Raw genomic sequence first — 72,089 nt, forward strand, 5'->3', positions numbered from 1 at the left:
CCTGAGATATAGGGCTACATACCTCCAGCCGTTGAAAAGTGCCAGAAGTTGAAATTGAAGCGCTTGAAGTATTGGAAGCGCTAGAGTGCAGCAGAGAGTAGCAAACACCACAAGCCACAATCGGGGAAAGGCGGTTCAAACAGAGCAGAGCCCAGCCGTAGACCACCAGCAACGAGGAGGCGAGAAGCTCCAGCGGTCGGTGGCGGTCAGTGGCGGACTGTACGGCGGGGAGCCAGTGCGGGAGATGAGAATCGGTGCGAATGGCGTGGTACTGAGCGGCTCTGAGCACCGCGGGAGAAAGCAGTGATCCCGCTGGCTTTTGGGCACTGTGACGCCAGGATCACGGGAGACACTGTGAGAGAGGAAAGGAACACTGTGTACAGCTGCCGTGCAAGGAACCGTGAGTGTTGCAGCGAAGCGAGGGCTGTGAGATTGGGAGTCTTGATTGTCGCAGTGTGGTGCTGCACAAGTCTGAGTCGGCTAAGGCAGCTGAATCTCTGTATCCAGAGCCCGGAGGCAAGGCAGGGGTAAGGCAAGGTAAGGCGGGGGCTGACTTGGACACATGGACTCACAGCAGTGTGCAGTGGTTTGCGGTGATTACACACTTGCGTAATAGCGTCTATTAACTGTTTAATTACTAACTTGCGGAATTGCTTAATGGAGTGCTGAGTGGAGTGGGGAGGAGCAAGGCAATGGGGAGTCACTGAACTACTGAAGTACTATAGCCCGAGGCCCTAGGAGGTGCTAGGTTTTGCAGTTAGCCGGGAGCTGCCGGGGACAATTAGGAGCCCCGAGCCCATACCCCAGAGCATCTGAAATAGGAGAAGAGGGCCGTGTGATTTGTGGTTCACCAGGGGAAGCCTTTACAAACTCCTGAGCAGAAATATACCCCTCAACTCACTCACTAATTTGACTCCTGGATACTAGTATTACTCCCCTGCGGCTTGTCTGCGGCTGGTGTGCTGGTGCTGGGCTGTACTACCCATACAGCTAGGCTCGGTCACTGGTAAACCACGCTGCAATTGACTATTTGACCATATCTGACCATATTACACTCAAACATAAAGAAAATACAAACCGGGAAATATGCGATCAGGAAGGGAAAGGACTGCAGGCACATCAACAAAGCGTACAAAAAAAATGCAGCAATCAACAGTGTCAAAAAAGCTAAAAACCAACACACCAGATTTGACCCAATCTCTTATCTCCCCAATAGCACGGATGTTTGAGAAATCCGGTAAAATACCGGGTAAATTTCAATTTATGAAGGACCCATCCGGAGCTCTGTTCTCAATGAATTTGGAATCAGACAAGGTCAAACTTCAGACCCCCATGAAACCTACTAGTAGCAAAATACATAACACTACACAACATAGCAAGCAAACTGTACAAATTGACCAAAATTTAGAGGAATACCAAATTACAGATCTAGATATGACTGGAGAGCAACCGCAATAGACAATGCAGCATGAAACTCCAAAAGAATGGAAATATTGCAATATAACTCCTGAGATAGAGCTAAAGGCTAAGGATGTTCACTCCCCCCCAAATAAACCTCACACAAAACCTTCGGAAATTGACCAACAACATCATGGAGATTGGAGGGAACAAGCGCTATCAAGGTTCCCTATTGAAGTCAACGTTGAAATTAATCAAAGGTTGTGTTCAGCCCCTGATGAAACTGAAAAACAACTAAACCATCATAGGGATGAACACGGTAGTGTCAACACTAAAGATATGGTCAATGGAACAACAACAAATGAAATCAAGCCGTTTGTAGAAAACGAGGAAGGAAATCAAGAAAGTAATGATTTAGCTACACATATTATTGAAAAACATATGGTGGAGCACAAAAACATCCGGGATATTAAACAGGCTAAGTGTGAGGTGGCTCAAAACACAGATTTGGGAACAAAACAGCAGGAAGCAGGGATAGCCTGGGCTATTTATACCAAACATCGACCCTGACGCTAGAAGCTCTTCAATACCAATCAAATAAAATGGGCATCCAAATTTACCTCCTAAAAATGATGGCAAATACTGTAGTGGGAATTGACAACAAACTTGCCCAACTTAATGCCCTGATAATTAGAGCACAGACAGAAAATGAAAAAACAACCACGGAATGTATTTACGTACCTATTATTGATGAATTAGCATTACGACCGGCAGTTATAACGAGCATAATAGAAGATACTAAAAGAGACATCCAAAACAGTAAGGAGAAAGCTAATGCGGATAACACTATTAGTACGGAAAAGAATAAAAATGAAACTAGGAATGGGTTCGAAAGCTCTAAGGGCATGGATTCAAAACAGATAACGAAACAACTTGGTGAAATAGTAAATCTTCCAGCCCTGCAAGTATTGAATCAACCTGGAAATGAAATTATAGGTCAAGAATTCCTAGAGGATCAGATTCACAATGATAATGACTCAGATGGTTTTACTACGATGTCAAAACGCCAAAAGAAAAAACTCCGCAAAGCAAGAAAAAACGAAAAATCGAAACTAGGTGTCACAATAAAGACAGATGATGATCAGATACCAACAACTACAGATACTACGAGGAAGCGCAAAAACCACTACTTTCCAATTTTTGGACTAAAACCAACAACTGGACCAAGTCCAACAGAGTGCCCTAAAGTAAATGAAACACAACTTTCAATAAGGAACGATAATACAGTAGTAGAAGGGCAAGTGGCCAATAGGACCCCAGATAACCCGCCACAGGTACCCAAACAGTTTGCAAACCAAGTGGAAGAAGAAAGACTCCCAAGTAATTCTAACTCTACCATAACAAATGAAAGTAGCCCTACCAAATCAACTCAAATAACTATTCCTCACCAAAAACACAGTACTAATGAAATAATTAAAAAAGACTGGGAGCTGTCATCGAGGAAGGTGGGGAATGGGCCTACAAAAATGTCAGAATGGGACCACCTGCTGATTAAAAGTAGGTAAGGGGTAAAGACAATTAGTTACAAACCTATGCAAACCGAGAAAAGTGAGGTCCCCAATTATCAAATTCCGAAGTTTAGTGGAAAACTTATATTTACACCAGAATTTCAGTCTAGAGGTAGGCACAATATACTAAACCATGGGAACCTACTCAGATTATTCAAATCAATCCCAGCACTAACTAATATTGTAAGTAAGGACATAGTTTCTATTGAGTTTATGGAGGGGAAACACAGCAGTCAGATTCCAACGCTAATAACACTAATATCACCAATAGTAGCTGATCAGATCATGAACGAGCAAACGACGTTCAAAACCTGGGGTATAGTAATAACCAAACAAAACCCAGAGGTATACCCTACTCCTTTTATTGGGGATGAAACTAAATTAAAACATGAAAAAACAGATACACAGATTGTTTCAGTACTAAAAAATGCACTTGGTAGATCGCCTATGAAAAATGTATGTACCGCGCCGCAAAGCCCTGTAGAAAGAAACGTAGAAATAAATGAAAAGTGGATAAATATGGCACTACATAATAACTATAAACAATGAGATAGAAGTCCAAAGCAAGCAGCAGTTAAAAGCAATGAGACGGAAATAATAACAATGTGTTCATGGAACATTAATGGATTGAGAGGTAAGATCCATAACGCACACATAGATTCTATACTGAGACCATGCCAGATTATATTACTACAAGAAACATGGGAAATCAATCCATTTCGGTTACACGGATACGCAGGCTACTATGTAAGCGCAAAAAAAGAGCAAAGGTTCGGACGAGCAAGTGGGGGCCTGGCAATATTCATTTCAAACACCATTCAGGCACACCATGAGCAAGTGGAAGTAGATACTACGAACATCCTAATGGTTAAACTGAACTATAAAATAAATAACCATAAATCTAAAGCTTTGTATCGGGATTGATATAGCGCTCGGCTGCCCCAGCAAAGGGGCGTCCCAGCGCTGCGAGTGAGACTAAAAACAGAAGGGGAATACCAGAAAAGAAGAGGAGCAGTTACTGAAAGAGGTGAGTTTTGATGGCTTTTCTAAAAGCCAAAAGATCCTGCATGCCACGAATAGTTTCCGGAAGGCTGTTCCAGAGCTTGGCAGCGAGCGAGCTGAAGGAACGACCACCCATTCTGGCTAGATTGGTACGGGGAATGACCACCAGATGTTGTCCTGCTGACCACAGTGGCCTTCCAGGGATATACTTCGTCAGGAGGGGGCACAACATTGGTGGGGAGGCGGTTTTAAGGATTTTGAAGGCGAGACAAAGTGCCTTAAACTGAATCCTTTTTCCCACCGGGAGCCAGTGCAGTTTTTTCCGAACTCCCGCCACAGAGGAGTGGCGGGGAAGACCTACCAATGCTCTGGCAGCAGCATTCTGTACTCTCTGAAGTCTGACCACTTCCGCCTGATTAGCGCCCAGTAAAAGGGAGCTGGCATAATCCAGTCTAGAAAGAATAATAGCTTGGACAATAACCTGGCGGGTGTGACAGTTGAAGAACTTCAGCGTAGGTCTTAGATTTTGCAGAATGCCAAAGCAGATAGCTGCAACTTTTTTTGTGTGATGAGTAAATTTCAGTGCAGAGTCGACCCAGACTCCTGGATTTTTCACACAATCCTTAGGCTTAGGCGGTTGGCCTAAAGTATCAGGCCACCAGTTACCGCCCCAGGCTGCGGTGTTTTTCCCCAAGAGCAGAATTTCCGTTTTTCCAGCATTGAGCTGGAGGAAATTCGCCGTCATCCAGTTGGTGATGTCAGTCAGGGTCTGCTTGAAGTGATGGGCCTCCAGACCGTTGTTACCATTGAGAGCCACCACCAACTGGGTGTCGTCTGCATAAGATACTAACGTCAGACCACTCTGTTTGGCCACTTCGGCTAGTGGTCGCACGTAAACATTGAACAGTGTGGGGCTCAGAGAAGACCCCTGAGGCACCCCCTGTCCGATGTTGTGCTTATTTTTGATTAATGTATATATATTGCCTAACCATTCGAGTAGGGAGACAACCTGTGGAACATTGAACAACGTCCTACTTAATAAAATATTGGATGATGCATTAGCAGACTTTTTGATTACTGGGGATTTTAATCTTAATCTAATGTCCGCCCATACTAGAGACGATATAACGCAATCGCAAAACCACCAATGGTTAATTCCCCAGCAGGACTTAGGGAAAGAGACTAATTCCACTAAGAACAGAATGGGTATAAAATTGGTTAAGGACATGGAATCGATGGGATTTAGAATTCTTAACGGCAGAATAAAAACGGATGTGCCTCCAGCATATAGTTATTTTGGGTATAAATCACAGTCCAGGATTGATTACACCATGACCTCATTATATATGTTTCACTGCATTACCTCGTATCAATTAAAGAAAGTAACTGAAAGTGATCACGCCCAGCAGATAATTATAATGAACATCGGAAAGAATACAAACAAAGCTTACCAGACGGATGAGGGGTGCATTGGAACAACTAACTATAAACAACTGTTCTGGAATGTTGGAAATAAAGAAGAAACGAAGGAACAGGTGGAAAGTCTTGTGGAAGCATGCTTTAAAGACACAACACCAGAAACAGTGATAGAGCAATGGGAAAACCTCACTGGGATGTTGATCAAAACGTAAAATCCAACTCAAACAAAAAAGAACCCAAAGTGGAAAGAAGTAAACAGGGCCAAGGAAACCTATATAAACCTTCCATACACAATAATGAAAATGAAAAAAGACCGAAATAGGATTATTAGGTTAACGAAGAAACCTGGGGTAAAAGCAGAAAACCTGGGCAATTTGAAGTTACTAAATCAAAATTTGAAGACACTAATATGGAGCGAGAAAAATCAAGCAAAACAGGCAATTTGGGCAAAAGTATTTCACGCCAGCAAGCAAAAGAATCCAAAAGAATTCTGGAAAATCGTCAACGGACTTGCTAGACCAAATAAGCATGTGGTCTCATCACCATTAACCGAGCAGGAATGGGAGACTTTTCTGAGGAAACATCTAAATCAGGATAATATACAGTCATGGTTAGCGAAAAAGCAACACAGGTGCAAAAAACGACACTGACATGGAAACTTCGCTTCATGACAACTATACGGATACACCAATACAAATAGAAAAAAAAGAGATAATTAAATTAATAAAAATCAAAAGAACGGTGCACCCGGACCAAATGGGATACCATTTGCACTCCATAAAGAAAATCCAGAACTATGGTCGACCCTCTTGGAGAAACTATATGGAGAAGTTATTCTAAAAGGTGCCGTACCCAAGTCATGGCGAGGATCCTTAATAACCCCAATCTTCAAAAAAGGAAACTAGGCGCTTGCAGAAAACTACAGGCTGATTACTTTGCAAGACACGGACGCCAAGTTGTTCGCTAGAATTTTGTTGACTTATTTATCTGAATGGGTTAGGGAAAACAAGATACTACCTTTAAACTAAACAGGCTTTTTTCAAGGCTTGGCGACATCAATAAACATACTGGTTCTAGCTTTGGATAAGTCCAACAGATTGAAGCAACCCTTGTATCTATGTTTTATAGACTTTAAAAGTGCATTTGAATGCGTCAATAGAAATCTACTATGGAAAAAACTAGAGAAAATGAACATTCCAGTTGCCCTACTAAAGCTGATTTGTCTCTTATATACGAAGACATGGGTGAGTGTGAGGATGGGGGATGGACAAACGATATCTAAGGAGATTCCAGCAAATGAAGGCCTAAAACGAGGCTGTGTTTTAGCCCCCCTCCTCTTTAATTTTTTTCTTGCAGACCTAGCTGAAATACTGGATGATGAAAATGCTCACCCTCCGAAATTAGCTGATAAGCGTCTCACTAACTTGCTGTATGCGGACGATGTCATACTACTGAGCCACACGAAAGTGCCACTACAGCGCCTAATTAGTCGGACACACATGTACGCAAAGGACAATGGGATGGTGATAAACGAGACTAAAACTAAGATCATGGTAGTTACCAAAAATAACAAGATAAGATACAAAAGTAAATGGTTCATGGACAAGACTCAATTAGAACAAGTAGAGGTATATAAATATTTGGGTGTCTTATTTGATGAGAGGGGTAATTACCAGCTGCAAAAAAAGGACATCCAAAGGAAGACGAACGCACTAACTGCAGCTTTCAGAATTGTACAGAAGTCACTTTCCAGCCTAACCTATGGTCCTCTCTTGAGGATTATAGGAGCAAGACACCTACAAACTATTACATATGGTAGTGAAGCGGCAATGGGTAAGGATACTGAAACTCTGAATAAAGCCATAACCAGAGCCTATCGGGCCCTATTTCATCTCCCAGCGAATGCGTCTCCTGCACAAATAAGGTTGGAGTTTGGATTAACCAATCAACACTATGCAAGGCAAGGACACTTCATAAAAGCATGGAATCGAATAAAAAATGACCACGGAAACGAGATATCGCAGCTAATATGGAGAGAAATAAATAATAACACAAGCTCTACTGCATGGCTCTATCTTATGGAAGCAATAAGGGAGTTTGAAGCCACGTCTATTTGGGAAAATAGTATAACCAAGGCTTCGTTTAAGAAAATAATTAATAAAACTGCAAACCAACTATCCATTTTAAAAGATAAAACTATCCTCACAAAGAGAAAACATGCCTGGACAGTAATAAATTGCTATAAAAAAAAGGAAATTCAACAATATCTGGAAACACCTGGACGGAAAAAAACAAACAGGTGCTCCTTAAAGCAAGATTTGGAATAATGCCAGGCCTGTGTCATCTTCCATCTTGGGAGAGAGTGGAAACCCAAACGCTATGCAGACTGTGTAATAATGCTGAGGAGAACATTCTCCATCTATTGTGTATTTGCCCAGAACTCTTGCAGGAACGAAGAACACTACTTAAGCTTCCATTTAAGTTACGAGGCATAAGGACATGCAGGCAGGCCCTGATTAGGTGCCTGCACTCGAATGATATAATCTTGAATGCTACTTTTGTAAGGTTCTTATTGACAGTTAAAAGGAAATTAGGAGTATAATTATTTTAAATATGTAACTGATTACGAAACTGATGCATTGGTATTCTAAATGTTTTATACTTGATTATAGCTTTTTACTGCTATCTTTTTTTTCAGATGTGTAATATTGTAAGATTTTAAATAATCAACACAATAAACTACTTTGTACTTTGTATATTGTTCAGTTATAATTGCGGGGTGTTTACCAGCCACTGAGAGCAACATGCCTGCTACGTGCAAATGCAACACTTTGAACTGAAAATTACAATGAAGAGTTAACTTAATCATTAGGTTAACACTCCATTTTAATTTTCTCCCATGTAAAAGCATTCAGAAACATTTTGTTCCTTGCTTCAATACTGAGTCAATATCAACTTTTGTTTATGAATTAAGTACATCAGTCTTTCAGTTCTTCACTTTTGTGCCCCACCCCGGGTCATAAAGCTGAGAGGACTGATCATTATCAGGTCCTGCTGTCTGCAGCTGAAGAGGCCTAACTAAAATAAGCACAGGCTTCCATAACTTGAAAAGGATAATGTAACACAACCCTGCCTTATTTAAAAATGAACTCAAGGCTGATAGCTACTCTAAAGGTATCAGCGAGCTGCCGGTTGCTTGCGATCGATTTGTTGGAGACACCTGGTGTAGAGGGTCTCAATGTCAATCTTAACTAAGATTTCTTGTTCTAGATTTAAAGGCATGTTCTCTATTTTGGCTATCATGTCTCCGACGTCCCTCATATACAACTGATAGATGTTTATCGTGGGCACAAAATAGTATCTACTGGTTCTGTAAGCAAATTAATTAATGAGATAATGGATCCCAGGGGTCTATGTGTTTTTGGAACACCATAAATAGCTGGAGTCACAGACTTGTGTATATTTAGAAATTCACTTTCGTTTTTGCATATGTCTCCATTCCGTAGAGCTGTATGTGTGAGTCTCTCACTCTATGTTTTCAATGTGTCTAGTGCTCCCACATTAGCTATTTGATAATGTCAGGTACCTGGAACATGTGTCCATTATGACAATATCCCCTCCTTTCTCACAGTGTTTTAATGTGATGTTGGTATTGTATTGCAACTTTTTAAGAGCTTGCCTTTCATCTGTAGTGATGTTGGGGATAACTTTCAGGATGTATTTGGTGATCTTATTAAGCCCTTTAAGAACAGGAGTTATTTCAAAACAGAAAAAATTAGATACATATAGTAAAAGGAAAAACTATAATAATACAGATCGGGCCATAAAAAAAAAAAGGGGGGGGGCATTATAGAATTTAGCTCTCAGAATTCAGCCAATTTGTAAGGGGCTCCCAAATCAGTTCCCCCTCTCTCCGTGCCCTCGGGCCTCTCCTATTAAAAATCGACAGTTCCCACTTCCCAACATTTATAAATTTACTGAACCATTCGTGGAGGGTCGGGGGACTAGGGTCTAACCAGCCCGTAGCTATACACAGTCTAAATGTAGCCCTTGCAATAAACAGTAGCTTCCTTTCTGAGACATTCATGTAGATATCCCGAATCCCCAACATTATTACCTGCGGTGAAGGATTAACACTATATCCAAACACCCGTTCCAATCGTTGCTCCATTGCGTTCAGCAGAGGGGTTAAATTGGGACATAAGGCAAACATGTGTACACTATCTGCCGCAAATTCGCCACATCTAGGACAATTGACTCCATCCACCCCTCCCCATTGATGTATCCGATATGGGGTTACATATAGATTTAGCCATGTCTTAAAGCATTAAACCTGCAAATTTGCTGACATTGTTGCCGATTGAGAAAGTGCTAAAGATTCTTCACATGTGTCCGTTCCTGCCTGTACAGCATTTAACCATCGGGCAAAATGTTTATCCAAATCGTCGCTTCTTGTATCATTTACCAGTTTATATATCGAGGAAATAGTTGATTGGGCACCCTGAATCATCTCAACAAGTAAAACATGATCCCAGCAAACCCTTTTCCGGCTCAAGAAATCTCGTATCTGTAAGAATTTGAAGAAATGCTGGTTGCTGATACTAAATTTCTGTTTGATACATTCAAAAGATATAATCCCTGTTTCTACGACAATATCCCCTATTGCCAACATGCCTTGCCTATTCCATTCTCTAAAATAACCATCCCTAAATATTTCTGGTAAGAGAGTATTGTCTGTAACAGGAGTATATATGTGTAATCTCCCAATTTTAAATAGTTTTCTAACAGGTGTCCAAACCTTGAAGGTTGCCAGCAGAGTCTTAAACCTTACCCGTTTAAAATACGCGAAGTCTATATGTCTAAAAAGGAGCCCCTTAGCTTCCTCCCCAAAAATTAAACGAAAAATAGAGATATCAGCACCGACAGGTTCCTGCCCATCCAATAATAAACCTATATGCCGCAGTGAAATGGCCCAGTAATAGCATTGAAAATTCGGAAGCGACCATCCTCCCCTCTCCCTTGGTAGCGTCATATATTTCATGGCTCACCTGGGTCTCTTCCCGGCCCACACAAACCACGAAATATTTTGCTCTATCTTCTTAAACCAAATCTGGACCACCAACAAAGGAATTGCTCTGAACACGTACAGAATTTTGGGTAAAAACATCATTTTCACCACATTGCATCTCCCCATTAAAGTTAAATCAAATTGTTCATCCGACGGGCCTCAATATCAATTTTACTTAATAAGGGGGAAAGATTAATTTCTACAATCTGATCCAGCTTGGAACTTAACTCAATCCCTAAATATTTAGCCTTGTCATTCACCCGTGAGTCAATCAAGTTAATTTTCTCATTACAGATGATTTGTGTTTTGGAATCATTAAGAAGATACCCTGAGATTTTGCCAAATGTTGATGTCAAATTCAGAATTTCTGGCAATGAAACCTGCGGGGAGTCGGTCAATATGGCAAGGTCGTCGGCATACCCCAGAATTTTGGTGTCTCCTCCTTTAGCTCTAACCAGTTGAATCACAGTATTAGAAAAAAAAATTTTAATTAGGGGGTCAATATAAATAGCAAATAATAAGGGGGAACAGGTACAGCCCTGCCTAGTACCTCTAAGAATAGAGATTGAGCCGGACTGATTGCCCATAACCGATATTTGAGCTGAAGGCTGTTGGTACATACCCTGAATAGCACAGATATATCTATCGCCTAGCCCATAGTGTCGCAATACGGCCCATAAAAAAGGCCAGGAGACCCTATCAAAAGCCTTCTCGGCATCCAGCAAGATTACGGCCATAGGGTCTCCTGAAACCTTAGTAAAATCAAAAAGAGCAATAGTGCGACGTATATGGTCGATAGTTTCTCTGCCAGGAACGAAGCCGTGTTGTTGTGGGGATACTAACTTCTTAATCACCCCGGAGAGCCGATTAGCGAGTATCTTGGCATAGATTTTTATATCACTGTTTATAAGCTTTATAGGTCGATAAGACCCCGTATCTGTTGGATTTTTGCCTTTTTTTAGAAAGGTAACAATTCTGGCTCTTCGCCATGATTCCGGAGGTACCTCCCCTCTTTGAACTCCCCGAAATAGTTCTAGCATGATAGGAGTAAGCTGTGATCGAAATGTTTTGTACAGTTCGCCCGGAATGAAATCCGGGACTGCAGCTTTGCCCGCCGGCAGAGAGTCTATTGCTAGCCACAGCTCATCTATTCTTATCTCGGCATCCAAAATGCCAATTTCCTCAGATGACAAAGCCTCAACCTCAACTTCTTTTAAATACTCCTGAAACTCGGATTGCAGGACCTCATCGTCCATAATATCCTCATGATACAGCTTTTGATAGTATTTTTGAAAAGCTAGAGCGATAGCTTGCTCCTCTGTCACCAGGCCAGCCTCCGGATACTGAATAGCATTAATCCGGCTGGCTGTCTCTCTTTCTCGGATTCTTGCCGCTAACATCTGTCCTGCTCTTTCGCTGTTTTCAAACATTCTGGATCGCCATGCCATATATTTACCAGCTGCTTTAGCCTGTGTTACTTCTATTATTGGTGGCTTGGCTATGATAGTCTGACTCTGAGCAATATCCACATCTCCACCCTGTATTATTGCTTGAGTCAGTGAAATCTCAGCGTCTTCCAGAGCTTTATACAATCTCTGCATTTTCACCCTCTCTTCTCTCTGACTTTCCCACCCATATCGGGTTGTCTCCCCCTAATCCCTGCCTTAAGCGTATCCCATACATTCTGTATCCCGGTGCTGTTTAAATTATCATCTAAAAATGTCGTGATCCAGGGAGCCATGGCTGCAATATATTTACTCTCCGTAAACAATCCTCTATTGAAGGTCCAAGCGTCAAGTTTATTACGACACATTCGTACGCTAACCTCAAGGACGAGCGGATTATGGTCCGACATAACCCTTGGGAACTTAGTGATACTAGAGCCCAAAATAAGAGTGGCTGAGATAAAGAAATAGTCAAGCCTGGAGCTGGTCTTATGAGGTGCCGAAAAGAAAGTGAATCCCGGATCCTTCTGCTTCAATACAGCCCAAACATCAATCAGCCCATGTAGCTCCATAAGATATCGCAGAGCCTGATAAACTTTGGGTTTCCTCCCTATATAAGACATCCTAGATTGATTTAACCAATCACAACCTAAATTTATATTAAGATCCCTGCAAATAATAAATGGTGAAGGCCAGCCAATCAACTCCAAGCTCAACCACTTATATAATTCTGGGTCATCAAGTATAGGGCCATAGATAGAACATAAAGTAAATGTAAATGTAAATGTAAATGTAGTTGAGCTTATATAGCGCACAGCTACCCGCAGTGGGTGTCCCGGCGCTTGCTTAGGGAACCCGTCCTGGTATTCCCCTGTGAGATAGCAGGGTATCCACAAGGTGAAAGTCAGGCATCCCGCCGCGAGGGGCCGTTGTGGAGATTAAGCAAGCTATTGCCCAGAGTCGCAGAGTGTGAACCCGTGAGTCGAGGAGGCACCGGGGCGAGAATTATCGAGTCCGTGGAATTTTTAGCCCAAGACCCGCCGAGGCAGGGAATTGAACCCTGGTCCAGGACCGATCTCAGCTTCCGGGTCTGCTGCCTCTAACCCCTGAGCCACACTTCTCCACGTAACATTTTTATCCCTTACTCTCCCATGAACTATAACCCAACGACCGAGACTATCCACCGAAGATCGAGTGATGCTCACCATTCCCTTCCGTGCCAAAATTGCCACTCCTTTAGTTTTAGCCTCAAGTCCGGTCCAAGACAACAATTGATACCCAGCAAAATCCATAAGTTTGTGGCATCTAGCCTCGATGTGCGTTTCCTGGAGGCAGAGAATATCTGCCCGCAGGAAGCGCAAGTCTTCTCTAACCCGACGCCTTTTGACATGATCATTAAGCCCGCAAATATTGATAGTGGCTATACGGATATTAGCCATATTTCCTCACAATTGTGCCTTAAAAAAAAATTACCAAAAAGCAAAAAAAGGGGAGAGCAAAGAACTCATCCAGTCCTTTACAACAGTCCTGCTTCGACTTACTTGTTTCCCAAAAAAATAGCCTCAATTCCTGTACAAGCCCCCTCCCGCAGCTCCTCCCCCACCCAAGAACACCCTCCCCCCACCCTACCCCAAACCCATCCCACACCCCAAAAAAGGCAAAATAGGTCTCCAGACCCATGTGATGCCTCCCACTTCCCGAGTGCCCATGGTCACTCCATGTCTAAATGTCCATCCTAAAAAAATGAGCAAAAAAGGGGAGCCCTGGAGAAAAAAAATGTATTAGACATCAATTTAAACATCAGCAGATATGACATATAAGCTATAGCATAACAGCATAATAAGTACTCAAAAACTCAAATCCCTGGCCTAACTTGCCGCTGCTAGCCAGACCTAAAGTCCACAAACCATCAACCATCAGGAAGTTCTTTAAGGTACTCCTCGGCTTGTATTTCTGGGGTGAAAAAACAAATCTTGCCCTTAAAGTTAACCTTTAGCCGCGCAGGGTACATAAGAAACACCTCGCAGCCCTTCTTTTGGAATGGCGTTATCAAAAGGCGTAATCGCCACCTGCGTTCCACGGTTGCGTGGCAGAAGTCTGGGCGCACGAAAAATATATGTCACTCTGCAGATCTCTTAGCCTCAGGGCGAGCTTTCTCGAAGATGGCTTGACGTAACAAAAAATTGCCAAAAAAATCAAAATGGCTGTTGGTTTGGTTCCAGGATTGGGTTTTTTTTCATCATAAAAGGAAAGCGGTGTACTCTTTGGATCTCAATTTCCCAAGACCAGTGAGAAAGCTCGGGGAATGCGGCTTGGAACAGTTTAACAATCAAATCCTCTGATATCCTGACCCTCAACATTCTCCTCAATCCCTAGGAGGCGGAGGTTATTCCGGCATAACCTATTTTCGGAGTCTTCAAGCTTCCACATGATATCCGCTAATTTATCATCATTAACTGTTGTTTTACTGGCAGTACTCTGTAGCCCCGCCTCAAGCTCAACTATCCTTTCTTCCAGGGCCACAGTTCTGGCAATAACTTCTGAACAAGCCTTCGTGTTCTTCCTAATGGCCCCCTGAATCTTTATAGTCGCCAGTTGTGCTCTATTATGCTCTTGTCTTGCCTCACTTTGAATATATTTAAGCATCTCATATAACAAGGTATTAGATGGGGCTGAATGAGGTTCCCCCCTAGAGCTTTTCTGATCAACCCTTCGTGACTTTGAACCTCCTGAACCCGTAAGACTAAGCGCAGCCGGGGCATAGTCCCATTGGAGGTTATTGCTGGTCTCAGATCCATCGCTGTATGGGAGAGTGACCTTGTCCTTACTACGACTATGTCGGGGGTGTTCTTTTTTAGAGTATCAGCAGTTTTTGGAGGGCTATCGACCTCCCCATCTGAGGTAAGGCTGCCACTCTCGGAGTCTGGAGTAAGGTCGATATCTGACTCTTCCGCCAAGGAAAAAAAACTATCTCCATCTATGGGGTCTGCGGAGCTGGAGGCTCCTTTACCATTAATCAAGTCCACCGACATGCTGCAAAAAGGAGTAGTGTTCGATTGTAATAGCCCACTAATTGCGGCTACACGCTCATTGCTTGTCTCCTCTGCCCCTTCAGTACTCCTTGCTTCTTGCAGCTCTGTCATAAAAGATTCTTCCACAATCAATAGTGGAGGGGCGCTTCCAGGACCGACGCTCCGGCTTTTTTCCTCAACCTTAGAACTCTCATTGTCCTGGGCAGAAGTGGAATTTTTGCCTGGAGCATTCTTCCCCTCTGTCTTTCCAGCAAACATTGCAGGGACGATAACTACTTTCATCTGTCCAGCCTCCACCGGTGCCGCTGAACAGGACCCTGCCACCTGTCCCAATACCCCTGTGTTTTTTACATCAATAGAGTCAATCTCTTTCGAGGCTGAAATAGGCGGAGGTTTCCCTTTAATTAGCCCCTGTTTCTTTACACTCACCGCCACAGCTCGGAGACCAGGCTTCTCTGGTTTGTCCTGTTTCCCCATCCGCTACGTTTTTTTCACCAGTAAGTAATTTTTTTGCTCCGGTGGGTAGTGCTTCAGTCGTCGATTTCAGCGCAGGAACGGGAGCAGTCCTGCTCCCATTCTTCCGCAGCGGTGGCATCGAGCGAGGCAGAACGCCAACCACCTCACCGTTGCTCCTCTGTGCCTTCTCTGCAAGCCACGCCCACCAGGATCCCAGGTGTGCGCGGCTCCGAAGGGCGGTGATGGTAAGCCGTGTGGACCGCAGCCAGTCCCTCAGCATTAGCTCCTTCCTGAAGGAAATCAACCGCGTTAGTTAACCGTCTCCTCCTTCCACTCCGCAGATAACCAGCAATCGCTTTCACATCTGCTGATGCTGCTGCCCCTCTCCAATGCGCCCCCTTAGCTGCTCGAGTCCATCAGCGTTCACAGATAAGACAGAAAGTGACGCTCGCTCAATTTCAGCAGCCGCCATCTTGCCCCGTCATTAACGAGCATTCATGTTCTATAGTGGTATGTTGTGAACAGTACTTTTTCAGTCTGATCTTCCTGAAAAACACAAACTGGTACTGGTGGTACTTGGCACAAATGATGATCCTTTCGTTAACAGAGACACTTCATCTTGAGTCAATGTTTTCTTCTCCAATATAAGGTATTTCTATTATGGCCCCCAATAAAAATTGGTTTCTGGTTTATAATTACAGAAACTGAAGTTGAGGGTCTTGCTGAAATGATCTACCCCTTTTCTGCATCAGGTATCTGTTTTGGCCTGTGGTTAAAAAAGGGGATACCGATAATTTTCTCCCTGTGTGTTCCTCAATGGCATCTGGTTGTGATTCATACTGTCTGATGTTTGTGAATGTTCACCTTCTGATTCTGATGAGCATGTACCTGAGAAAGTGATCAGTTTTTTCCTCAATGTCTAATATTATGTTGATATCTTTTCTCAATATTCTATTCTTGATAGTAGTTTACCGGAAGATATGGGTAAATCTTTTCTTGGCTGTACCACATAATATCTTTTTCAACTTCTCCCTTTTGTTTTCTTTATGAGGTATTCCTCTAAGTCATATAATAATGAAAAGATAATTTCCAGTTTGGATTTTGCTTCCTCTAAGGCAGTCATGCCTTTCAGTTTCTCTCCTAGATCTAAGATTTCTTGTTTTAGAATGATGGCCACCTAGCACATCTGTTTGCTATTACAAACCATTTCTCTAGAAACCTACGTGTTTCTGTAAAAAGGGCAGGAACATTTCTTACCCTCAGCCCTGATGGACTAACCCCTGCTCTAAGGTACTCTAGCATGACTTGAGCGTGGCACTCAATTTGTTGCTTGTTTCCGGTCCAGGGAAGACATGGCTTGGCAGTTCGGGCTGGACTGTTCCCACAAGGCACAGGGTCAGACTGATTTGCATATAGCCATGTCTGAACTGGGGTGGCTGAGTGAACTAAAGAATGGTGATGGATTAAACCCAGATCAGTTGACTGGGGGTGAGTGTTTGATTTGTTCAAACGCTCCGTTCATCATCCCCTTTTGTATTGCTTTGTTCGCCCTAAGTGTGGCAGGGTATGCTCAGACGTGAGTCCCTTGTTCACTTGGCCACTGGATTCAAGATAGCCTGGCTGATGAGGATTATGAATCCGAAACCGGACCCAGGATGCTTGTTTCCGGTCCAGGGAAGATAATGGCTTGGCAGTTCGGGCTGGACTGTTCCCATAAGGCACAGGGTCAGACTGATTTGCATATAGCCATGTCTGAACTGGGGTGGCTGAGTGAACTAAAGAATGGTGATGGATTAAACCCTGATCAGTTGACTGGGGGTGAGTGTTTGATTTGTTCAAACGCTCCGTCCATCATCCCCTTTTGTATTGCTTTGTTCGCCCTAAGTGTGGCAGGGTATGCTCAGACGTGAGTCCCTTGTTCACTTGGCCACTGGATTCAAGATAGCCTGGCTGATGAGGATTATGAATCCGAAACCGGTCCCAGGATGCTTGTTTCCGGTCCAGGGAAGACATGGCTTGGCAGTTCGGGCTGGACTGTTAAGGCACAGGGTCAGACTGATTTTCCTATAGCCATGTCTGAACTGGGGTGGCTGAGTGAACTAAAGAATGGTGATGGATTAAACCCAGATCAGTTGACTGGGGGTGAGTGTTTGATTTGTTCAAACGCTCCGTCCATCATCCCCTTTTGTATTGCTTTGTTCGCCCTAAGTGTGGCAGGGTATGCTCAGACGTGAGTCCCTTGTTCACTTGGCCACTGGATTCAAGATAGCCTGGCTGATGAGGATTATGAATCCGAAACCGGTCCCAGGATGCTTGTTTCCGGTCCAGGGAAGACATGGCTTGGCAGTTCGGGCTGGACTGTTCCCAAAAGGCACAGGGTCAGACTGATTTGCATATAGCCATGTCTGAACTGGGGTGGCTGAGTGAACTAAAGAATGGTGATGGATTAAACCCAGATCAGTTGACTGGGGGTGAGTGTTTGATTTGTTCAAACGCTCCGTCCATCATCCCCTTTTGTATTGCTTTCTTCGCCCTAAGTGTGGCAGGGCATGCTCAGACGTGAGTCCCTTGTTCACTTGGCCACTGGATTCAAGATAGCCTGGCTGATGAGGATTATGAATCCGAAACCGGTCCCAGGATGCTTGTTTCCGGTCCAGGGAAGACATGGCTTGGCAGTTCGGGCTGGACTGTTCCCATAAGGCACAGGGTCAGACTGATTTGCATATAGCCATGTCTGAACTGGGGTGGCTGAGTGAACTAAAGAATGGTGATGGATTAAAACCAGATCAGTTGACTGGGGGTGAGTGTTTGATTTGTTCAAACGCTCCGTCCATTATCCCCTTTTGTATTACTCAATTTCTTTGCCCTTTTTCTTTAGGTTCAACAATTTTATTCTGTTGCTATTTTCTGCATTGGATAGGACTACTTTTTTCCCTGTTGTATAAGCTTGCGCTATTAAGTTCCTAAAGTCTTCAACTGAGAAACTGTGGGGCATATTATTAAGGACAGGCGATACATTATCGCCGCTTTTATCGGCAGGAAACTGCCGATAAAGCGGCGATAATGGCCTTGATAATATGCTCTATGAATTCCAATCGAAGCCCATGTTAGATGTGAACACATCTAACATGGGCTTCGATTGGAATTCATAGAGCATATTATCAAGGCCATTATCGCCGCTTTCTCAGCAGTTTCCTGCCAATAAAAGCGGAGATAATGTATCGCCTGTCCTTGATAATATGCCCCGAAATGTTTTAAAAGCTCCCATTAGGATAAATTATTGATCTCGCTCAGACAAAGGGAAACTAGGGAAGCTGATTCTCAAAGTGACGACACATACAAAAGGGCAGGAAGGGGGAAAAGAAATGAGCAAATGTACAGAAAAACAAACTATTGGTGAGTTGGAAAACCTGTACTGCCAAGAAAAACCCTGAGGTTAAACAGCCACTGGAAACTTATAAACAAAGAAAGGGGCCCTTTATCTAACACTTTTAAGGTTGGTCAGGGACAAAGGGGAAATGACCATCAACATATGTGATGAGCTGTCCCACCTGACATGTATTTCTTCACAATGGGGCCTAAACAGGCTCACAAATCTGTCCACAATGTAAATAGTCCACCCAATTCAAACATTTTCTTCCTTGTAGCATGTTGATTTTATTGTTAATTTTATGTTCATTTTCTTTATTCTTGCTAGTAATTTAGCATGCAAGAAGGTACAATTAATTGCTTATCATCTATGTGCAATTAGTAATATGTAGCACTGGTTATGCTATAATGAATAATACCTGTTAACTATGGCACCTCACAAATACATATGCAGCATATATACTGGATGAAATCATGTTTTGGTATGCTGAGTCTGCTCATGTGGAACCCTAAGTCGATTGGAGTCCAAACTTTGGGTAGACACTGTACAACAGGCACATGTATGGATCACAAAATTATTTGCTGTTTGAGGGGCATGAATGTCTGACATGCCTTCATTGATTTACACTGTAATACAGTTGGTAGGTCGAAGTACTGTAATCTACAGGCATGTGCATGGTCTGATGTGAACACACAATAGGAGGACACAAATTCTGGTCAATTGTCCACTGTGCACATGTCAACAACTGATATGCTGTTTACATTTGGAAGTATGGCTTGGATTATGTATTACATCCTCAACCACATCTTTGGCGTGTTCAAATTTGGACTTGGTCAAATATACTGTGCCAGGGAAATCACAGCCTATGCCATGCAACACTTATGTGACATATTTTGGCTAACATGTTGGCACTTTCTGTCCATAGTATGTGTGAGACGCGTTAGAAACCAATAACTATCAGTTGGTTTTGGGATAGCTGATGGTATATGTGCCAGAAGTATCCACAACAAAGCTGCAACAACACTTGCACAGCTTATTAGGAGGCATCCATCATGTGGGCCTGCACACATTGGAAATTATTCCACATAGCCATTTTGCCCAGTCAATTGCACATGCAACTTTGTCCTACTTCTGTTGTGAATCAATATGTAAGGTACAGCTTTTTTCTGCACAGTGATGAAAGCCCTTGCAAATATCACTGTAACCCATTTAGGCAAACACACACACACACCTACAGAGCAAAGAAATAATCAAGTGACATTTACTAGTAGCATTGGGATCTCAGAAGGTCGCCACCTCACCACGGAAGTATGGGTCTGGTCAAACTACAAGACAAAATCATGGTACTTTCCTCTGTGAATGCTGAACATGTACACTTTGTACATATGAAGCACAGCACATTGACATCACAAATGTCTGGTATTGTCTGTACGTTGGACTTGTAGCATGAGGCACAGATGGAATTACTTCATGACGGACATATGTTTGCCATGTTGCAGTGCATTCAGATGATAGTAAGCACATCACAGATGAGGTGCACAGAGTGCACACAATGTACAAGATTAGCGTAGCTTGCATCATGGTGAAGGGTAACAGCTACGATGGCCTTGTTAACAGTTTAATAGATGCATGTCTGACCATTCGGGGTGACCAAACACCCTGTCCGACCTGTGGCTTGATGAATAGCGAGTGATCTCCCCTGCAACATACATGGCGGGTAGCCCCCATAGTTCTAAATCAGTAATGACCTACAAGGTCAGGTGAAATACTCCCTGCAAAGTGCAGGATGGGTCCCAGATAATGTTTCGGCCTCCCATGCAATGCATGGTAGATTTTTCTTAATGTGATGCCCCTGTGAACAGACTCCTATGGCATGGTCAGTCTATGTAATGGAGTTAGCTCATATTATGCCATAGTAACCTTACTACATATTTGGCCCTTCTGCAATGAAAACCATTTACAAGAGACATCCGCTGCCGCAGCGTCACTTCTTAAGATGATCTGGGGCACAGGCCTATCAATAATATCTTTGAGTTGACACAAAGCCACCTTGCATGGCTTTGCATCGCCTCACAGATATGGAATAAGGTAAGGCAACACAAACACTGCCTTGCCTTACTCTACATTAAGGAGTTGTTTCATGAGTGTTGCGGTGTTCCCACTCAACACACATAGATATTGAAACCACCCCAAATTAACAACATCATGTACACCTGTGAAATGCCAAAAATGTACGCCTTCCCAGAGCAGGCGTAACAAGGAGAAATGTTTACAATTTTCCTAGTTTTTCCACTTTCCATGTATGCTGCATTAAGCAGCACATATGAAATGAGAAAAACGCATCCTGTGATTGTTTTAGTGCAACTTCCTGCGCAAAAATAATTTTGCAAACAACGCAGACACCATTGCTCCATGGTGCTAGGGTACATGTGTACGCATTCAGCTACAAATTGTGTGCCAACACTGACTAAAACAACAGGAATGCACTTTATCTTGAAAATACATTGCATTCCTACCCTTTCGAATTGGTGTAAGGAAACACAGCAAAATGACTTGTGGTACAGCCCTACGCCAATTTTTTTAAAACTAGGCCCCAAGTATTGTGTGAAAGCCATACAACTACAAGTTCAACCGTAGCCCTTCTAACTTCGATCCCCAGGTGGTCAGAAAAAGTGATGCAGCAGCAGTGCAAGCTCTTTGTAAATCCGCCCCTTGGACTCAGTGCCTAGGCCCTGCACCCAACCATCCACAAGTGTTAAACCTCTACTGGAGCCAATCCTTATCCATATGTATTTCCAGTGTGGCACAGGGCTTAGCCTGTGCTCAGGTTCTGCACCCAACCCTCTGCAAGTGGCCAACCCCCATTGGGCACAGACTTTGGGCATACACAGTGGAGGTTGTCTGCAAGACCTGGTGTCATACCAGAACCTGCATCCAATATGCAGTCTGAGTTTGCAGTGGGCTTGATCATTGGCCAGACTTAGTACCCAACTGTAGTGGGGTGCACACTGAGCCTCAATAAGACCAGGTTGAGGCCTAGTTGCTTACGCAGGGGCAGGTCGCGGACCAGAAGAGTGACTCAGGCACACACCGTGTCATGCTCGGAAGTGACGTGCTCGAGCGCCCGTCCTCCTTTTATTGAACCCCGCAGGCCACGCCTGGCCTGCGGATGTAGGGGTGCGGGTACGTGCGTCGACTAGACCGCTACAGCACTACATCCCTATCCAACTATATAAACGTTCCAAAATGGTTAGACATCGGCTTTACCAAAACTGTGAGTCCCAACACAACTGTCTCTGTACTTGCGTGTCCCTTGGTGGCAGCTTCAGGGCCTTAGCAAACAGGCATAGTCTTTTAATTTCTGACTCGGTGGTGGATTGGGCCGCAGATTGTATCTCTGGATACGGCCCCGGCCACCTTCCATACTTTGGGGGCTGTCGCTGATGGTATTCAATACTGTTGGAGATACACATTCTAGCTCGGATCTCTCCGCCTGACTCCCTGCTGGTGAGTTGCTTTCATCACCATGTGTTGAGGCTTCAGGTGGTTCACTGTTTTCTTTCGTGGTTTCCGTGTGTTGTCCCGGCACGGGGGACACCACTTTGAACCAGGAGGTGTTCCTCGACCCTTCTTCTTCGCCCTTTCTGGCGGTGATCATCGTACCTTTTGTGGATGTTATGGTCCAGGTACCCGGTTCATAGCGGGTTTGGAATTTCCCCCAGGACGTCTGTTTCGTATGATCACTCGGGCCCCTTGTGTTAGATGTCTTGGCGTGGCTCTCCGGTGTCGGCTAGCTCGCTGGTTGTTCTGCCGCCTCCTTTCTTGTGTCTCATTTGTGTCGGTCGTACCCTGCGCTCCTCCCGGGACAGTGGGAAGGAGGTCTCTGCGTTGCCCTTGGAACATGAGGGCCCATGGGCTCTTCTGGGTGGTGCAGTGAGGGGTTCCCCGGTATTCCCGTAGGAAGTCATGCAGTCTCTGTTCGGGGTCAGCTTGTTCTACCACCGCTATCCGGAACACCTTGTTGAGGGTCCGCATAAACCTCTCCACGTCCCCATTGGCCTGGGGCCATTGAGGTGTGATGCGTCGATGTAGAATGCCCCTGGTCTCGAGGAACGTGGCAAACTCAGCCCCCTGGAATGGCGGTCCATTATCGCTCCGTATTTCTGCTGGGTAGCCGAACATGGAGAATATCTTCTCTAATGCTGGCCCAACGTGCGTGAAGGCCGTGGAGACAATCCTCTCTACCAACGGGTACTTGGAGTAAGAATCTATGGCCACCAGCGTGTGTCCCTCCCCCGGGAAACTACCAAAGTCTATGTTGACCTTGGTCCACGGGGTTGTGCAGGCTTCTTCAGTAATTATTGGAGCAGGTCTCTCAGGATCGCTCGTCATCTGGCAGGACATGCAGTTCTTCACGTACTCCTCCACCATGGTTTCCAACTCGGGGAACCACACCTTCTCCCTCCTGCGCGCCTTCATCTTCGTCGCGCCTTGGTGGCCACCGTGGGCGAGTTGAGTGGCCCGGTGTCTCAGGCTCTGCGGTACCACCAGTCGTGACCCTCTCAACAAGACCCCTTCTCCCGTGGCACTTAGCTCATGTCGGATACGCCAGATCTTCGTGAGCGCCTCTTTATCGTCTGCAGTCCAGGAGTTGGTTGGGCGTAGGTAGTCGGCCCATGAGCCGTCTCGAACAGCCTGGAGCGACCTCATGTAGACACCGTCGGCAGCTGCTGCTTCCTTGATCTCCTCTATTGTCATGCATCGTGGACATGAGGCAAGGGCTACCCACTGGGCGTACTCCTCGCAGTCATCATCCACTGGTTCTGGCTCCTGTGGTGAGGGGTGACGCGACAAGTAATCAGCGGGATTTTTAGCCCCTGGACGATATACCACCTCCATCTCATACGGTTGTAGTTGAATCACCCATCGTTCAATGCGAGGTGGTGGGTGCGGGGCAGTTCCTTAGAAAAGAGGCACTAGGGGCTGGTGGTCAGTGACCATGACAAAGGAGTGTCCTTGTAGATACAAATGAAAATGGCCGCAGGCCCATTTGACAGCGAGTGCCTCCCTCTTGATTTGGGCATATCTGGTCTCAGTTGGGGTCAGGGCCTTGCTGGCGAACGCTAAGGCTGTCCATTGTCCGGGCTCATGTTCTTGAGTCAGGACAGCGCCAAGGCCTACCGGACTGGCATTGACGATTACCTCGGTGCGTTTCGCGGGATCAAAGTAGGAGAGTGTGGCCTTCTCCAGAAGGGCATCTTTGAATCCCTGGAATGCTTCATTTTCTTTCTGGCCCCACTGCCATGTTGCATCCGTTTTGGTCAATGCTCGTAACGGCTCACTTTGAGTGGCGAGGCCAGGTATGAATCGGCCACAATAGGTGGCCATCCCGAGAAAGCTCCTCACTTCCGTCGGGGGTTTAGGCGCTGGGGCGTTCTTTATGGATTTGGACTTCCTCGGGTCAATCTGAATTCCCTCCTGGTTGAAGACATAGCCGAAGAACTCAATGGAGGGTTGAAAAAACTGACATTTGTCTCTGTGGAGAGTCGCTCCGTATGTGCTCAGTCTCTTCAGGACATCCCGAAGGTGCTTGTGGTGTTCTGACGCGGTGGCGGAATGTATCAGGATGTCATCGCTGACATTTATGACCCCCGGCAATCCAGATAGTAGTTCTCTGATCGTGTTCTGGAACACCTCTGCAGCTGAAGAGATGCCGAAGTTTAGGCGTTTGTAGCGCCGGAGGCCAAGATGGGTGCTGAAGGTGGTGATGTACCGGCTTTCCTCTGCTAGTGGTAATTGATGGTATCCAGCATTAAGGTCAATTTTGAAAAACCACCTCGACGCATTCACATCGGCCACAATGTCATCCATGGTGGGGGTCAGATGTCTCTCCCTCCGGATAGCTGTATTTGGCAGCCGCATGTCGATGCACAGGCGAAATTCGCCCGGCTGCTTAGGCTTCTCCACAATGACCATGGGTGAAACCCACGGTGTGGGTCCCGTGACCTTTTCTATGACGCCTAGGCCCTCTAGTTTCTCAAGTTCCTTTTCCACAAGCGGGCGAAGGTGAAACAGTATCCGGCAGTGGCGTAGCGCCGTTGGGGTGACAGACTTGTCAATGTGGAGTTTGACAGGTTCGCATTTTATGCATCCCAGGCCTCTGAATAGTTCAGGGAATCGTTCCAACAGCTCATCCACTTGGTGCGCTCTGATGCGATTGGCAAATGCTATCAGTTTCAAGTCCTCCGCTGTGTGGCTGCTTAGCAAGGTGTCAGCTTCTCGGTCGATTATGTGGACCGTCGCTATTATTTCTAACTCATCAGCCTGGATGGGCATTATGATTTTACCTTTGAGGGGTAATGGTGTGTCCGATCCGTATGCGAAAATCCTTGTCTTGGATGGCAGTACTACGGGCCGAGGGCGTAGCTTGTTGAATTGTTGCAGTCCCATGACATTGACGTGGCGCCCGTATCAATAACTGCCTTCACCTCATTCTTTCCCATCTGAACAATGCAAGTTGGTTGTGGCCGTCATCGTTGCTTGAGTTCCCGTGCGAATGAAATGACATAAGCCTCTTCATCCTCCAAATCCGAGTCGTCGTATACCGTGGGTAGGTGTTTTTCTGCCTTCACCGGGGGTGGGTCGGTCAGTGACAGTTGACGAACGGCCTTGGTGGGCGTCCATGACTTCTTAGAATTCTTGGATTGGTTCTTCCTGCGGCAGACCGACGCAAAGTGGTTAGGGATTCCACAGTTCGCACACGTTTTCCCCTGGGCCGGGCAGTCTTTGGCCTCGTGAGGCTCGTGACCGCAGTATCCACAACGGGCTTGGGGCGGATCTCTACGGTACCCTCTCTGTGGCGGTCCACGTGATCGGGGCTGCACGTCATCTGCACGTTCCACCTTGACGGTTTCAGTTTTAGCTGGGGCTTTGTGTAGGGCCTGTTCCATAGCCGTGGCTCTGACGTTCGAGAGCTCGTGAGACCTGGCCAAGATAAGGATATCTTCCAGTTAGATCCCTGGTTTGCGTAGGATTAGTCCTCTCAGCGTCTTGTCTCGACACCCCTGAATAATCTGCCTCCTTATGGCTCTCGGTTGATCCTCATCAGTGGAGCTAGCTAGCTCTCTGACGCGAGTGTGAAATTGGTCCATCGACTCACCCTCTCGCTGACGTGCTTGCTCCAATTTGAACACTTCAAAGTCCACGTACAACTGGGGATCAAAATGGCCGTTGAGGGCGGCAACAGCCGCGTCATAGCTGTCTGCTGCACCCGTGTTAGGAAGATGTTTGAACAGTCTAAAAATCTCGTCCCCTGCGTAGTGAAGTAACAGTGATCTCTTCACCGCATTGTCCGTTTCCCTCGTGACCACGAAGTAATTCTCGAGTCTCTCAAGCCAGATCTTCCACCGCGGCGAGGCCGTGGACGGGTCGACCGCCTCACTAAATGGTGGCAGCACCCCCGCTGCGGCGTGCTGAAAAGGGATGTTGATGACGGGTGGTGGTGGATCACCGTCCCCCATGGTGAGGGTGTCTGTGTGGGTGGAGCACGGGTACCAAGAGTCTTCACGACCCCCTCACCCGTCGAGATGGTGTGTATCTTTGCCTGTGATTGTTCCCTTTTTCGCCCCTCCGCGACACCATGTGGCAGCTGCGCGGCTTACCTTGGTCCCGCCGCAAGTTCAGCAGGCTGCCAGTGATGTGAGGGTCGTGGTCCCCTCCGTGGTTTCTCTCCACCTGCTGGCCGTCCGACAGACCGTCCTGTCAGAGCGTAGCTGAGTTCCTTTGGCCTTCCTTCGTCTCTTTTCTTTTCCTTTGTATTTCCTTTTTTTATTTTTTTTTTTACTCAAGCGAAATGCGTGGGAAACAGCAGGGCGCGGCACCGGCCGCGTACCACGCAGGAAGCGTGACGATCGGCAGGCAGTCGCATCGGCGGGGCAGGCAATGCAGCAGCGGCGGCGTCTCGACCTTCTCCCGCAGAGCAGCAGCGGGGATAACACCTGGGCCCAGGTCAGGAGAGCAGGGGGGGGGGGGCGGGCCGGACCTGTGGAGGCAGGCACCGCAGCCAGGAGACACGCGGTAGGCACCGCGGAGACACGCGGTATGCACCGCGGGAGGGAGCGGACAGCTCCGGCAGACCTCCGGTGTGCGGGCGAGGGTTGGGCCCCCCACCCTCGTCGCCAGTGCAGTGGGGTGCACACTGAGCCTCAATAAGACCAGGTTGAGGCCTAGTTGCTTACGCAGGGGCAGGTCGCGGACCAGAAGAGTGACTCAGGCACACACCGTGTCATGCTCGGAAGTGACGTGCTCAAGCGCCGTCCTCCTTTTATTGAACCCCGCAGGCCACGCCTGGCCTGCGGATGTAGGGGTGCGTGTACGTGCGTCGACTAGACCGCTACAGCACTACACCAACCTCCCTCTGCGCATGGCTTTTGGCATTTGCAGTGGGGAGGGTTTTAGCTGCAGAGCCTGGTCACAGGCCCACTACCCATGACGATCTAACACCCTACTTGCTCAACCTTCCCCCCTTTGCAACAAAGGTTGAACAAAGGGTCTCTTCAATGGCCAGGTCTCCGTATCTAACATACCCCTACTGTATTCATTTTTTTTGCTGAATACAAGTAAAATACGAGGACACCTCCTAAAACTGTTTCAAATATGAAATATCTACGTTTTTGCATTTTTTTAAAACCTTATAGACAAGCTTATGAGTCCCAACTATCTATTTCATTTATTGTATTACTCCACATTTCCAAATAAATTACACTAGCAGAATCATTGATTGAGCTCATTAGTAATTTAAACAATCATTTAAATATATACAGTGATGTCATCAATGAAGTCATGTAACATTTCATAAGTGAAGTAATAACTGAGGTTGTCAGCAGTGCATGATGGGGAACAAGTTATAGTTTATTTATTTATTTATTTATTTATTTTGGACATTTTTAGAGCGCACTGTTACCCGGAGGTGTCCTGGCGCTAACTGAAGACTAGTGGAGGTGAGCAGGAGACCTAAAGAGAGAAAAGCCAAGTTTTGAGATCCCGCCTGAACTTGAGTAGGTCGGGGGTCTGTCTTAAACTGGCCGGTAGTGCATTCCATGCCTTGGCAGCGCCAAGTGATAGGCTTCTACCTCCCCAGCGAGATTTCCTAATTCTAGGGACGACCACCAGCCACTGCTCGGGTGATCTAAGTGCTCGGGCTGGTTTGTACCACTGAAAGAGGGGAGTCAAGCAGTGGGGGCCAATGCCGTGCAAGGCTTTAAAAATCACACAAAGTGATTTAAACAGGATTCTTTTCCGCACTGGCAACCAATGTAGCTTAACCAGGTCTTGGGATACTGACGCGAACTTGGAAGTGCCTGTGATCAGACGTGCCGCCGCATTCTGCAGGATCTGAAGTTTGTCTAGGAGGCCCTGCTGGGCATTAAGAAGGAGTGCGTTGCAGTAATCTAACCGAGACATAACCAGTCCCGTGACTACTGTCTTTTTATGCTCCAGCGGGAGGAATGGCAAGACCTTCCTGATAGTCTTGAGCACAAAGTGCGTTGCAGAGGATAGAGCATTAACTTGGGGCCTGAAGGATAGGGCATCATCCATCAGGACACCCAAGTTTTTAACCTTTGTTACTGGGACCGGTGGCACTCCCATTTCTTCTGGCCACCAGCGGGGGGACCAAAAGCTATTTTTAGTCCCAAACAGTAGCACCTCTGTTTTTGCGGAGTTGAGCTTAAGGCAGTTTCCTGCCATCCAGTTGCTCACTTCGCGCATACAGCATCTAAACCGGTCTGCCGTGGCGTCTAGATCTCCCTGGCGCAGTGACACCACAATCTGGGTGTCATCAGCGTAGGATGTAAGATTAAATCCAAAGGATCTAATCACTGGCGCCAAGGTAGAGACGTAGACATTAAACAGAGTTGGACTCAGGGAGGACCCCTGGGGGACTCCGCAAGGGAGCACAAATGGCTCGGACTCGAAGTCCCCCAAGGCCACCGACAGAGTCCTCCCAGCCAGAAAGGCTTTCAAAATCTCGAGCGCCTTTCCCTGTATCCCACTGGCCTTCAACCGGCCCACCAATAGCTTATGGTGGACCGTGTCGAAGGCCGCAGATAGATCAAGTAGGATCAGGGCGGCTCTACCTCCAGCATCCAGCACCATTCGAATGTCTTTGGCAGATTTTATCAGCGCCGATTCTGTGCTGTGCCCAGCCCTAAAACCATGTTGGGATGAATCCAGCCTCTCTACAGCGCCTAGTTAGTTAAATAAACTATTCCTGACACTTTTTAAACATTAGTTTTTGTGTCACTTAATCGCCTAACTGCCCGGAAGGGAAGACCTCACCTGAAGGTGAGTGAATCCGTAGATTTGCTAGCAGTCTAGTCTTTCCTTCCAACCCTTCACTGTCCAGTTCTCCAAAGACTCCAACTTCTAACCCTACATAACAAAGGACATTAAAAAACAAAACGCCCCTGACTGCTTCCTCTCTTTCATGACCCCTTTCCACCAGTTAGTGCTTTATTCAGGAGAGCTATAACTATCCAGAGATTTAAAAAATAAATTAAAAAAGCATTTGCTCCTTGTGTTTTGGCTTGTGACTCTAGCACCCTAAATAAACATATTCTAGGCTTACCACAACAGTATATGGTAATATTTCACTTGTTGCATACCCAAACCTTGTTTGTGGGAAAGGATATATGTGTGTGTGTTTGTTTGTTGTATTCACTTTTGCGTAGGGTGTTTGTCATGGATCACTAGTCTCCTTTAAAAATGCATTCTTACCAAATGAATGAACCACCATTGCCCCTCATTATGGGAGGGGTGGTCATATTTTTGCACCTGGTTGCAACATTTGCCGTTGGAAATCTGGAATGAAATGTGGCTCAGTGTTTTGCAACAGGTTTTACTGCATGCTGTGCCTGTTTCGGTACTGATTTCCCTGTGCAAATTCCTCTAGGTATTAGATGCAGCAAACAGCATGATCAAAAATCCCGGACGCAAGCTCTGCTGAGCTTGGATTTCAAATGGTAAGCATCGGCTGTTTGCACTTAATTTTAAAGATGCCGCGATACTTATGAGGCCTATCGCCTTCCAAACAGCGTCTGTTGATTGTAAATACGTTCATAGCCTCACATACTTTATTGTAAAAAGCCTCCAATCATGGGAGTAGTTCTTAGCAGGAGCTACCACCCTCGCAAGGTTGTGTACAAGAATGGAGACAGTTGACATATGAGGTCGATAGAGGAAAATGCATAACTTGCCTCAAGGGGAATCATTTCATAGGGATTATTCACCGTGAACAGAACCAACAGTATGACAGCTTACCGGCCTCACACACAAATAAGCAGCGTATGCACGAGTCCAAGAGCAATTTTATCTTTACAGAAGTGGTAAAATTTGATTTGTTTCTGAACGTCCTTTCAAGCAGACCAATGCCATCACAAAAATAGGTAGTATTATAGCATGGAGCCCTTCAGTAACAATACATTGTGGTGGACCAAGAAAATACACGTAAGTGCGTTTGCGTTCTATTTATTTTGTTTGTTTTTACATGGTAGAGTTAACCAACCAGGTTTAACCATATATGTTTCACGTTTGCAAGGAGTAAATGTTGTCACTTTTGTCTGTATTTTATACTGAACCAAAGTCATTGTATGTCACATGTCCGCGAATGTACAACATGACAAGTGACATCTTTCAAAATAGATTAAAGTCTTTTCTCTCAAGCTTAAACTCATAAAATGGAATGCCTCCTCCTCCTCTCTCATGCGCCCCTGTCCACAACTAGCCCCTAAGCATTATGAACGTGAACTGCAATCCCACATTGGTCTGATCTGAAATGGCCCTAAGATATCGTCCAGTAGAGAAACATTTCACATTAAATAAAATGCTTGATTCTAGCTCCATCTTTTTCCAAAAATTTAACTGTCTATCTCAAAGGAAGACTTCAGACCCACTATTAGGCCTCTGTCTTCTCACCACTCAATAGTGGTAATGCAATACTTGCAGTCTTTCCAATTACATCACTAGCCCCACCTAAGAGCCATCCATCATGCTCCTGAAAGTCTTGTCACAGGCACCATGAATTCAGATCGTATCAGCCCATTGTAAGAGGACTACACTATCTCTCCCTAAAATCCAGAATCTATTTCAAGCTGACATGATTAGCCACAAGGCACCAGATAAACCTAATAAAATCAAACAAGCATTTACAATGCAACGGTCTCGCCTTTGCAAAAGTTAGAGCTATTGGCATTGTAATTGACAACATTTTGATTTATGTGTTGATTTTGAAAATAGATAAATAAATGGCATTGTCATTTACAATGCCAATAGCTTAATCTCTCGCAAATGCGAGACCTATTGCATTTGCACCCACACAGAGCAACACACAGAGCCACATGCACCCACTCAGACAGAACCACACACCCACACACGGACAGAACCACACACACACACAGACAGAACCACACACACACAAACAGAACCATACACACAGACAGAACCACACACACACAGAACCCCACACACACAGACAGAACCCCACACACACAGACAGAACCCCCCACACACACAGACAGAACCCCACACATACACACAGAACCCCACACACACAGACAGAACCCCACACACATTCAACGCAGGTTTCAAGTTGTCACTTTACTACGTCTCTAACCACGACGACATGACCTCACTTTCTCGAGACAAAAAGGATTTGGGGAACAACTAAATGGGAGGCCGATGGACAAATATAAGCGGTAGAACTGCATTCTTCAAAAAAATGAAAATTGGACTATAATAACAAGACTTGAACCTGCTTCTCCAGCTATTAAGTTGGCAGCTTTGAGAGAGGGAAGGAGGGCGGAGGAGAACAGACTGCTGGAGTGATAGCATGAGACGAGAGAGGAGGTACGAATGGCTGATGTCAGCAGCAAAGAGTTAAAGAGAGAAGCCGGCTTCAAGGGGGAATGGATGCAACAAGCTTTGAAGACTGAAGAGGAGAGAGGTAAGAAGGGCGGAGGAGTAGAGAGTGCTGTAGTGACAGCATGAGACGAGAGTGGAGGTATGAGAGGCTGATGACAGCAGCGAGAGGTTAAGGAGAGAAGCCAGCTTCAAGAGGAAATGGAAGCAACAAGCTCTGAAGACTGAAAGGGAGAGAGGGAAGAAGGGCAGAGGAGAAGAGACAGCATTAGCCGAGAGCGGAGGTACGAATGGCTGATGTCAGCAGCGAGGAGTTAAGGAGAGAAGCCGGCTTCAAGAGGGAATCGAAGCAACAAGCTCTGAAGACTGAAGGGGAGAGAGGGAATAAAGGCGGAGGAGAAAAGACTGCTCGACAGACAAACACTAGACAGAAACTAGACAAACACCAGCAAACAAGCTTTGGCAAAACCAATAGGTCTGGACTTGATGGCTGTTTTTTTTTTTTTAACAGATTTATGAAAGAAGATTTTCTGACCAAAGCCCCTCTAAGTGGATAGATTATGAGGGAAATGTTTAGAGAAAACAAATGTCTTAAAGGCCAGACCGAACAAAAAAAAAACAGTAGACTGGTGATACGGCTAAATCTGCCTGGAAGGCCAGATCTCAAAACAACCATCATAACTAGGCTCTGTTAGAGAAATCACTATTGGCGGGCACCTGGTGTGTAATTCTTTTACAAGTCAGCATCCAGCACTCGGAAGGGGCGAGCATGCTTATGAAGATTAGTCCCCTCGGAAGCCACAAGTTATTTTCAAGTTTATTTTAATGTAGGTAAAAATAGAGCCCTCAGTGAATACTGATATTAAAAGTGAGTTAAAAGTGTATGAATATGGTCGCTTAACATGCGTGGGAGTTAAGACGAATAGAATGATAGGTGGGTGATTGGACTGATTGATGGACAGGTGGATGAAATGAGGGGTGTAGGGAAAGAGGAAGGTAGGCAGGAAAGAACGACCAAAAGAGAGATGGATGTGCGGATGAATAAATGACTGCATGGACGGACGGATGAATGGATGGATGATGCGTGGGTGGATGGTTGCAGGGATAAATAGTGGCAGTTGGTAAGAGGTAAAAAGTGAGGAAAAGAAGTGAGTAGGCAAGGATAGACAGACAGATAGATACTCGTCAAAGCGGAGGCTAAAATACCATTGTATAAAACTTGTCCAGGAAAACAGAAGAACAAATTAACATTTAATAATAAAATGATTTCTTTCCCACTCCCTGTTTTTGGTTTTATTTAGTGTCATTGCAGCGGGCCCCAGAGGGTATAGTATATAACGGTTAGTAATGATAAAGTATACAGTGACACTGACTTTTTTGGCCAGGTTTTTGTTAACACCTGCGTGATGCCTTCTAACTCATTTCCATGTCTAGTTATAGGGAGCAGAAACAAGGCTTAACTACTAGTTCCCAATTTAAAACACAGGCAAACAACACTATGCACGTGGAAGTGATGTCATACCGACCATGGTATAGCCGCCTGGATCCTTAGCGATGCTGTGCATCTAGCAGACACACGCACCCTTATCTGGGATAGATGCGGGGATGAAGGGGCAGACCCATACTATAAGCGAAAGTAATACTCACCGCTGCTCCAGGCAACCCAGAGGTGGTGCTTGTCTGGCCAGGCTAGGAGATGGCCATGCACACTGGAGCACTTTCAGCAGCGCGGGCACAAGAAGGAGCGTGACTTGGGGCCTGTGGCAAAGAAACAGGGGCTGGCAGAGTTTGCCCTCCTCGCACAGAACACTCACATTACCGGTACCGTTAGGGAGGGGTGAGACTACAGGACCTGGCGGGGAGACGCCGAGGTCAGCAGCAGCAAGCAACAGAAGGCTGGGCGCAGGAAGTGACGTCGTCCCGACCATGGTATAGCCCGGGTGGCTCTGGGCAGTGTCTAGAGCCACACTGGCTGCCAGGCGGATCTGGATCGGAGGAAAGGGCATACTTGCCTTGGAAGTTATTGCACTCACCAGTAGTAGTTAAGTTAGCGAGGATATGTGGAATTTCTATCCGCAAACTGACAGGTGTCCCCCCAATTGTGTTTCTAAACTCGAATTCGAAAACGAGCACTTGCCTCTATGAAAGAAGCCCAAACTAGCACTAAACTTCTACCAAATCTAGCCCAACTTCAATAAATCATGGAATTATTAATTTTACTTATTTAATGCGATTTTATATAGCACGAACATTACCCGAAGGTGTCCGAGCGCTTTACAAAAGGACCAGTTGCGATACATAAGGACTTAGGATTACATAAAAGATACAAACAGAAACAAGCATTTACAAGTGGGGCCGGAGACACGGACAGCGGGAGGGGGGGCGGGAACGGGCACACGGACAGTGGGAGGGAGGGCAGGAATGGGCACACGGACAGCGGGGGGGGCGGGAACGGGCACATGGACAGTGGGAGGGGAGCACTCACCTGGACTTCTTACGGCGGCGGTCGGCCTGGAGGAATGACAAAAAAAACTCTGAAGAAAAAAAAAATAAACAACCGCCTACCGCCGCATGACGTTCTAAAAGGGGCGGGATGAGTAAAAATCTACGAACGCCGACGAATCTGCTGCCACAATTACGGACAGATCTCTCTTCCAATGGCTAGCCTCCATTTATGGAGCTAGCCAATGGAAGAGAGAGGCGGGACAAAGCCCCGCACTGGTAAACATAAGATTTCGCCTGCGCGAACACTGCTGCGCAGTGCTACGCCAGGCGAAACCTAAAAAGGAAGAAAAACAAAACAAAAAGCCTGCGCTTTGAGGCGTGCGGCGTTTTAAGATGGCTGCTCGGTGCGAATCTCTGTGACACCGAGCTCCGGTCGGTGCTGAAGGCTGCGGTCCCGTTTTTTTAAGCATGGCTTCTTGTGTAGGAAGTTCTGAGGCACACTGAGGCAGGATTGTGGACCTTTTCAACATGAAAAATAAGCTGCCCCAACAGATAAATAGTGGCTCTAATAGAGTCCCAATTTTAAATCGTCAGTCTTGAGCCCACTTGACTAGCAAGAGTCAATACATCCGAAGTAGATAAGTAGATAAGGAAAACTTTATGTTTATTTGGTTTTCACATAAATTTAGACATTAGGGGGCCTATTATGATTGCCGTTTTCCCGCATCCTCCGGGCCGGCGGAAGCCACCGCCGGCCCGGAGGATGCGGGAAAACCGCCAAAGAGCCTCGAAAGACCCACCGCCATATTAGGATGGCTGGTGGGTCTGGCATTCCGTCCGCAGCTTTTCCACCGCGGTCGCCTTCCGACTGCGGCGGAAAAGCTTTAACATGGCTGGCGGTGTCTATCAGACACCGCCAGCCATATTAGGATGGTGTAAAAGGCATGCTTTTCCGCCGTGGAAAAGCATACGGACCTTCACTTCGGGGGCCCGTTGCGGGCCCCCTCGGTGAAGGTGGGGTGGGCTTGCACATGGGGGGTACCTATGGTACCCCCCTGCATTTGCGTGCACAAAGCAGCAGGCACTGCGCGGTGCCTGCCGCTTTGTGAATGCAAATGCAATGCATGCATTTTTAACCTTGTGGCGGGTGCAGCTTGAAGCTGCACCCGCCGCAATGTTAAAGATAGAGGATGTGACCGCCACCCTGGCGGTCACATCCTAATCAGCTCGGAGGGAACACCGCAGCCCTTGCGGACATTCCCTCCTGATCAGGGGTCGCGGACGGACTCAAGTCCGTCCGCTATCATAATCGGCCCCTAGGTTAGAAAGCAGTTACATTAACATAATAAATAGTAAGTGGACCTTTTCATGGTCATTTTCACTGCTTTCTCCCCTGACATTGCTGTGCCTCAGCGGCTCCATTTTTATGGCCGCCATTTTAAGCGTTTGCTGTCGGTGGTTTTCCCCTCCACAGCAATGTTGAAACGCCCATGCATTTTGCCAGTAATTAAATAACCCAGTCTTACAGTTGACTACCTGAGTGGATCAGCGAACGTTATATTCTCATTGGATGGGCCAGTTTTCCCCCCGTTTTTTTCTTTTTCTTCATGGCTTGCTGTACTTTGATGCACATCACTTGGAGGCAAAATCGTCACAACGGTATGAGGGCTGCTGGATTATTCTCATGTATGCGACCCCCTTCTTTGATTCATGGCTCCTTGTGTTTTGGTCATGGGCTACACTGAGGCATGTGTATAGACCCGCTGTCGGTCCTTCACAGTGTCCCTCACTTTGAATTTGCTCCTTCTCAGTGGCCCTGTTTAGCGCGGCTGCCATTTTTCGCACTTTGCTGCTAAAGTTTAACTTCACAACATTGTGCAAACATGCATAGTGTCTGACCTGGCAGAGTAATGCCTAGGAAGTAACTGACCTTGCCTGGTACCTGCTCTTTACATCGGATACACGCTGGCTGGTTGATCAACCCTCATATATTTTTCGATCTACTGTGTTGTGTAGCTTATGGTTTGAGGTCAAGCTCCTCACAGCATCTGTTCAGGCTAGTGGCACTGTGGCTATTCGGCAATTTTCAGTCAAGCAATTTTTGGATAGGCTTTACACGAGGTTTGCGGACTTCCTCTCTCACTGTCTGTACTAATTGTGATCTTGAAATTTTCTCTATTTTTACGCTTCACACGGTATCTCACCATGGATTCTCCTCACTCAAACAAGCCCCATGGGATGTCTGGGGCCACTTCTGGAGGTCGTAAAGATTCAGTTGTTAGCACCAGCAAGCGTGCCAAGAAAGATCTGTCCTCCCCATCAAAGTCACCACTTCCTCAGATGTAGGAGGACATCATGGATGAACTGCGTCTCATTCGACCCTTCATGACGGATACCACTGCTACTCTCCAGAGAACTGAAAAGAAATGGTCCGGCCTAGATTCAAGACTTTCAGATGTTGAGCAAAAAATAAGTGGTGCACAGGACGTTGTTAGCAGAGTTGACAGCCTCACTAAAGAAGTAACTCAACTTAAGAAAACTACATAGGACTTAAAAAATAGGCGCAACAACCTCCACATTTACGGAATTCTAGAAGGTTCTGAAGGTTCGGACATGAATTCTTTCTTAAAAACTCAAGTTCTGCAGATTGTTGGTCTCCCAAAGTCTATGGATTTCAACATTCAAAGGACACATAGATTAGGATCTCAGATTGCATCGTCCTCAAGTAAACCAAGAGGCATTATTGCCTACTTTCTAATGTACTCTGACCTCATGGCAATCCTCAACGCTGCTAAGCAACACAAGCAGATGCTTTGGTCTGGCCGCAAAGTTTTCTTCAGTCAGGATGTCTCCAAGCACCAGCACTATTAAGTTGGGAATCCTTATTGAACATAACAGAGGGCTCCATTACAAGATTCAAATTTTATCAGTTGTCTTATTGGTGGGGGAGGCAGCGTTGGGTTAACGAAGAGGAGATCCCACTCTTGGAATTCATCAATAGGGTGGGGGATGGAAGGGGGAAGTTGCGCTCTGGTACAACACACTTGTGGGAGCAAATGACAATCTAGGAGCTGAAACCACCAAGCTTTGGGACAATCTTCCAGTCCAAAACCCAGGGGAGGTGTTGAAGGTTTGGACGGACTAATTTACTCTTTCTCAAAAAATCATAAAACCATCCAACCTTAGAAGGAACCACCTGTTCACACTATACAGAGTTTATTGGACTCCATCAAAGCTCTCCAAGCTCTTAGCAGAAGTACACTTTTGTCCAAGATGCAAGTTTCCAGCTGCAGACGACACACACATCTTTGTCGACTGCCCTGAAATCACGAGTTACTGGAGTGAGGTGTGCGAGTTCCTAGAAGAGGTTGTACTATCCCCAATTATTTGTAGTCCTAGATTGATTTTCTTTGGCCTTCCCCCTGATTATGATATTAGAAATTGTACTGTACAGTTTATTTTCTACGTCATTGTTTTTGCTAGGAGGGAGATCTGCAGGGAGTGGAAGTCTGTAAACCCCCCAGATTTGTAGACTGCTTAAGAAACATCATGGCGGTTAGTCGTTTAGACATGTTGTGTGGTGGGGAAAGCGCCATTAAGATCTGCTCCGCTTTAAATGCATGGTCTGAGAGATAACCTCCAATGAGTCCAATGATTATGCCAGAGGTTAGTGGTCCTGTCCTCCCTAAGCAAGATACATCGTGAATGGGAGTTGGATTAGGAAACGACCTACTTCTGGGCTATCTTCATTGGCTATCCACAGACTCCTGGGAGGGATCAGCTGGTCTGTGATAGTGGCCTGGAGAAAGCCCATCTAGAGTTGAGATTTTCTGGTGGCATTTATGAGGACAAAAAAAAAAAGGATGTCTCCAAGCCAACCACCGAAAGGAATTTCTCAACCTCAGACCAGCATTGAGATCGATGAATGCCTGTTATGGTCTTATCCACCCTTGTTTATTGAAGTGACTTACAAGGACATAACTTTTACTTTTGATGATCCAGCTGACCTTCGGAAATTCATTGATGTTCATAAAGGTGAACTTATGGAAATGAGCAAACCTTAATTGTTGTTTTGTTTGTTCTCTTCCCTTTTTCTTAGGTTTTAACTATGCAGTGTGCAAGCCTTAACGGTTTTCTTGTTTCTTCTCTCCCATGTCTCTTAGGTCTCCATTGTGCAGGTTTGCCGCTGACGTTCATACCCATGTTCTCCTTATGTCGTAATATATCACTGTTGGATTTGGCCCTTTTCTCCCAAAATATTTCACTTTTCGCCCCCCTAATTTAAGGATGTCTTCCACATGGTAAAGGTTACTGTAGAGGCCATGTGTGGTGTGAGACACCATGTTAATGTGATAATGTGATGCAATGGTGTGCACTTATTTTCCCCCCATTGTGTAAGATGTACCCTGATGGAATGCTGCATTTAAAATGGATGCCATGTCTGTGCGTTGTGCCACCTGACTGCAGTAGGTTAGGGGTCTAGATGTTTTGTACCCAGCCACCCTAGCTTTTGGGGGGAAAGCCTGGAACCCAGGGTGCTCTAATCCTCCCCCTGAGCCAGTTTAAAAGTTTAAACCAGTTCCCCAGAGAAGTCCAGAAGCTCCTGCCACTGTCTGGTAGGTGGGGTGAGGGGGATATAAATAAGGGGATGTGCCACCATGTGCCGAGACAGAGCAGGGACATGGAAGTGAGGGGACCTGCTGCCAGGGGATACCGCCACTTGGGCCTGTGTGCTGGACCCTGCACCTAACTAGAACCCCTCTGCTGTCCCCAGGGCTAGTGGAAGCCCCACTGCAGGAGTTCAGGCTGCTGTGTAGGAGGAGGGCCACGCTACAATGGAGGATGGTGAAAGCCTACCGCCCTGTCTCGATGAGTCCCCACTAACTGTTGACCGGGCCCGGTACTGCCTGCTGCTCTGCCCCCTGGCCCCCTGGAGAAGGAGGGCCCCCCTAGGTCTCTGAGGCTGGTGGGATCTGGCGCCACGCAAGCGCTGCACCTAAAAGTACCTGGAAGGGAAGGAGCGCCTTGAACTGGACCCCCCCAAGAGGTGAGGAGCAATACCCTGGGGCCCCTAAGGCTTGCTGTGGAGACTGCCTGCCCCCCTTGCGATGGGCTGCCGGGAGGCACTGTGGGGCCAAGGAGAACTGTTTATGGGGAAGCGCTGTACCTGCAAAGCGCTATCCTTGCCCAGGACATTTGTAGCCTGCTGTGTCCTGCATCATGGCCATCAAAGCGCTGCAGGGATAATCTGCGCTGTGCCTTCTAAGCGCTACAGCGCAAGAAGCTGCCCCTGGTGCTAATTTAAGTAAAAGCGGGTGCCTACCCCGCGCTAGCACAGAGAGAAGCACCGTCGCTGCCCGGGGCATGAAAAGGAGAGTGCTATGTCTGCCCCCCCGCGGGTGCCTACCCCGCGTTTTGGCACCTTTATGCAGATTTAACTTAAGGCGGGAGCCTACCCGTCGCTTTGCCCACAAGACGATCACCGCCGCTGCCCGGGTACCTGAGGAAGCACTGTAGCTTCAAAGCGCCATTTGGCCATCACCGCAGCGGTCCGGGACGAGTCCGCACTGCAGACGCGACACGGAAGTCAGGCAGCCCGGCTGGGACGACGCAGAGCATCACCGAGGTCCGGCCGGGATTGGAAGAGCAGCACTGTGATTGGTGCTGACTGCTGCCCTGCCCGGAAGTTCCGCCCTGCAGGAGCGGGGGCAGGAGGAAGCTGGAGTGAGAGGCGACATTGCGGGGCCCCCGTAGTGTCGAGGGAGCGCCGTGGAGAGAGACCGGTGCGGGAGGCCACCCCTCCGGTCAGTGCCCCGGCAGGATTCGCAGCACTGGAAGACTGGCCTGAGGGTTGAGGAGAGTGGCACTGGCATCGGTGGGGCTCTCGTGCGGGAGAGGAGAGCCCCGCATGTCCTGAGAGAGAAGTGCCCGTGTAGAACAAGGAGCTAGGCGGGAGCCTAACCCGCGCTGGCCAGGCAGCCCCACGAAGGCTGCCTCGAAGTCCCGGGTCCCCTTGAGAGAGGAGGGGCCCGGGTGAAGCAGGAGGAAGTTGTCGCAAGCCCTGCAGCGCATACCGAGCCCCGGGAGAGAAGAGTAGCCCGGAAGCCTGCACGCTCTCGCCGTGGGGCTCCCGTGTGGTGAGGAGAGCCCAGCGAGTCAAGCGCTGTGCGGAAGGGGCCTGGGTGAAGCCTCGCGGGCCCCGTGTGGTCCGCATAGCTCCAAGGATCTGCCCCGGGGCTCTCATGCTCTGAGGAGAGCCCCGCAGAATCAGCGGCTGTCGGGAGGACACGGAGGGGTGGCCTCGAGGCACATTGTCTGTGCCTGCCCCCCCCCACTGCAAAAGAGACCCCAGAGGAGCCAGAGCCCCCCGCAGGAATCCTGGTGAGTGTGGGGCTCAGTGGTGGTTGGGGGTGTGTGTCGGGGCACAGCCGGTGCCCGCCCCCTGGCTTTAGAGTCCCGGGAGGGACTCCACAGTGAGTCGGGTTGCCTGGCCTGACGGATTAATCCCAGCTGCCCCGCTGGACAGTGGGCAGCTGCACCAGACGAGACCCAGCCCTGAGACTTGAGGGGCCTCAAGAATTCTGCCGAGTGAAGGGCCAGATTTGACCTCATGCAGTTTAGATCCAGGTAGGCCCTGATTAACCAACAGAAGCCTGGAGTGAGAGGGCAACATTATTACAGGTCTCCTGAACTGGGCCTGAGTCTGCTCAGATAAGAACTGTTGTCACACCCCCAAGGGATCCAGGACCTTGATAATACCGAGGGTGTGTCACTAGAGTTGGATGCCCATGATTGCAGGGGGAGGTGCTTGTTGCTTGGGCGTTGTACTCAGGATTACTGCCTAACCGGATGTTTTCATGTTACCCTTTTATGCCTAATGTGTTAGGTTCCGGGGAATGGTGCACATGCAACAGTGTGCCTAATGTGAATGCCACTGGCCACTGGATCACGCTTCCTAAGGTTCAGGCCCTGTGTTCTGCATCTATATATATGGAGCTTAATATTAGTGACAATTTATGCTAATAGCAGTCGTACTATGCTCCTACCCCGAATGTTTGATTCTATGCTGATACCATGCATGATGTGCTTTCACACCTAATGTTTTATTTCATGCTGACCTGCCCCAGGATTTAGGTCTACGCTTGATTTTAGTGCTGGACGTCCTGTTAAGAGGTTTTATGGTAGATGTTTGCGCCTGTTGTTCCACGTCATTTGATAACGCTTTGTTTTTATTTCAGCCCCGGAAACTAATGGACTTACCTTTTTCTACTTTTTCCCATTACCCATGTAAATAATCCCCCCTGGTATACATTGCCCTGGCGCCAGTTTGTGCCCCACTGTGATTTCTGTTGCAGGTTGGAGACAATACATGAGTTATTCTTTTTCATGCAAACCGGTGTTGTGTCTCTTTTTGTGCAGTGCCTGGTGTGTCGTCTGTGGGTACTGCGTGGATGCTTCACACATGTCCTCAGGAGTTTGGCCTGCCCGCTCTGCTCCATGCTACCCCCCATAGAATTGGCTTCCCCATTTCTAACAATCACTCACTCAGCTGCATTGTTTCCCTAATGTTTGGTAAGTTCCCTTCCTTTTTGTTTTATTTGTTTACTATTTTGTCTTTGGATTTTTTCCTCATCCCTACCTTATCATAGTATGGTAAATCTGTTTCCCCTCGATGCCCCCCCTCCCTCATTAATGTTCTTCTTGTTGTTGAGCATCATGACTAAAGCCGTCTGGCTTTTCTTCATCTTTTCTTTGATAATTCTTTTTGGGCGACTATGCTCCCCTTTTCTTTTCTTCTTCCTTCCTTTTTTCCTCTTTTCTCTCTCCTTCTCTTTCCCTTGCGAACCCGATTTGTATTTATTGCACCTACATTTTTCCACTTTCCTTTTACAACACTTTATTGTTCTCTCCTTCGCTTATCTCTTGGGCTACATCAAGCTAGCTTTTCTATTTTCCTTCCTTTTGGTTACTTCCTTTTTTCCTTTGTTCTCTACTGGTATCTAAGGGTTTTCTTTACCTATGTCTGTTTCTCCCTCTCAATGGTTTATCTTTCTTTCTGGTGGTCCTTCTCATCTCTTTTACTATTCCCTTTTTAAGTGTTACATTTTCTTCCTGTTTTATTTTGCATAAGTTCCAATAATGAAAGGTCTTCTCCACATCATTTCATAGAATGTTAAAGGTTCTCACAATCCTGTCAAGAAAAAATGTGTTTTGTCTCACCATGCTAAATTAAACTGTCATGTAGCATTACAAAAATCACATCTTAAGTTACAAGATTTGCCTTCATTATGTAAACAATGGGCAGGAGATATTTTCTGCTCCCCAGTTGTGAATAATAAGAATGGTGTTGTTATTTTATTTCCTAAATAATTGAATGTTCTCTTACAAAATTAATGTAAAGATACCAATCGTAGATGGCTTTTTTGAAACACTAAAGTTAATAACACCCAATTCTCTTTTTGCAATGTTTATGGCCCTAATGGTATTGATTTATCTTTTTGGAATGATTACTCTACTCTTCTCTCCTCACATGCCGCTGAAGATTTGATTGTGGGTGGTGACTGTAACCAATTTATGGATCCCTCCGTTGATCAGAAATCTCAAACGAAATATATCCCCAACAAGATGCAAATCATTTTTCATAAGGTTGTCACTTCTAGAGGGCTGGTAGATACATGAAAAACCTCTCACCCTGACGTTTTAGAATTTTTCTTTTTCTCTCCTGTTCATAGATCTCACTCTCGTATAGACTGCATTTTTCTCCGACAACCAGCCTTGCAGTTCATGACTAATGCAGAGATTGGCTCCATCATTTTAGATATAGACTATCCTTCATCTGCCCCTACATCCCCGCGTTGGTGTTTCAACAATTCCCTTCTTTTGGATTCTCAATTTGTTGATTAATTCACGCTTTTTGCTCAGGAATTTTGTAATAATAATAATCTCGCCTCTTTCTCTAAATATCATGTTATCTGGGATGCCTTTAAAGCTACTGCCAGGGGTTTTGTTGACTTTGTGTCCCGGGAAAAAACACGGCTTTTTTGGACTCAACATCTCTCCTGAAGCAAATTAAAACTTTAGAGCATAAATATTTCCCTACTAACTGCCCTGATACATTGTCAAATCTTATCAAAGCAAAAATGCAATACAATAAACAGTCTTGGGATGCCGCGTGTAATAATCACCTCAAATTCAATGCAAAGATGTACGGTGGGTAGAACAAGGCAGGCAGATCTTTAGCCAACTATCTCAAAATCAAAATACAAAAATCCAAAATTGTAGATAATACAGATAATTCTGGAGTTCTGCATATTTTAGATGCTAAGATCCTCAATTGTTTCACTGACTATTACACTTCTCTTTACACCCCAGAGTCCCCCCCTTCTTCCGATCAAATTGATTCCTTTTTACAAAACATTCCTAAACCCCCTGAGAGTCAAACTGATCTCACATCTTTGAATGTTCCCATTTTGGAACAAGAGATCATTGATTTATTATTTATTTATAACGTTTTATATAGCGTGAACTTGACCCAAGAGGGTATCAGAGCGCTTTACATTTAGGATCATTGCATTACAAGTTACATCAGAAACAAAAGTATAGAAATAAACAGTACACATAATACAATGTTACAGTAATTCGGAGGAGGGAGGGGAGGAAGGACTAATAGCGGAGAGACGAGGAGGAACAATGCCCAATGTCCGGCTGGGTATGTGACAGTCAAGGGGGAAAACCAGGGCCAGACTCCTCATTAGCTGTCAAGCAGCTCCACTGAACATCAGCCATGTTGCTCAGGCCTCAGCATTCAGGAAAGCCAATTTTTACTTTATTTGCTATGCGAAGGTTATATGCCACTATCTAGACCCGGAGGTGTCAGAGCGCATAACCAGGAGAATGTTGAATTATAAGGTACATCAAAAAGGATTATAAAGCGCTGGCTAGACCCATAGGTATCAGAGCGCTATAGCAGAGGAAGATTGTGTTACAAATTATATCAGTTACAATAGTGTAGTAGGTACAGTAAACAAACAACGGGAGGAAGGAGTAATAGTGGGGTGGCGAGGAGGAACAATGCCCAATATTCGGCTGGGTAGGTGACAGTCAATGGGGAAAACCAGGGCCAGACTCCTCATTAGCTGTCAAGCAGCTCCACTGGTCATCAACCATGTTACTCAGGTCTCACCGTTTCAGGAAAAAACTATTTTTAGTTTAATAGATTTGCGAATGTTATAAAGCGCTATCTAGACCCGGAGGTATCAGAGCGCATAAGCAGGGGTAATGCTGCATTATAAGATACATCAAAAGGATTATAAAGCGCTTGCTAGACCCATAGGTATCAGCGCAGTATGGCAGAGGAAGATTGCATTACAAAGTACCTCAGTTACAATGGCTTTACTCTTCTTCACCTGAGTCTTGTACACCCCTTATTCTTGTTTGCACCTTATCAAAAGTTTTGAAGACTGCTACAGAGGAATGAGATTTGGGGTGGAAATGCTGAGTAGTTTCCTTAGGGTTCCTCTCGCTGGTTATGTTATCTTACAAGCATTTGTATAGCGCACTTTTACCATCAGTCCCGCAGTGCGTCGGAGGTGGGGGGGAGGGCAATATGGTTCTTGTATTGTCATCGGTAAGTCAATGAGGACAACACTTCCTTTGGTTACACTTGCATTTCTTTGTAATGTATTATGGTAGTGGAGGCTGACCAGGGTGGCAGTGACTAATGCACTGCTTTTATGGTGATTCATAGTGGACAGTGGTCAGCTAGATGCTGTCGTGTGTGCTCCATGAGTATTGTAGTGTGTGCCAAAGGGCTCTAAACTCTTTTAGAGATTGGCAGGCATCCCGTCCGCCCAATTAGGGTGCAGAGAAACCATTAGCGTCTAACTAGGGCTGAAAGGGCTTCTGCCACATATTGACGGATGTCCCACACCTGCTAAACTCTAAATAAGGCATTTTTTTCTTTCTCCTGGGGTGTTTGGTTGTCCCTTGTTCGGTTGAGGGAGGGCGATCAGTCAGGAGGCATCAATAATACATAATACGTTTTTATGTAGTTTTGTTGGCCAATCTGCTTTGGGGTGGGAATGGGTAGAAATCCTTCTCCAGGGCATCTGTGCGTCAATATTAAGTCATTTTGTTGTAGGAGCACACTTAGGGCCTGATTACGAGTTTGGCGAACAGTCCACCCCATCACAAACGTGACGGACCAATTGATGCTATCATCCTTTTGCCCAAAGACAACACACCGGGCCCTGATGGGTTTACTGTTCGATTTTTTCTTCATTTTAAACTACTTCTGGTCCCTCAGTTACTCTCATTGATCAATCATTTTCTCACCATCGGAGAATCGCAAGGTTCTTTCATCCAGGCAATGCTTTCCCTAACACCTAAAAAAGATAAGGACCCCTCTCTTTGTAAAACTTACAGGCCCCTTTCCTTGATTAACACTGACGGTAAAATCTTCGCTAAACTACTCACCCTCCGTATCAATAAAGTAATCCCTGACCTTGTCAATATATACCAATCAGGCTTCGCCAAGGGACGTTCTATCACAGAAAATTCGAGAACTTTTCTTAATATCATCCATCTGGCCTCTAAATTGACTCACCTATCGCCGCTCTCAAATTAGATGCTGCAAAAGCATTTGATCTGGTAAAGTGAGAATTTATTTTAGGTGCATTAAAGTGGCATGGTTTTAGCCCTCCTATTATTAAATATATCCAGCTATTATATTCTGCCCCACTACTTCCATTTGGGTCAATGGTTGCAAATCTAGATATTCCCTCTCCTTAGGGGAATTAGGCAGGGTTGTCCCCTTTCCCCCCTCCTATTTATTCTCACTGTGGAGCCCTTTTTAGAAAAACTTAGATGCTCACCACACTATACGGGTTTTACATTTAATAAAATTGACATCAGATTTACTGCATATGCAGATGATATTTTGTTGTATATTTGAATTTAGACAAATCCGAAGTCATGCCCTTAAATAAGTTCTGCCTTCCTTATATATTTCACGATACAGGTTTCAAATGGAATTTCAGAAGCATCAAGGGCCAGATGTAGGTAAATAGTATTTACCGACTCTAAAATAGAGAATTTTACCGATTCGGTATTTTAGAGTTCGTAAATGCTATGTAGCAAATAATTCGGTAAAAATTACCGAATCGTTAAGATTCAGTATTTACCGAATCGGTATTTACTGAATCGGTAAATACCGATTTGGTAAAATAGGGAAAGAGTCAAGGGTGGCAGGGTGTCACATTGACACCCTGTTGCACCCCTGAATAGTGCTTGTCTGCACATGTGGCACACATACATACCTTAAGGGCATGTATGTCTGCCACATGGCACTGGTGTAAATGCACAGATTTGCATTTACAGAGGTATTCGTTATTTACCACCAACTAATAGTTGGTGGTAAATAACGAATCCTTAAAGCACAGAAGCACTCTTCAAAGTGCTTCCTACATGTCATTTACCGATTCGGTAAATACCGAATCGGTAAATGATGATTCGGTAAATACAGAATCGGTAAATACCGATTCGGTATTTACCAAATCTCCCCTACATAGCAAATGACTCAATACCGGTCGGTAAACCTGCAATTTACTGAATTTTGGGTTTACCGACCAGTAGTGGGCCACCTACATATGCCCCAAATGTTTAGGCATTGTTTACGCTAATAATATTAGGGAAACTATTAAAATTAACCTTGCTGATATACTTAAAAAACTCTCCTCTCTCAGTGATAGCTGGTCTCCACTTTTTCTTTCTTGGTGGGGTAGATTAGCCACAAATAAAATGATGCTTCTGCCAATTATCAATTTTTATCTGCCTATGCTTCTGGTTTTTCTCCCAAATTTCTTTTTCAGTACCATTAATAGTTCCTTGTTCAAATTTCTTTGGAATAATCGCAAGCCCAGGATTTCACTTTCTCGTCTCCAACTATCCAAGGGACTGGGAGGAGTCAATTTTCCTAACCTTAGACGTTATCATTCAGCATTTACCCTAAAGCAGATTTGGAACTTTTTATCTGAGCTCACAGATTCACCTATAACAGCACGGAGTTCAGTGGAACGGGCTCAATACACTCCTTTCTCCTTCTTCTCAGCTACCCGTATTTCCTAACCCCTGAAGCGTTTTTCTTTACCTATATTTTTTCATTCCAAAGCTCTTGCAATTTCTCTGCTTAATACCCATCTCTTTTCTGCAGATCAAACGTCATGCACTCCAGTCTGGTATAATCATTTAAAGATTAGCAATAGAGCTCTATTTTGGAAGGAATCGATTGATGAAGGCATTATCACAATTGAACACCTGATGAAGGATGGGTCCTTTATGGACTTCTCGGAGATTTAAAACTCTTATGGTATTTCCACCTCACACACCTTTCATTACTCTTTGCTAAAGGATTCTCTTAATCGTCTCTTTTCCCTGGGAAGCTCTATTGTTACACCTTTTGATTTTTTCCACTCAATTTAAAGCTGCTGCTATTTACAAGATATTATCTTGTCCTGTTAAGGCTAGATTCAAATCCAATCTGGAGCTTCTATGGGAAAAGGACTTGGCCCTAGATCTCTCATTTCAAACATGGGACTCCATCTGGTCAAAAATTCACACTTCCTCATGCTCCACTAGTACAACGCAGACTTTATATTAATTTTATAATAGACTCTTTTTTAACCCTCCAGACCTACATAGATTCAAACTGTTGGATTCCCAAAAGTGTTGGTCGTGTTCCCATGAGAATAGTGACTTTTTCATATGTTCTTCGACTGACTTTTGTTTTTTGTTTTTTTTGCAGAGTTTTATATAGCGCGAACTAGAACAGAATCGAATCAGTTATCAGAGCGCTTTACATAGCACCAGTTACGTTACATGAGGACACACTTTCATTTTAGGCACGGGGAGATTAAGTGATTTGCCAAGAATCACAGGGGTTTTTTGGCGTCGTTACCGAGACTCGAACCCAGATCCCCAGGTCCGAGGTCAAGCGCCTTAGCCGTTAGGCCAACCCCTCTCTTTTTGGTCTCGTGTATGGTTGAAACTGAATGAAATTTAATCGACTAATGTTCCTTTTGATATCATAGGTTTTTTGGGTAGCTCTTAGCCTGTTTGGGTCGCTCATAGTAACGAGGGTACATTTATTGATTTCCTTTTGAATTATCCCCACTAATTGGAAGGACACTACAAAAATGTTGTTTCAAGCTTGGTGCAACTTGCTTTGTCATCATCACAGACTAGATCGTGATTATGCCACTTCTGCAACTCTGCTGATCAAAAAAGACTTGTTGTGGTTACCACTAACATCCTTTCTCTCCAAGTTGGATAATTGATTTTGCTTGTTTACATGATACAAATTGTTATCTCTATATAATTCATATTGGTAATCATTATTGTTTTTTCCACTTATTGGATGTAACCCGTGTTATATTCCCTTTCCCCCCCGCTTTTTCTCCCCTTTCTTCTCTCTTTTCTTTCTCTTTTCCCTTATACTTTCATTTACTCTTTGTACAGGTTTTACCTTTTGAGGATGTTTTTTTTAATTATATAATCACATATACATTTTATGTTTATCCTCTTGCTACGTGACTATGTACTGATGTTCTACTTTGTTTATTATCTCAATAAAGCATTCTAAACAAAAAAAAAGCCTTCGCTTGTCTTACTCACAGACTCTACCCTAATATGCCTGAGGATATTCGACTAGTGAAAGCCTACTACATGTTGGCCCACTAATTAAAGTCTATCTCTAGGACTGCATTTTCCAGTGGTCCCTCTCAAACGTGTAGATCCCCTTACTGATGATTTCATTAATGTTATTACTACTATGTCCATTATATTGCTTGTGACTTGTGTAGCATCTCACTGCCCATGTAACTAAGCCCCATTATATGTTTAATCAATAAAAAAACTAATGAATACATAACTAAATTAACACCTTCTGCATAATCTTTGACAGAGGGGACACAGCAGCCCTCATTTTATTGGACCGCTCTGCAGCAGTTGACATGCTCTCACACCAGTTCCTCATCAGGCACCTGCATAAGATTGGCATCCAAGGACCTGGTGTCCACTTGATTGGCTCCTTCTTAATAGATAAAGCACAAGCTGTCAGCCTGGCACCTCGTTAGTATAACTCTTCATACTTTTTTCGGGCATTTCATGTAATTTCAAGGAAGAATTATGTTATTTCAAATACCCCTAGGCTCAGTCTGTTATATCTAAGAGGCCTTTAAAATTCAGTAGTAGTAGACCAGAATGGTGGTCCAAACAACCTGTCTAGAATTATAGAAAACATTAGGCACACAGTATTAAAGAGAAACATTTATTTCAAGGGGAGTAATGGAGAGACCAAAAAGCAACAGGGAGAAGTGATCTTATTTGCCCAGCAAAATTTCTAAAAAGCAATCATTCCTTAGTCCTCTAGGAAAGTGTGCTGCCACCACAACTCTGAAATCACTGTACTTCTAACCAATACCATCTCTTGATATCTCCAGTAAACCACACAAGGGTAAATTTATGATTACCGCTTTTGGATATTCTGTTTATAGCATGCTGGTCCATCATGCACCGAAGGATGCCATGCTTTATCATACTGTGCTCATGTGGAAATGTTTCATCATGAGTGGGATCAACTGTATGATATGGATCTCTTGTGTCTCAGTTCTCTAATAGTGGTGATATGGTCATATTATCTCAACACATGCTGATCTCTTGAGGTGAATGAGGAACAAAAAGTAGGGTTTTAATTAAAATTACCTCCTATCTGACTTTGACCACTTTATTTAAGTCACTATTTGGCAAAGTTCAAATTTACTAGGGGTATGTTAACATGCTTCAGCAGTCCCTTAAATATGCACAGATGACAAGCAGCTGTTTTCTTCCACACTAGAGATCAGATATGTACACTTTTTCTGGGCAGAAGTAGTGGACAAGGGGATAACTACGTAGGCAGCTTGTAAAGAAAGTAAAATATAGAGAAAAATATGAGAAAGAAAATGATACAAGAAGGATTCAGAAATTGCCATTGTATCATTGGAGAGTACAGCACACCAGAGTTTAAGACAATAGTACTTTCTATAGTTCTATTAAAAAAGTATCTTGGATTGAAACCAACAATGGGCTAACGTGACTGAATCATTGCATATTAAAGGGAAAGCAAGAACGAGTTAAAAGAAAATCCAAACTAGGCAAGCTCACCAACACATGTGAAACTCATTGCCATGCTGATTAAACTCATTGCCATACTGGGTAAACCTAATGAATCGCGATTGCCCCATCACATAAGGCCTTGGTCAGTTTTAAGGGAGGGGGTGGGAATGCAAACCTTAATTTAGCTTATAGCAAATAGGAAGTAAAAAGGAAAGTATTACTGTAAACCCCTTGCTTTTGTCAACATAGGCCTAAACAGTGGTATTTATTGTTCACTTAAATAAGGCGGAAACACTGCCTACAGACATAGTACCCAGCCCAAGGGCATTTGTACATTTGGTATTCCACGATAATAACATGGAAAAATATTGTGAGACACAAATATTGTGTCAAACATATTGTTAGATCAAAAATATTGTGGGACAATATCTAGATAGCAAGACTATTTTCTTTTTGTTTTCTTAGATATGTAATAGCTGTTTAAAAAATATTGTTGTATGTAATCAATATTTTAGTATAGTTGTAATTTAGTTATAATTTAGTAGTATAGTTGTGAAGCGCTGCGAGGCCTCAGGGCAGTTATGCGCTATACAAATGCAATTTTTCATTTCATTTCATTTCATTTATACAATATTGATTTCTATTTAGCTTGATAAATATTAGTTATTGAATCCTTTTAAGGTATTAGTATTATTGTAAAATGTTGTTTTAGTAAATTTAGCTATTTTGTATATTTTGGTGTCAAATCATTTATTTAAATGTACAGTATTTTTCTAAACTGTTTAGAGATTTTGCTTGTGCTGTGTTTTGACTTAATTACTGTGTGTGCTGCATGAATTATTCCGGTGCAGGGAGGTCCTGGCTTGGCAGAAAGGGCTAGACTGTTCCCATGAGGAGTGGGGTCAAGGCTGATTTGCATATGGCTGGATCCAAACTAGGGTGACGCGATGAGCATCCGAACAATGGATTAAATGCAGATCTTTGTGACTGGGGTTGAATGTCTGCATTGTTCAGCATTCTGTCCATCATTTGTTCCTTTTGTTGTCCTTTTGCTTTTGTTGTCTAAGTGGAAAAAGTATGCTCAGAAGGGGGTCCCATGCTCACTGCACTACTGGATTCAAGCTAGCCTGGCTGATGAGGGCTGATGTCCTGAAACTGGTCCCAGGATGCTTGTTTCTGGTCCAGGAAGGACCAGTCTTGGCCGTTCGGGCCGACCTATTCCGATGAGGAGCAGGGTCAAGATTGATTTGCATGTGGCTGGGTCCGAGCTGGTGTGGTGTCGTGAGCAAAAGAATATTGGATTAAACCCAGATTTTTGTGACTGGGGGTGAATCTTTGCATTGGTCAGCGTTCCGTCCATCATTTGTTCCTTTTGCTTTTGTTTCCCTAAGTAGAAAGGGTATGCCGAGATGTGGGTCTCGTGCTCACTGCTCTACTGGATTCGAACTAGTCTGGCTGAAGAGGGGTGATGCCCCAAAACTGGTCCCAGGAATCTTGTTTCTGGTCCAGGGAGGACCTGGCTTGGCCGATTGATCTAGACTGTTCAGATGAGGAGCAGGGTCATGACTGATTTGCATATTGCTGGGTCCAAACTGGGGTGGCGTGGTTAGCAAAAGAACGATGGAATAAACCCAGATCCTTTTGACTGGGGTTGAATATTTGCATTGGTCAGCATTCCGTCCATCATTTGTTCTTTCGGTGTTTGTTCCCCTGAGTGGGAGTGGTGTGTCCAGACGTGGGTCTTGTGCTCACTGTGCCACCAGATTCAAGCTAGCCTGGCTGAAGAGGGGTGATGCCCTGAAACCTTTCCCAGAATTCTTGTTTTTGGTCCAAGGAGGACTTGGCTTGGAAATATGGGCTGGTCAGCATTCCGTCCATCATTTGTTCCTTTTGCTTGTGTTGCCCTAACTAGGAACGGTATGCCGAGATTTGGGTCCCATGCTCGCTGCACCACTGGATTCAAGCTGCCTGGCTGATGAGGGGTGATACCCCGAAACCGGTCCCAGGATGCTTGTTTCTGGTGCAGCGAGGACCTGGCTTGGCAGCTCAGGCGGGACTGTTCCCATGAGGAGGCGGTCAAGACTATTTTGCATATACCTTGGGGTGGTGTGGTAAGCATTTGTTCCTTTTGCCCATACCAGGAGTCTGACACCCCTCCCACAAGGGGATATGTCTTTAGTATTTTTAAGGACAGTGGACTTCAACTTTTTTTTGGTATTACAAATTTAGAATTGCTCATATGGAATTATTTTGTATTATGCATTATGAGTTGTTCTGTTGACATTTCATGATATGTTTTTTATTATTTGCTCACCCCCCCTCCAAGCTTGTGTTTTACCTCTGAAACAAGACTCCATGTTATTTAACTCTGAACATTTCCTAAGGGCGGTTTATATTTTCTTTAATCATTTACAAATAATGCACAATTTATCACTTAAAAAAATGTCATACATTATTGGCTTAATTAAAAAAAATGCAGATTATTGCATTGTATACAATGGATAAAATGTTTATTTCTTTTGAAGATGGTTTCAAAATCATAATGTATTTGAATGCAAAACAGTTTGAACGTGAACAAAGAACAGAACATAAATAACACTTTCAATTTTAGTAACATCAACATCAAATAGTCAACTCAGATAAAAGATAAAACAGGTTTATTTTAAAAAAGGTATACAATATTTTTTTTTCAAAGAGTTTGTGTTAGGGATAGAGTAGTGAATTCAATAAAACAACATTTACATTGGGGGGTTTATACTACCAGTCTGCCTATATAATCCTGAAGGTGAGACCATCTGATAGAGTGTTTGTCTTGGTAGTGGTGGAGTTGTTGAGGGTTTAGTTTTGATGGTTGAGGATGAGGTATGGAAGGTGGAGGTGTTGGAGGTGGTGCAGGTGGTTGTGGCAAATGAGTTATGGCATCAGATAGCATGTCCCTCCTGGGTTAAGGTGGCTCTGTAAAATCTTGTGCATGCGTTGGCTATGAACAACTACTTTGGCCTTATTTCCTTATTTCCTGTTTTATCTTCATGGTCAAGGCATGTTGCTTTGCACTCTCTTCCCTAAAACTTCAAAGATATTTATGGTGCCTCTTTGCAATGTCTTGATAATGTTTTGGAATGTTATTAAACGCACAGGTTGGCCTGTCAATCATCTGAAAGAGTTATTTAAGGGAGATAGCCATATCATTGACAGTGCCCTCACTGCATGAATTTCTGCTCAGCCATTAGGCAGTTGTTGTAAAAAATGAACCTCTGTTACAGCAGGATTAAGCTACCACCCTTGAGCCCCCACCCCCATACCTGTCCCTGTGACATGGCCATTAGGTTGACCTTAACTGAGAGGGGTGCCACCTGGGTGGTTCAAAAGTGAGAGAATAAAGAATTCTTTACTAAGGGTGTTCTCTTCCTCAGATGAACAAGAGAAGACCAGAGACACACCTTCATGGGAAGAGTGTGTATGTGATTGCACAGAGGTATCTGCTAGTTAAGGGCTATGTGGAGGTGAGTTTTGCATAAGAGGAACAAGCATCACTGACTGTATGCCTAAAAGCTGGGCACTGGCAATCTTCAGAACTGATTTTGGAAAAAGGCTGCTGCCCAGCTTTGAAGTGATGTTCTTGAAGATGTTCTGAGAGAGAGCACCAATTTCCTCCAACTCGTCAAGTTCTTCCTTTTCTTCAAACAGCTCTATATTCTCTTCTTCTTCTTTTTCTTGCGCAGTATTGGCCAGCCTTAGGGTGGTCTTCTCTAAACATGTTGACTGTTTCCCTTCATTTTTAGGTCGAGCCTATAGCAAGCAGTTATCTAGTATGGAGTTCGAGCTCTGTGGAAGCTCCGCCTACTTCTCGCCCATGTTTTTAATTGGCTCATGTCATTGTCTTTCCTAAATTATGTCTACTAATTGATCATGAGGCTTGTTTGTCCCGACCTAATATGCCATGTCGTCATTTGTATCCTGACACAACCTAGTTATCCCCAGGTCTATCAGGCTCAAACAGCACTGAAAGTTAAGAACACCAGAAACTGACTCTTAATCATGCCTAGTGGAAATCCTTTTAAAAGAACGGAATCTCATCACCCACTGAGGTGGCAAGCTTCATCATCTGGGATTTCTCATCTTGGCTGCAACACCTAGTGTAGCCAAGGGCTACAACACCCTCACTATGAGGGAGAAGCTCAGGGAAGAGTTTGATGCTTCTCTTACATAGGATCAACTAAAATCCATCAGATGTGAAATATTCTGGTATGGGAGTGATGGCCGCAGTGCGAAAAAATTTGTTAAATGTGTATCTAAAACTAACTAACAAGAAAGAAGCATAAAGTTTAATAGTTGACTCTTGGGGTCAGGATTAAAAAACAGTGCATGTGCAGTTTGAAAAACTAACTGCATCTGTCCAGAAGTGGATCTACATGTTTCGGCCAATTTGACTTCAATGGTGTTGTGGTCTTCCTCGGGAACTTGATTATCGATGCTACTGGTAGATTAATGATATACTGGTTCCAACTGTGAACAAAGCACAAAACAGAGATCAAGAATGCTGGTGTCTCAAGTACATCATAAAACAGCGAATCATACGTATTTATCGTGTATGTGTCATTATATGTACAATGAGAAATATAACTGTAAAGCAAACTTACCCATGATTCACAGGTAAGAAGCCTCACCTCACTTGGCAACAGCTCAGGATTGGAGGCACCACTCTATGGAATACAATGTGGGCAGTCAGAATAGAATGCATTAGCTTGTTTGACCTGCCACTAGAGTATATTTAATAGCAAAATGTACACACTATGATCCTGAGCGGGAACTTTAGGATTAGTGTGCAACCAAAATAACATAGGTAATGGCATGCAAATGAACATTTCCAAAACACCTAAATAGGCGCTTCACTGTATCTTATGTTTGTTAGGAAAGAGTGCAATAATCATCCCATAGTTGGGCTCTTTGGTTGGTTGAAAAAAGAGATCTTATCATACATCTGAAAATATCAAACAAGCTAAGTGTTTATATTATACACGGGTCCTTATGTTGCAGCACCCCTGATTGTGCAAGTCCGAATGCAGAATTCACCCGCACATGTCTTATTTAAAGTGTAAATACGCCGGGTGAACAATCCCTGGAGTATACCTCACCCAGCGGCAAGACACGAGTATATTCAGGAGACCGCATGGGTGCAGTAGCACTTCGGGCTCACAATGACAACCACCACAGTTGGGTATCGCTTTTATTGGAAAAGGTGTGGGAAATTTGGGTGGTATGAATTGTGTGGACGTGCACAGATTTCCAAAAGTGTGATTTTAGCCAAAGATTGAAGCCTTCAGGGCATTCCACTTGCTGCCCATCTAGAAGACATGCCAGTTCATGATCTTCATGCATGCCTACAAAGCCCCTCCACGACCTAGGACCTGCCTACATCAGCTGTCGACCAAAACTTCCAAAAACCCTCCAGACATTAGCACTCCTCTCTCTTGCCCTTGCACCACCCCCACATCCATCGCAGCCGCAGCACTGGCCGCAGCACTGGCCGCTCCTTCTCCTACATTACTGCCTAGACCTGGAACAATCTGCACCTCCAGCTCTGTACAGCCCTTCGCTGGCAGACTTCAGACAGAGACTGAAGACCTTGGTCTTTGACAGAGATGCAACACCCAGATAATCCTACTGGTGACAGTGTTGCACTTTACGAATGCTGTTCATTTTTTTTTTATTTTTTTATTTTTTTTATTGAAAATACATGAGTGAGTAGGATCAAATCAACATCATACACACAATATACACTGCGGGCTTTCCGATTAACAAAGAGGCAAAGCAAAAACAGAAAACAACAATGACAGCATCTGTATTAACCAATAAATAGAAGAAAGAATACCGATGTTGCAGTCCTTAATTAATTAGGATGCCCGCTCACGATGCCAGGGTTCGTGCAGAATGGGAGGAAGATTTGGTACACAAATTGTCTGATCAAACATGGAAGAGTTGCTTCGCACAAACTATGCTGGTTTCAATGAATCACAGACACAAGCTACTTCACTTTAAATTCATACACCGGGCGATTGTCACATCAGCAAAACGTAACAGGCTGGACCTCGCACGCTCGGGCAATTGTCCTAAATGCCAAGAACCCATGGAAGACTACTTGCAATGGCCTGGACGTGTCGTAAGGTGGCTGCTTATTGGCAGGAAATTTCCCAAACAATATTGTGCATGTTTCACATGCAAATAACCCCCCACCCGCTGATAGCGCTGCTAGGATATATACAGGAGAACCTTAAAACTATCCGAAGATACCTTGCCATAGTGCTACTCATGGTGAAGAGGGAATTAGCATTACAGTGGGGTAGTAGATGGATACCCAACAAAAACACATGGATCAAAAGCCTAGTACATTGTGATACAAACAGTGAACTTTTCACTATACTTCAGCCACCCACAGCTAGGCCCTGTGATATATGGGGTCTCCTGAGGGAATATTTACTTGCAATAGATGAGGAGCGGGAGGAACCTGCCGCAGACCCAGCACAGACTAACGTAGACGGGGATGCACCTGCAAAATAGCGCTAAGAGCGGCACACAATAAGGCCACTTTCTGGAGGAGATTGATGTAAGAGGTGTAATGTGTAAAGCAGAAATACTAAGTGAACTGTGTACCATGTTCAAGTTTGGTATTATTATATGGTCTACAAAAATAAAAGTAAAGTCTTTAAAAAAAAAGAAACAATACCTATTTTAAAATGTTTATTTTTACATAGTTCATAAAATGTGAATCGTTACCTCGTACCATATGTAAAATAAAAGAGCAAAACGTGATTTGTGGCGCGCAAGCAGTTTATGACACTGTTCGCCATGGGGCACATATTTCTGTGGGCTTCTGACGCTGCTGTTTTCCATGCTGTATTAAACAGGAGCATGGTCACCGCCTCTGCAGAGAGTGGTCAGCCTGATGTGTAGACTACTCAGTGGCGGACCACACAAACAAAAAGAGGTCGGGCAGGTGGAGATGGTGCAGGGGGAGAGTGGGTAGGGGAGATATTAATAATAAAAATATAAGTCTTACCTTGAGCTACCTGCCGCCTTGTGCCTTGGTATCCCTCTACTTCCTGTTCCAAGCAGGCACTAGGACAGCATCACAGACTCCCTGTGCAATCCCTGTGCTGCTTTCATGCTATGGAAGCTGCTGAAGCATTGGCCTGTGCGGCTGGTTAAACACTTGCTCGGGCACAGGGAGTCTGTGTTCCGTCTCAAAACTGGATGTGACGTATAGCCTAAGACATCTAGCCAAACAGGCATGCTAACTTAGAAGTGTATTCCACTCCTCCATCCCATGGCACGGCACCGCTCTATACATGCTGGCTCAGCCAGCAGCTGAAAAATGAAATGAATATAAAATATTGTTTTATTTTTTAGCTGCTAGCTCTGAGACCGTGACGTGACGCTCCTGGAGGAGCTGCTGCTGTGTCTACTACCATCTTTGCACTGCTTACTTGCCTCTCCTTTCTAAACAAGATATGACATGTGCGTGTGGAGGAGTGTGGCTCAATGGTTAGAGCGGCAGACCCTGATGCAGAGTTCTGGCCAGGGACCAGGGTTCGATTCCTGCCTCAGCGGGGTCTCGGGCTCAATTTCCTCGGACCTGTTAATTCTCGCCTCGGTGCCTATTCTAATCACGGCCCCACGCTGCAACTCTGGGCAATAGCTTGCTTAGCCTCCACACCGGCCCCAACAGTGCTAAGGATGCCTGGCTTCACCCTGGGGGTGCCCAGGAGTGGACACTTCACAGGGAAAGCCAGGAGGGGTTCCACAGTGGTATGAGTATCAGCGCCAGGAAGCCGAATAGGTGACACCGCAAGGTGACCGTCTGGTGACAGTGCGCTCTATAAGTACCATGACATTTACATTTGACATTCCGTTTGTAGTGTCAAAGACCACCTAACTCTTATGCAGGAAATAAAAACACTTGCATCTCCTATTTAGTAAACCCTGTCATGAAAAATGATGGCCAGTGTGATGCCATCCATAGTGGCGCCTTCTTCTTTAAAAAAATGATGGTGCATTTTCCTCTGCGAATAATGCCCCTTCTGACTCTTTCTCAGGTAATACCGGTCATTTTTCCTTTTCCCAATGGACCAGAACTAGATTATTAATCTTCAGGTTCGCCTCAGAGGGAATAAACAACATAAAATCACGGTTCCTGAACATCAAAACTTCTTGAACTACCTCAGGGAACAATGAGTATCTTAAGTGCACCAATCATCCTCATTTAACATTATTGGTAACCAAAACACAGTTCTAAAAAATAAAGCAACCTTTATGAACATAAATAAGCCTCTCAGCATATCATACACACTAAGGGGCATTTTTATGAGGCAATTGCACCACCGTAGCATTACATTTTGTGAAGCGTTTGCACTTAAAATATGTCCCTACGGCCTCGAAAAGCCACTTTGGATTAGGCCTCGAAAAGCCACTTTGGATTAGGGCAAGGCAGCACAAATCTCTGTGTTGCCTTGCTCTGCATTAGGGAGGTGTTCCTTGGGCACTGCGGTGGGTTTTTCAAAGCAACACTCATGGGACAAAAGTCTATTTTAATACTTTTCGGTATTCATAAAGGTAAGTTTCTACTAGCTCTTTTACTACAGGTAAACTTACTAGTAGTAAACTTACTAGTGATAACGTTACTAATAGTAAAATTGCTATGACTAAAGTTACTAGTAGCAACTTACCTTTGTGAATATCAAAAAGTACTGAAAGTAGTGACGTTAGACATTTGGTTTAAATTAGAATTTTGGTCTAGCGTTACCTTTGTGAAACGGGCGTAACTTATATTTCAGTGTAACCAGATGTGTTTCAATAAACGACATTTTGGGCAACAAATCAAAGTACCCCATGCAGCTTCTTTCCACCAACAAATGCCAATTCTTGAGATTCAATTCTGAATCCATGATACCGCCAATGCCGATTAAAATTAATTTACCACGGATACTAAAACGTTTTGCCTGCTGTATTCCCTAACCCTCACAACGACCTTGGTCAATGTGCTCTATGTAAATGAGTTCTTTTACAGATCCTTTATCAAGTGTAAACTTAGAAATAATATGCTTCCTTTAGTATCCTACAAGCCATCTCCAAAAGACTTTCTGTCTCAGATGGTATATGGCCACAATGTTTTGAATACCATTCTTTTGTCTAATGGGGTTACATCCAGATTGGCAAATCTCCCCATTCGAAGGTTCTAGCGGAAAAGTACTGTATTTTCATGTTTTATCGGCTTGTGTGAATTTTTGAAAGGTTCGCAGTATTTCACCATCAGCTTTCGTCATGTGCTGATTTACCGACACCTACTAACATTTTGAATGCTCATTGTCTTGGTGGTTTGTGGCTTTGTATCTCCAGCTGCTTCACTTCCATCCTCTAAACCCGTTTCACAAGGGACTGCAGGATAATTGCTCTTAATACAACCACATCATCCATTTAAGGAACAGGCTGGAAGGCGGCAGCAATAAAGGGGTTTCTGAAGGCACTCTGGTTTGCACTAATGGACACAACAGGAAGGATATTCGATTTGGAAGAAAATACTGCATGTTTTATTGTTAAATATAATGGCAAATTTAATTATTAACTGTCATTGATGGAGCACAGATCCTGCTCGATACTCTCTGAAATGGGTGTGCTGGCATCAAAGAAATGAAAAAAAGACATCTTACACTTTTCCTAGTTTTTTAGAATTATGATTACGCATAATTAGGGACATATTTGCAAGTCCCTATAGCCACCACAACATCAATTTTTCAGATGTTGTGGTGGTGATAGGGGCTTTGTCAGAGTTACAAGGCCGCAGTAAGCCACTTAATGTGGTTTAACGTTGCCTTGTAAATAAACCCCCCTTTCATGTAACAGAGTGAAAGAGTGAGGGTAATGAGTGTTGCGGTTGGCTTTCTACCACAACACCCATTGATTTTGCGGCTGCCCCCTATTTACAAGGGCAGCATAAATAGGACCAGGGAAAACCTAGTCTTAAACAGGTGAAACTAGGAGATATGCTTTATTTCTCCCCGTTTTTGCTGTTTCCATGTGTGCTGCATTGTGCAGCACACAGAAACTGCAAAACGCCATTGATTGTTTATGTGCATGAAGGTGGCCCTTCCTGCGCATAAACAATAATTGAAAAAATTTAAGTTTTGTCAGAGGTGGCTCTCAGAGGTAATGCTGTGGGGCGGTGAGGAGGGGCGAAGGCGGGGCGGGGTGGAGGCTAGTGGAGTCCGACACACAACGGCAAAGATTAAAGTAAAGAAAAAAAGAAAATCACTTACCTTGCACTCGCCGGATCGCTGAGTTGGGTATGCGGCGAGCGCAAGGTAAGTTGTTTTATTTTTTTTCTTGACTTTCACCTTTGCTGTCGTATGTCGAACACCACTACCCCCCACCCAGCCTACATCCACCTCACCTCACCACCCATAGCGTTACCTCTGTGAGCCGCCACTGTGTTTTGCAACTTCTATGTGTGCTGCAGTAACCAGCACCCTTAGAAGTTACAAAATGCCATTACTGATTGTTTATGTGCAGGAAGGGACACATTCCTAAACATATGTGCAGGAAGGGACACCATCCTGCATATAAGCAATCATTCCCCTGCAACGCAGACACCCTTGCACTGTGGTGCAAGGGTGCCTGCATTGGCGCTGGGCAGCTAAATTAGTGCCAGTGCAGGGGGAAATGCAGGCTGCTTCTTATTGTTGTAAATGTGATGCAGCCCTGCGTTTCAGAAGTGGCGGGGCACGGCGCTAAGCCAAGGAGGCTAACGCCTCACTATGCTACTTCTCTCATTAATAGGCCCCTTATTTTCTTCAGAGTGTGCCTTTTGTCACATCAAAAGTTCAATGTAGCCATGTTCACAGCAAACTAAATATTAGGGTGGTAAGAGGATTTATTGAAACTCCTGAACCATGCATTTGATTACCTTGCTAAAATATGAATTCCTATGTAGTGGCATAACGAAATTTGAGGGGGCACCCAGCAAGGTGCATGCAGGGGCTCCCGCTGCGTATTTTATCAGGAGCTCTCAGACCACAGTTCCGTGCTGAGGGGGCCCCATGCAGCTTGGGGGCCCCCTGCAGCTCTGGTTTCTCCTCCCACCGCTCGAGCTACGGGGGCCTGTGTTACGCCACTGTTCTTAAGAATGTTTATTTGAGGGAGTGCGCAAACGAGTGACGGAAAGAGTGTGAGTCCATGATCTGTGGTAGTCAAAATGTACAGTCCTGTGAAGCAGGCCACACTAAAACATCAGAGAACAGCTGAACCAGATAGGGGACATTTGAATAAACAAATCTGACTCTTCAATTTTTTGAAGACTCTCGAGACTCTAGTACGTTTGACATCCAGGTTGGGAGAAATATCTCACCGGATGAGGCCCATGAGCGCAATGAGGGCTCCTGGGGGTGGCATTCGCAGATTGTCCACCCCGAGCAGCTTCGGGCACTTAGTATAGGACAGGAGGCAAATTCCAATTGGCTGGCTACAATAGCGCTAGCACCAAGAGCGCAAAATCCCCGTTGCGCACTTGCTCATGACGGCGGTACAGTAGGGTTGTTAATTTTAGCTGCGTTGTTTTTTAAATATTGCGTTTTATTGGAATTTGCAAGCCTTGTTTATTGTGAAGGTGGCCGCTTCCGTTTGAGAAGTGCTGTGCGTCCTATGTGCGGCAGGGAGGGAAGGCTTCATTGTGCCCGGCGTCTTTTATTGGGATTGGGTTGGGATGGAGCGGGGGACAGGGAACGTTGCGGGAGGCGGCCGTGACCGTTTGTGAAGCATGTGGTAGCTCTCCAACACCTTCACTCGGTGTGGGAATTTAAGGGCAGGTGCCTTACCTGTTTCTTAGCCAGCAGCTCCCGCAGTCCCAGTCAGCCCAAATAGTTACCAGCATAGTGAGAAAAGAGAGGGGCAGGCCGCGCACATGCGCTGTGCCTGTTTCAGTTCCCACAGAAAGTGTAACCATAAAACAAGTTGTGTCTGTAAAGGAAGACACACGCTTGGCTATATTTAATGAGAATACTCCACCTAGTGGATATTCAAAGCAACTCTGTAGCACTACTTTAAGAAACAGCAAGGGTGTGGAGAGAGAAGGGCTATATTTATATTTTAAAAAAGAACAATTTTAAAAATAAGGAGTTGTCAGTCGCAATGTCCACTGATAGAGGTGCGTTTCCCAGATATCCAGTGAGGTGGGTGATGCCACTATACAGTCAAAAATCAGACCAATTATTTTAGATGTCCAAAGTACATTATATAAGCAGTTTAAGGACAACAAAGGGATTTGTTCAAAGCATGCAGTTGCAGATAGCTAAAAAGATCTTGCCCTTGACATTCACAGCAAGACAGAGGTTGTTCAGGAATCGCGCAATAGAATCAGCACAGGATGGACAATGGTTGTGGATACCAAAGGCTATTCCTAATGAAGCTAGATTATTAAAATCATAGGAGAACAGATCTCTTGCAGCTGCAAGGACAGTAGGGGCAGCTCGGTCAGGCCTCTAGCGTCCTGCAATGTAAGAAGCAGAGATAAAGGGAATTTTCAAGCGGAATTTCCCACGTCGTTGGACTCAGGGAAAGCGTCTCACTATGCACAGGTTATTCATTTGGAAAGTGTATGATGGGGGTATAGGAGATGGGGAACATCCAAGTGGCAGTAGGAGGGGTGGTAAAATAGGGAGAATTGGGGTGGTAGGTAGTTTTTTCGGTGGAGGACGATCATGAATCTTTGGAAGAGGGAGAAATTATTGAAGTAGACGAGCTATTACAAGGTCTTCAGGACTTTTTACAGAAAAGGGGAGGGGGCTTTGCTAAACATGTCTCCAGAACTTATTCTTCACAGGACAAAGAAAGCGAAAGCGTTCTGAGCAGAATCAGTACAAGACATCAAAATAGGAGGACGGAGAAGAGACCTTTGATGGAAGAACACACATCTACAAACCCAGCTAAGGCGCACACACAATTTTCTCACAAACGTTTACGTGTAGATAAGAGTGTGGGAATGGACAGTGAACACAATAAAGTCACATTGCAAAATACAGCTAGTCAAGTTGATAAAGATGGTGAGATGTCAGATGATAAGGTGACAGTTAAGGTAAGCTCAGATAAGAGTAATAAAGCGGAAGGTGAGGTATTAAATACATTGAATTTGAGGCGCTTACCTTACATGGGTTTGTCGATGCCATTGGGGGCCCATTTGAATAAGGCTACAAACAGAAAGGATCTTGAAAGGGGAGTTTATTGACGTGTTTAAACTTTGGCATAGAGAAATACAAGGAAAAGAAGGTTCAAGGTAGGAAGCGTGGGAGTTGGCAAAAAGACCAAGGGTGCCAACCAATATAGATACATAGACACCAGCTTTCCTTAAATTTTGTGAGCGTATACTGCGAAAAGTTCCGTTGCGTTGTAATGGTTGTAAACCCTCTAGATGGATCCAGTAGCGGTCGGCAGTAGGAGTTACTGCAGGGCGGTGATGTGGGCAGGGGTAGGGGCAGGGTGGGGGGTAGTAATGTATGGATTACAGAGTTTTACAGGTAAGTAAACATTTAAAACAATAAAACAAATTTCGTTGCGCGCACTGCATCACCAAATGTGATGCAGTGCGCGCAACGAAATTCGTTTTATTTATTTAATAGCTTACTTACCTGTAAAACTCCGTAATCCATACATTACTACCCCCCACCATGCCCCTCCCCTGCCCACGTCACCGCCCTGCAGTAACTCCTACTGCCGACCGCTACTGGATGGATCTCAGCTATAAGCTTCCCAATTGCTGCCAATCTAGAGGAGGTCATTAGAGAAACGGGGGAAAAAACTCTCAGTTAATTTTGATACAGACTCGTTCCGCATTGGTGCGGCCTCTGAAGCTGCCAGGTGGGGATTTTTTCTCATTAATGTCAAGAAGCTAGGGCGCTGGTCCTCCTGATTGTTGCTTACATTATATTACAGAATTACATTCTGAAGCTCATAAGCAAGGATATTAATTGTTTTTTCTTTTCAGGTTTGGTGGCAAGTTTATCAATGGTGCAACAACAAGTTTGGATAATTGGACATTCGTTCATTATATGGGCTGCAAAACAAGCAGAGAAAAGATATTTTGGAAAGAATTTGAGTTTTAATTCTGAAGAAGTGTTCGTGTCATGGTTCAGGACGATTGGCATGAAGTGGGGTCAGCTACTGCCTTTGATGAGCGAGCGGTCCTGTAAGAATAAACCCAAAGTTGTTTTGATTCACCTAGGGGAAAATGTCTTAGGGTAGCAATAGGTCTTGGGTTAGCTATAGAAATGAAAACAGATTTAGAACTTTTATGAAAGAACTGGTCCTAAACACAGCTCGTGCTAACAGCATTAATGCCACACAAAATTCGGAGAATGGCAGAGAGATTTACGGCAGTAGAAAGAGCAAGAAAAAGTGAACAGGGACCTCCATCGTCTTTGTTCCGGTAATTGAATATATTGGTTAATTAATGACGCAGTCACAAAAGAAGACTACCAATTCTTTTGCCATGATGGCGTCCATTTATATTTTATTGTCAATGAAATGTATTTATTAAACATAAAAAAGATGATCTCTAAAATTCTGCAAATACAAACATGGTGTTGATAATTCCCTGTTGAAGCGACAGCATCGCTGTTAGATTCAATAGAAAGTGAAATAAAACTATATTCCCTCCCTCCATAATGAAACTATACGCTTCCTGGGTTGTTTCAATGCTACCAGAGGCTTTTCAACTTTGTAAGTGCAGAACGTCTGAGTAAAATTTCCTTCCTGTTTGCCACACAGGAGTTCTTGCTTTAAGTAGCTTCTGTAGTTACTGAAATGGTGAACAGATGGGAATGTTGTCTGTGTCTAAGTAGAGTCCCTTATAGTCAATCCAGTCAGTTCCCAATATATATATAAATGTATGTGTGTGTGTACATGTATATATACACACACACACACACACACACACACACACATACATTTACTAAAAGGGAGACATTACTGGGTATAGTACATCTAAAAGAGCAACAGTTAAAATTGGATATGGAACGGTTTAAAAAATGAACAAAATAACACATGCAAATCCACTCCCGGACGGATTCTATTGCAGACATTACCAATGTCAGTTCAGCCCGGTGGAGCTCTGACCAATGCCTGATGTCAAGAAATAGTGATTTAGAGCATGGCAGATACCCAAAGAGATAGCAGTATACTCTGTGCTACAATTCAGACTGGGTGGATAATTATAGGGAAAGTAATAATTTGTTCAGGTGGATAATCAGTGCGGGGACTGCCGTGAAGTGTAACAGATGCAATTAAACTGTTGGCTAAATAAAGCTAAAGCAGGAAGGAGCCAGGCAGCAGGATGTACGGAGGAAAGAAGAGAGGAGCATGCTGCAAAGAGGGAAAGGGGAACTCAGCTTTTGCATTTGTTCCTACATTTAATACAACTAGTTAAGAAATGACCTTCCATAGAAAAGCCTTCCTCACAGGTACATAATTACCATGATGGAATGAAGCCTTTAGTTTGGACAAACATCTGAGTACTGTGGTTAATGGTAGTTATGAGGTGACCTAAACCCCAGTGCAGAAGATCAGTTGAGACAGAACCAGCATTACTACCTGCAACATTTCATGCAACAGTAATTCCGTTCTCATACTGGTGGTGCATTTACCAAGTTTACCTAAAATATTTCAAAATATCATTCTGGGGTCTTCATAACCACCATTCAATCATTCTCCTACTCTTACCTCTCTTTAGAATGTGAATCCAAAATGGGTTTAGCAATCTGTGTGGGCTCTCTCTTCAGAGGGGCCGCGTTCTTTAACAGTTTGCTTCCTACAAATCTATTCAAAATCATTTAAATGAATCCTTATTTTAAATTCATCGAAATAAAAGTTAAACGACCTGGAGTTTGTTGAAGTCTGCAACATATCTTCTTTAATGTCCATCCAATTGCTTCCCTTTGTGTCTATTGACAATTGAGCTCACCGATTGCCTTGTGAGACACTTGAGGACCATTCTTTCTTTTTAAGGTGGCCATAGTACTTTTATCCATTTTAGGTCTCACCTACAGACAGATTGCAGTTGTCGAAGATCTTTGTGGACTATATCAATAACTTATAGTGGGTTTTGGACCAACCCACATCTTACCATTCGCTGGCCTTCTTGTCAGTCCCATCTGCCAGCTTCTTATCTAAGACTTTCCTTTCTCCTCTTGTATGTATCCCTTCGTCGGAGCACAATCTCTTTGTCATCCTTATGATTGTACGGTTTTTGTCACTCCTCTGTTTAGATTGTAGGAAAAATCAACGTGCTTGTTTATTTAGCAGCCTAGACTGTGCTGCGAACGTTCACTTCACCTGCAAACATTTTCTTTAAAAATAAAAGTTGTACCCTGCTGCCTCATTTCATTTTATCCATCCATACAATGTTTGCCTAAACATACACTGCCCGTGTTGACTAATTTCATGTCAACCTGCAGCTGAATACTTTTTCTCTTAGCCAGTATTTCAAGCATCTTGCCTCGCTTCGCTTTAATTGTTATATTTACTTATTTTCCTTCAGAACTTGTTAGCCAGCAATGACATTTTATTTTTTCAAATACTTTAATGTCAGTGAATCTTTTTCTTGCTTCTGATATACAATTTACAGTTACATTATGTCTCCAATGCCTAATTATATTTGAAGCAGCATCAGAAAAAATTGCTGCCTGCTTTCGTGTCAACAATACCAGAAAAAAATATGTTTTCCCTGGAAAATAACAAGTGCTGCCTAATTACTTATTTTATTCATTTGTTTCATAAAAATATTGTAGCCCTCCACTGGATCGGAACATATTATCGCAATTGTATATACAAACACTTTAAAATAAATAATTAGGAGAGGACAACTATGACCAGATTACAAATTCAGATTGAAACAGTCTAAGACATTTAAAAAAACAAATAAAATAAAAAGTGTCCAAAACCCGAGAGAACCAGTTGAGAAGTTATACGTAGATGAACATCTTCTAGAGCTGTGTCTTTATTTCTAAAATGTAGAGGTCCCAGCAATTTCCTGCACAAACGATTAGCACAATTTACCCATACAGCCTTTCTAAGACAGATGTTCCCAGCTACTGCGAATATCTGCAACTGGTAAACCATTTATTTGCATAGGAAAACATAAGTCTTCTGATCTTAGTATTTGCAATAGGGTTAAACAAGGCTTGGGGCTGCTGAGTTGTACTGACGTTACAAAAATTTGGTACGATTTTAACCTATTACAATGCTTCGAATTTAAACAGAAATTAATATTTAAAATGCGGTCTTTTAAAATTGTTTTCATTAAGGCAGCTGAGGTTCATTGTTTCATATTTTGTTTCAAAAGGCAGAGAATTCTTAGTGCCATCCAAAGATTTCAAAACAGACAATATTTTTTCCTCTTAGCAAATTCTGTTCAATTTTAGCAATTCACTTGGAGAACAGGGTGTGGCATGTAATTTCGGTACCTCATCATATGATGGCTGCTTTACCTCTCAAATATGCCCTGTTTAGGCCATATTCAAGTCTTATTGACTGGACTGAGATTGATTGCCCAAATGAGCAGAACGAGAGCAGTGTTTCCACTCTTCTCTAACATAGAATACAATTTATTAAGAACTTGGTCGACACTAAAGAGTAGTGTAGAGTGGGACGTTTGCTTTGTGTTCGATCCCAGGGCTTGAGAAGTTTACTCAACCCCTTTCTTTAGGCATGGGCTTTGGAGGACACTTGTCTTATAAGTTCTGAGATGGTCAGGTTGGATATTAAAGCCATTTCTTTACTTTCTCCTACACAATACTGTCGTGTCTTCAATGCAATGATGACAGACACGACAGATACTTTTAATGTACAGCTTTATTAGCTACCTCTTGGTCGGTCCCTGTCCCTACTCTGACTACCCTTATCCTGTCTATCCTCCTCCTCTTCCCCTCATCCCCAGCTAGCTCCACCCACTCAACTACTAGACTGCTGACCACATAACATCTCCCCCTTTCTTAACAAAATGAAATTTACTTCGACCACGTTCGCACTTGTCCGTTCAGCCCCATGAATCGGCAGACAGTCTGTTTGGGCCACAGGAAGGTGTCTCCATGCATGAGTCCAGGTTCAATCCGGTCTTCAAGCATCAGTAGAGTCGAATCAGTGATGGGCCTGTCTTTGGTTGATCCTTCTGTTGTCTCAACACAGACGTCTTTGACCACAGGAGCGCTTTCTTGAAGATGTGGGACATTGTGTGTGAACCGCTCGTTCTCAGAGTCCACAGTTGTCACGATTTCTTTTTGCTGTGTGACTACTGATATCTCGGCGTGGCAGTGGCGGTCTGTTCTCCATTGTGGCACTTGTTTTTCTAAGCATCCGTTTGTGAGTTCACTTCTTTTGTCCATTAGTTCAAGGGCATCAATGCTCTCGTGCTCACGACCCTGCATATCGGACAATGGAGCACTGAGTGTCCTGGTTCGGTTTTTGGACTCATATGCAGGATCTATCGGTCCTGTCTGCTCCCACTCGCGTTTGTCAGTGTTGAACTCCTTGAGCATTGGGGCATGGGCACATTCCGTTCTCGTCCCCTCTTGTCTTCGTGATGCTGATCCATCTTTGCCACCACACCTTGTCTTTTTGACGGAGTGATGGGACGGTCCTTTTTCCCGCCAATGTACAGTGTCCCATATGGTTGTCTTTCTTCCGAAATCCCTTGGAGTCAACCTCGCAAACCCCTTCAGGGGTGACGGTATCCTCCTCAGGTCCGGGTAAGACTGCAACGGACCGGACAAGTTGCTTGACGAGGTGATCGATTGTTCCGAGCCATCGGCGTGGGATTTGTCGCTTTGTATGGGTGGACCAGTCTCTGAGTCCACTGTCCGCTCAGGTGATCGATACCACGGGGTTTTTCGTGAGCTTGAGTCCGTTGATCCGAGTGATCGTACCGACATGTCTTTTGACTCAGAGAAGTCTCTCGCTGATTTCCTTCGGGACCCTTCTTTCAAGTGTGGTTTGACTGATACACTTCTTGAGCTGGTAGACTGTGACAAACTGCTTTTAGAGTCAGAAGTGTCTTTGGGACATTTCTTGACATATGTCTCTCGACATGTCTCCCACGCTGTGTCCGTGGAGAGACTGTCTGACAACCAGGCGTTTATTTCTTTTGTTCGATGCCAGGGCCTTTTGTCGCTGCCCCTCTCGTATGATGTCATTTGTCCCTTCCCAGTTTCCTCATTTTCACTGGTATCATGAGTGTGCTTGCCTATCATTTTCTGGTGCCGGAGTGAATCACCCAGCTTCGTGAGGTCTCTTTCTTCTTCTCGCTTGTTGAGGGCCCTGGTGTCTGTGTCCTGGGAGTGTTGTTTTCTTCGGCTACATGGTTCTTCTGTTGACCCGCGCGTTGCTCGGGCGTGCTTGTGTAGCGGCTCCCAGAGTTGACATGACTGGTCCGGCGTTCTGTGGCTTGTCTTTCCTTCATACTTGTTGAGCAGGCTGACCTCGGTTCTATCCATGTGATCCATCCCACTTGACACCTTTTTAGAATAGTTTGTATCATTTGTTGAGTGGCTCCTTGAAGTTGAATAACTCCCTGAGGTTATGTCGGTGGGGATGTCATAATCCTGGATCATCTCAGTCTTTTGTCTTCGCTTTGTTGACTCAGAGTACTTCATGTCACTTTTTCTTTCCCGCTGTCTTGTCGCTGGTCTACCTTCATCCTCCCTCTTTCGGGTTTCAGTTGCCTCTTGGATTTGATGCTCTGACACGAGGGATGTCTCCTTATACTTATCTTCTTTTCTTGCATTGACATGCAATTCTCTTGACAGCTCTCTTGTTTCGGCTCGCTCTCCAGCTTTAGCCCTCCTGATGATTTCCTTTAACGGGAATTGCCTTCGAAGTATCTTGCGCTGTGCGTCTGGTTTTAAACAGCTCTCAATCGCCCGGAGACGGACCGCTTCCTCATTTGTGAATGTATTGAATTGACAGTACCGTACTAATTTTTGTAATCTCGTTATGAAGTCTGATAGTGATTCCCTTGGTTCCCGCCGTGCTGCGTTGAAAACGATGCGTTCATGATCGACATCTTCCTTTGTGGTGAAATGAGCACGTATCGTTCTTTTGAGTTTTCTATATGTTCCTGTATCCTTTGCTGAAAAGGTTCTGATCAGGCGTCGGCCTTCGTGACCCACCAATTGGAGCAGTAGTAGTAGACGTTTGCTATCTCTTCGCTCTCCGGTAACGTCAAGAAATGCATCCAGTGATTCCAGCCACCGGTTCCATTCTGGTGCCAGACTCTGGTTGCCGGTCTGCGTCACTGGGGGTGGCACTCCAATGCAGGGGCTCGATGTATGTGTTTCTTCTCTCACCGACATGATGGTGGAATGTGCTGGCATGACAATGTCGCAGGACTGTTCCCTTATTCTTCTTCTCGCGCTTCCACTTCGTTGATGAGAGAAGGCTTCTTTGATATTTGTCAACTCACGCTTCTGGAACGTTTGTTTTATTAATCTCTGTTGCTCTTGAATTGTTGGTCTTCACATGGTGCTGAACATGCACCTTGGTACTTGCCTTTGCCTATGTTTGTTGCATTCTCAGTGCATGCATTTTCAGTCTATGTCTTCAGTGCATCCTTTGCACTTACCAGTGTCTGCAGTGTTCATTTACAATCGGGTTTACATTAAGTGCAATCTTCGCGATCTTCACTTGTTTCTGGCACTGCCTTCTGCTCTCTTCAGCTTGTGCCACTGTTGTATTTTGCATTTGCTTAGGCTTGCTCGTCACCTTGCGCTTGCCGGTGCTTGTTCTTCCACTCACTTGCATTTGCCAATGCTCGTTTTCATGTCGCGCCTCTTGCGTTTATTTGGGTTTGTTCTCTCGTTTCCTTTCTGCCTTTACGCGTGTTTGTTTGCTGTGCAGTTGTCAATGGTTGTTTGGCTATTGTCACTACTTCAATCTTGCATGTACCAATACTTGTTTCTGCAATTGTCAGTGCCTGTTTTGCAGTTTCCAATGTTGCCTGACTTCAAAATGGCCGCCCATTCACTTCACAGGGATGTCCTTGACTTCTGCCTGACTTCAAGATGGCCGCCAACAGTCATCCACGAGGGTTGAGCTCCTCTTCAGCTTCAGTCACACTCGGGCTCTTTCTACACTCACCGAGGGTCCCCTCTTCCAGCAGCAGAGATTTGGCAGCTCCACATCCACTTCTGGGCCATTTTCCACCCTTCAGGTAGGCCAGGGCAGGCTCTAGCGTCTTCCGCTCGCCGCGTGCCGTTTCTCACGCATCGGGGGTGAGACCCGATGTCGGTGAAATCGGCGCTTTCGTTCTGGCGCCTCCGCAGGCTTCACTTGCCTTTCACTGCGCTCCTCACTTGAACAAGACGTCTCATGAAGGCTGGGGTGGGCTCCCAGTGGGCTCCTCTGGGTCCCGTGCTCACTCGGCAATACCTTGCCAACTCCCACGCATCAGGGGTGAGTCGCGTTTTGGCGCGATCGACCTCACCTCTCCTCAGCGCTCCAGCGCTTCTTATTTTCCTCTCCTTCTGGGCTCTACACAGTGGCTTGACTGTGGAGCAAGGGCATGTGCTGCTGGCCTCTCAATCTAGGCGGCAGCCTCGCTTCCCACGGCAGCGTTTCTTCTCTTTCTCACGCTGCTCAGGACAGGGCACTCCTTCAGGGTCCTGTGGGTGGCAGATGCACCCATCCCACCCTCGTCGCCAGTTGTCGTGTCTTCAATGCAATGATGACAGACACGACAGATACTTTTAATGTACAGCTTTATTAGCTACCTCTTGGTCGGTCCCTGTC

Source organism: Lissotriton helveticus, chromosome 1_1 (genome assembly GCF_964261635.1).
Source record: "Lissotriton helveticus chromosome 1_1, aLisHel1.1, whole genome shotgun sequence".
NCBI classification, from domain to species: domain Eukaryota; kingdom Metazoa; phylum Chordata; class Amphibia; order Caudata; family Salamandridae; genus Lissotriton; species Lissotriton helveticus.